This window comes from Chironomus tepperi, unplaced genomic scaffold, assembly GCF_022539635.2.
Source record: "Chironomus tepperi strain 1889 unplaced genomic scaffold, CSIRO-AGI_Ctep_v1 contig_111, whole genome shotgun sequence".
In the NCBI taxonomy this organism is placed as follows: Eukaryota; Metazoa; Arthropoda; class Insecta; order Diptera; family Chironomidae; genus Chironomus; species Chironomus tepperi.
The window spans coordinates 75,240-147,328 of NW_027226233.1; the positions used below are offsets into that span (position 1 = coordinate 75,240).

At 31.4% G+C, this 72,089-nt stretch overlaps 2 protein-coding genes across 2 annotated transcripts; both read right to left on the minus strand.

The window, feature by feature from the left end:
* Positions 1–32,486: 32,486 nt before the first annotated feature.
* LOC139087411 (toll-like receptor 6) lies at positions 32,487–48,467 on the minus strand. The gene has a single exon (XM_070636205.1). The coding sequence runs from the start codon at positions 47,052–47,054 to the stop codon at positions 42,438–42,440; it is 4,617 nt and encodes a 1,538-aa protein (XP_070492306.1). The 5' UTR covers positions 47,055–48,467; the 3' UTR covers positions 32,487–42,437.
* A 13,790-nt stretch (positions 48,468–62,257) lies between these two features.
* On the minus strand, positions 62,258–63,977 carry LOC139087413 (chymotrypsin-like elastase family member 1). Its single transcript, XM_070636207.1, has 3 exons — positions 63,713–63,977; positions 62,626–62,802; positions 62,258–62,569 (listed from the first exon to the last, which is right to left on the minus strand). Exons 1-3 carry the CDS (start codon positions 63,969–63,971, stop codon positions 62,310–62,312), a joined length of 696 nt encoding a protein of 231 aa, XP_070492308.1. The 5' UTR covers positions 63,972–63,977; the 3' UTR covers positions 62,258–62,309.
* Between the last annotated feature and the right edge of the window lie 8,112 nt (positions 63,978–72,089).

Genomic DNA, 72,089 nt, shown 5'->3' on the forward strand with positions numbered 1-72,089 from the left:
TATGGTGCTATGAATGCCATTATCAGCTTTGACCTCAAAATGATTGTAAGTAATTATAGATGTATATGTGGTGTCACCCTCCTTCCTATTGCGGTAGTGAGAAAATATTTATATTCATTATCAAGTATCAAAAAGTCACAAATAGGCATCCCAAAGTCACCCTCAATTACTGATTTATTGAGAAAAGTTTTGTCGGGTATTGCGATTCCGCACCAAGTTTCGGAAATAATAATAATAATTTACGTTTCTTTGACTTTTTATGATTCCTTCTTCATCCATACAAAGACACACACTTAAATTAGTAAGTATGTATAACTTCATATACTTCTCATTCCAATACGGATGCCAGATTTTTTCCTATTCTTTTGCTCCTTCCTCGAATGGATACGATAAACAATATTTATATACTCGGTTTGTGGTTTGGTATGGCGAACACGTCACAAATATCCATCTTTTTCATGTATATTCATTCGTACATTTCTCATATTTCAACATCACTACATATTTTTATTTATTTTCATTCATGTTAGAGACTTTGTGTATGCATTTCGTGCATGTACATGATTCAATCAATTAATTAACATCCATTGATATGACAACAGAATGCCTCATCAGTCAATCAGTAATTAATTGTTTACTAATTTGTAATTTATGTCTTTTAAGGAACAAAAATGAAAATTTTTAAGACAATATTGAGCAAGAAGTCATGCAGAAGCAGTAATTACCAGCAATTCTCAAGAGCACTTCCTCTGAATAGCAAATTATGAGGTTAAATTTTTATTTTTGCTTATTATCTACTAATTAATATTGTATTGTTTAAATATGTTTATGGCTGTATAACCTTAAGCTTTTACATTGTAAAGTTGTACTATAAGTGGATTATGAATAAGCTGTAAATTAACAAAATGATTGCAGAAAATATGAATTTAATGTATTTTTATGAATTTGTGCAACGTGTTCATTTTTAAGGTAGTTGAGAGAATTTGTGGGAAGTTAGTCTAAAGTTAGATTCATCCTGGATGTAGAGTGTCTTTCAATTTTCAGTTCTAAGCTGACAAAACTGCTGTCACGATGCCTTTGAGGAGCTTCCAGGATATTTTGAAATATTGTCATCAACACGGCGATGTAGAGATGTCCTAGCATCTATTTTGTGCCACATAGGTCCTTGTTTACTTTGCAGGTCGTACATATTTATCGTGATCTATTGCTGCCTATAAATGGCTCTTCCTGCAGACTATATCACTGGGTATTGTTACCTTGTAATCATTAATTCTGTCTGTATCAATAGCATCCTTTCATAGTCACGTTCTATTCATTTTAAAATCAAAAGATATTTACCTTCCTAGAACAGGATGTCAAAATATTAAGCATCAATTGCTAGACATTTAAAAATAGATGAAATTAAAGAGAGAAACAAAAAGTCTACAGGAATTTATAAGTAGCATAACAAGCTATAGTAACAATAATTGAACATTTTAAAGATTTGAGTAGGTGAATTACCTAAAAATCAATTTGCACGTCTGGAAAAGTTCTATTAATAATTTGTTTGGGTGTATTGGAATTAAAATTTAAATTACCTTAAATTTGTAGCAATTAATGCTCTAATAATAGAAGAATTTATTAGAATATTTAATTTCTGTGGCAACAAATATCACTCGATATTGAAATGTTGCTGTCACGGCGTCAATGCAGCAGTATACTTAGAATCGACACATTTGGCAAGTGGCTGTCACTTGGTTCTAATTATACTGTCGTCTAGATGGCCACAGTTCAATATGTGCCGTTTAGATCAGCTTCCAGTTAAGGTGAATGTGTCCTTTTTGATGAAAAATTCTCCAATCTGTTAGGATTTTGGATAAAAGCAGTTCCCCAAATATCAACCATAAAAAGTTTCAAACTCTTTAATTTCTTTACTTACAAAATTACATTTCTTTTATAAGTAAACACAAATATTATGTAGCATAATGGATCATTGATTTGTTATTTTTCTCCCATCCAAAATCATCAACAACTCATTAGTGTGAAATTATTTAAGAAGTTTGGCTCATTCGATGTTACTTAGTTGACCTACATAAAATTGTTTTGATTTTTCTCGTACACATATGTCAATTTACGTCTATTATGTTACAAAGTAATAGCAAGTTTTGTGGAAACGGATGAGAATTACAGTTGGGAAGTAGTAATGGGTTGTTATTGAGGCATTTGACAATTATGTAGGACAGATAAGGACTTGGAAGCTTTGAGAGATCAAAAAAGGATCTTAAAAATTAGTTTTCTAAATTTTCTGATCTTCCTTGGATAAAGGAAGTAGATTGAGTCTCTAATTAACAGGAATGAGGGGCATCGAAGGGTACTTCAACCCCTGAATGCAACCCTACCCAATAATTTCGAAGACACCTCAATAAAATCAACAAATCAAACTCATTTGATGTACTAAATTGACAAATTTCATGCCAATTTCTCATCTATTTACAAAACAGATAAGGAACAAGAAGACTTCGAGTAAAATAAAAAGTTTGTAAGATGTAGAAGAACATTTATCAAATTGGAATCTTAAATAACAAAATTAAGAAGTTAAGTAAAAAGTAAAATAAAATAAGATGATGAAAAGTTGTTATTAATGAGGTATTCTTTCCATCTCCCGACTCCATACATTCAGACATAAGAGACTGAACCCAAAAAAAAGAAGATGAGGAACAAAAATTATTGTGTGTACATGAAAAATTTCATCGTCGTTTATTTAAGTGCAAAAAGAAATTTGCTTTAATGATTGTTTGTGTGCCATTAATGAATCTCATTCAAACTTGATATTTTTCTTCATTTTATGCCATTCTTTTCTAACCTCTCGTTCCATCGTCATCATCATCATCAGTTTTTTTTGTGCGTGCATGTGGGTTTATGTGAAAGTTTCCAGCGTGAGGAAAATATATATAAATTTTTTTTATTAAATTTATTGAACTGATGATGCAGGGGGATGTCCTATTTTGGTGATCTGGATGAGTTGGTTTGGATTCGGATGAAGTCTGACCTGAACAAGAGGTTGTTTCTTGTTTGGCATGTCATACATTTAGGAGTAACTAGAAATATTTGTCCAAATAGGGCTTAAGATTTGATGCGAAACTACCCTCAATTACACCTCGGAATTAAGCCCTTGAGTGGAATCTGAGCAGGGTGGACCTTTAGGTATCAAGCCGTATATAGACGACTCTGTCATTGCGAGAGTTAGGCCTCAATGACCGAGTGGCTAAGCAGCAGGTTACTTCTTCAATATCCTTGCATCCTTCCCCAGCATCCCATTGATCGATCATTTCCCTCAACCAACCACTTCCCCTGAAATGAACAATATTTTCACTTTTTTTGCCATTCCCTCAAGAGACAGCTGGTGTCGTTATCTAAAATTGTCTCCTTGACTTGCCTGCTTGCCTGATGTCATTAAGCAAATGTCTGCTAATTTTCAATGAAAAAGAATTTTTCAAGAAAATTTTCTTTTTTTCTCCATTTTCACTTTTCAGGAGCAACAAAGAAAAAAAAAGGAAAGTTTCAAGTGTCAAAAACTTTAAGTCTTCAGCATGGTTTTCGTTATTTTTACAAGTTTTGGTGCTGCTGAATGACAAAAACGGAAATTAGTATTCATTGAGAAAGAAGAAAGAAAAAAAATTACTTTTAAGCACCACTGAAAAATTAAGGCACATTTTTATGACTGTCACATCCTGCCCCGAGCTGGACATGAATATATGAAATTTTAATGACCATTAAGAGTCATTTTTATGAGATAGATGATCATAAACTGTGACATATGGTCTCTAATTGCTAACCTTATAATGACCTCCAATTTATTATCTGTTGCTCGGCTGGTGCTATTGCCTTTACCTTCAGCATCATCAATTTACGCTTCATTTCATAAGCAAGGGAAATAAATCTTCTTATTGAGTGATGAAAGCTTTATGCAAATAATGTCAAGTGACAATATCGTCAAATGAACCGCACACGAATAAAATGATTTAAGATGTCCTTCGTACTTTTTTTTCCCGGTTGTTTGCCTTTTCTAAAGCTGACAGGATTCCTTTTTTTTCCTTTTATAGACCATGATCAAATTCCAGAGATAAAATTCTTTGAATAAGTAAAAGAAGCCGACAAAAATTTCCTTCCGAAATCCATTTTGACGAGGAAAAGATGTGCTGGTCAGAGTAGCTTTTGTGGGGATATAAGCTGAAAGTATTTTTTGGTCGGAAGCATTAGAACGTAGGGAGAAAAAAAATTTATTGACAACATTCTTTCCTCTTCTCTCATTCTATTTTTATATCTAAAAAATTCGTTGACTTTGTTGTTGTTTACAGAACGGAAACAAGTGCTATTAATTGCTGGTTTTTAGCTTTTTTCATAATTTTTTTTTGCCTTTCCTTCTTTTTGGGAGTTGTTTTTGATGGAAATAAATTTTAATAAATTTTTTTGTCGGTCTGTCTTCTAGATTTTTGATAAATTTACTCAAAATCTTCTTCATTTTGAAAATTACAAAGCATTCTGGGAAAATTAAATTTAAAATTGTTTTGACCGTTAAATTTCAAAATTTAATAAAACGTTGAATTTAAAAATTTTTGGACCATTAAATTTCAAGTTTTAATCGACCGTTAATTTTCAAATATTTCCAAATCCCAATTTAATTCTATGCTTCTAATATGCGCCATTCTCACCCACAAATCATACTGTCTATACCAATTTCCATTTCGATCTTCTAGAGCATCACGATAAATGGCAACAGCAGTAGACGGAGAAGCTATTAATTATATCAAATATATGGTTTCTCGCTATTGATTTTTCCTTTCGCGCTTTAATTAATTTTTTTGTTGTATTCCTTCTCCTGCCCTTTATTTTTTTACGTCACACAACGTCTCGCTTTCTTTAAAATTTCGTGTGATTTTTCAGAATAAGAAAAGAAAAAAAATTGGAAAGGGAAAATAGGAAATATATTCTGTAAGGTTCGAAAAAGAAGAACTAGAGTAGGAAGAATGAGAAAAAAAGAAATCAGAAAAAGGGAAAGCGGCAATAAATTTCCACACAATTTTCTCGTATTTTTTTGCAGACAATGGAAATGGCAAGAAATGAAAGAAATCAAGAAAGAAGCGAACAAGATGCTCAAAAGTTGAATAAATCTTCTTTTCTTACATAGAAAATGTTTGTTTTCCATCTGACTCTTCTACTTACTTTCAAGCTATAGTATGTGGTGATGCTCGTATGTAGCAGGGAGCAAAAAAAAAGGAAAAGTTAATTTGTTCAGAATCAGGGATTTATTTGTCTTACAGTTATACAAGTGTGATGTATTTTTTATAAAAGTATAATTTGAAAATTGATATTTGAACAAATTGGATGCTTTCCACCCATTCTAACGGCAATTTCCTCTTTGCTTTTCGTTCCTTTTTCATCTCATCTTTATTTTATTTTTGTTTGAAAAGAATAAAGTGTTATCAGAAAGGAAATGTAATCCTTCTTTATTGTTCATATATCAAGAAAATGAAAAATAAGAAATTGAAAGAAAAAATGACGAGTTTGGATGGGTTTTTATTCTTAGTTGGATGGATATTGATTTGTAGCTCGTTTTCATGGTTGATTACCATTGTTTATTTGTTTTGGATTTCTTTTAAGAACTGTTGTGTAGGAGTAAAGTGATCCGTATTTCTTCTACACTGTATTTTAAGAATTTGAAAGTTTCGTACATCCTCTTGTGTAGTTTTTCAAGGACATTTCCATCAGGGATGTAGTTTGGAGGATCATTTGGGGTCTGAAGACAAAAATATTGGTTTGTTATGAGTTTTTCTGATGCAAAATAATAAGAAATACGACTTTTTAGTGTCGAGTATCGAGTAAAGCATCTAACCATTTTCTGGACATTTGCCGCTAAGGCTATTTGTATCCAAACCCATGTATAAAAAGGCGCAATTGAATTGATCCCCATACACTACCAATCTATTTTTTAAAAAATTCTTCAATTTTCTAGGGGTTTTGTTATAAAGCTTCCCTAAATTGTCCACTTAAGTTTGAAACCATGCACCAACCTCCCCCACTCTCCTACTTCCCGCGATCCCTAAATGGCTCTTCTGGTTTCACTCCTGCATCTATATTCATCATAAACATTACTATCAATCTAAACCAGTGGTGGACAACCTTTTAATTTTTGCATTACAAAATATACTAGTTTGCAGCGACACACAGGTTGCCCACCACTGATCTAAATTCAAACCTAAAACTTATAATAAAGATTAGTTTACCATTTATATCTATAAAATCATACTATTCAAATCATTTTACATTCAACATTTCTAAGAAGCTCACCAAAGCAATCATAACATGAAACTACATCCTATAAATGAGCTCTTATATTTCCACAGAAACTTATTTTTCAACATTAAGCTCTTATTTTGGCAACCTTATCAATGCCAATTTTCACAGAATTTAATTCTAAAAAAAGAAGTAACTTTTTTTGCTAAATCTACCACGTGTTGTATATTCCACAAAACTTTCGTAGAATAAAAAAAAAATATTGTAGCTAATACTGTTATGACAGTTGAGATAAGGATCATATTTTGTAAGAAGCACACTAAAAAATTGTTTATGAAATAAAATATTTTTACAAAAACTTTTGAAAGTTTTATTTTTTTTTTCCTTTAGTTTTCTTGTTTATGATATGAAATTACAAGTATTTTTCTCGAGATTGTTGTGAATTGATTCCTGTAAAAGTTTTTTGTATTTTATATACACTGATAAAAATAATTTAATATTTTGTATTAAATTTGTATGAGAAAATCTAATACAAAATATTAGATTTTCCTCAAATACAAAAATATTAGATTTTAATACATTTGTATTAATTTTTTTAACGGGAAAATTTAAAAAGAAAATAACCGTTGTAGTCATTAAAAATTTAATACAATTGTATTAAAATTTAATATTCACATATTAAATTTCTTTAATTTTTAAAACCTGAAAAATCCGTTTAAAATTATTAAATCTAATATTTTTTTATTCGATTCAAATAAAATTTTATTAAACTTTGCTTATATCCATAATTTATAAAAATGCGTTCATGTAAGATAAGATGTGATACAATAATGGTATGCCTTTTTGTAAAAATCTTTCTTTCTTCTGTGTAATCAATTAAATGTCCGAATGAATGTCTTAAGTCTACAGCACACTAATTAGAAAAAAAATATAATTATTAAAATTAGAATCGTTCATTATATAATCTTAAATATATTATACCTTGAACCAATCGATGATATTGAATTTGTCGGCTCATTACGATCGATGTCCTACACTTTTCCATAGCATCCATAACATCCAGTCCAGATCTGTTCGATATTTATTTACTAAAAAAAAAATTCATTAGCACAAATTTTTATAAATTTCAATCAAAACTTACCTGGTTATATCTTCACTATTTTTAAATGTAGATGCTCTTTATAATCTATGATTTCACAAAATACTTATTGCATTTTGTTTAAAATACGGTATTTTAATTATTTCAATTATTAAGTCTCTAATTGTAATGAAGCTCAAATTGTAATCACATTTTTTCTAACTAATAGAAAATATTAAAATTTAATATTAAAATATTAATTTTTAATACAGATTTTAATACTTAAATATTAAAATTTAATACTTTAAAATATTAAATGATAAAATATTAGATTTCAATACTGAAATATTAAATTTTAATATAAATTTTAATACTAAAATATTAAATTTTAATATTGTAAAATATTAAATGGTAAAATATTAAATTTTAATACTGAAATATTAAATTTTAATATAAATTTTAATACTAAAATATTAAATTTTAATATTGTAAAATATTAAATGGTAAAATATTAAATTTTAATACTAAAATATTAAATTTTAATATTTTAGTATTAAAATTCAATAAAAAATATTAAAACTTTTGGATTTTAAACAAGAAACTAATAAAAAACTATTTGAATCTAATAAAAAATATTAGAAAATAGTTTAATACAAATCTAATATGAAAATATTACAATTATTTTTATGAGTATAGTTGCGTAGTTAGGGGTTGTGTATGGGTGTGATGGGGTGAAAAATGAGATTTTTGGGTGTAAGGTCAGTGTTAATACTTTGTGAATTTTTGTCATTTTTGGAGAGAATCGAGAATCTTACTTACTTTGCTGGATATGCAGATCAATTGTGATTCATGGTCTCATCTGTCTCTCATGGGTCTCATCTGTCTATAAAGGGTTTCATCTGTCTCTCGTGGGTCTCATCTGTCACTCATGGGTCTCTCATCTGTCTCATGGGTCTCTCATCTGTCTCATGGGTCTTATCTGTCTCTCATGGGTCTCATCTGTCTCTCATGGGTCTCATCTGTCTCTCATGGGTCTCATCTGTCTCTCATGGGAATTCGCATATAAAACTCGATATCCCAAATTCCCTCCTAACTCCACACCCGTACTTCAGTTGAAAAGTTGCTCATAACTTTGTTAACAACAGAACATGAGCTTTAGTTTGTTAATAGTTGTAAAAAAAGAAAACTTTCAATTTTAATTAACATATAAAAACCTCGAACATACTTAAACATTGAAGCTTACGTTAATGTTTCACATTTGATGAAATGCGTTACAAATTTCTCCTCGATCTGATTATATTACACAGTATAATGAAAAACAAGTAAAGCCTTTGTTCTACTTACAGTCGTCTCTTTTCCTCATCTCACTTCAAAGTTTCGCGTTTAAAATTGCTTCAAGGCGTAAAACAAGAAGGAAAAACTTTTTAATTTTTTTTTATTCTCTGTTATATTTTAATGTTTTATTCTTGTTACTTGCTGCTGCTTAGGTAACACAATATAACAACGGCAACGAGACAACATCATTTACATGTTTTTCAGTTTGCCTTCCTTTTTGAGGGTGTAATAAGAAAGTACATTCATGAAATGTTTTCATCATCATCAGGAAAAAAATGCTTTTTTTCTCGCATAAATGAACATTGTATGTATTGGGGGTATGTCTGCATCGAATTTCCTATTGCCTTTATATTGCGCGTATAGTAGAATATTATTGGAGATACTTGTATCTCATTCTATCGTCACATTATTTTCATCCCTAAAATGAAATTGCTGTTTTTTGTGTAGTTTTTTGGGGGATTGATATGTATGATGGCTAGTTGGATGGCTGGGTATGGTTTTTAATAGTGTTTTACTTAAGATACCAAAGGAGCTCAAGTGGCGTCCATAAGGCTGCCAAACGAACGCAGCTTCCATTTGGTATTAATAAAAGAGGTTGATTGGAGCCTTAAAAGGATCGTGGAGGAGCCTTCTTCATTTCTGTCGCTCGGGAATAGGACTAGTGTAATGCCGACATGGTTCTGATCACCTAAATTTGAAGAATTTAGATTCAAATCAGCTCTTTTTGGATTATTCGTCTAGTAGAATTGTTCTAGGTCTCGTAGTCAAGATGGCTCTTTATGTGAAGGCTGCAAAGGCAGGCAGCTAATAAAAGCTTCAAATTTTTTCAAAATCGTCTGTCAACAGCTCCCGAAGCTATAAACACTAAAATACTGAGGAAATTTTTGTTATGATCTAAAATGCGCCTTAATTATTGACATCATTGTGATGTTACAACTTATTTCCGATAAATTCCATCAATTGTGCCTTAATAGTTGTAGATGAAACATGAAATTTATCTCCTCGTGTAATATTATAGTGCATTTTATTGTGCAAAAAAATAAGGAAGAATAAAAACAGTTTTCTGTCTCATTCCACATGTGCTGTAATAAAATTTATATTTATTTCATGTCCTCGACTTTGATTAAATTTTTTTTCTTCATCTCCTCTTTTTCTTTGTCCTCTGCTTTTATAAATGGGGGGTGGCAACGGTCAGGAGCCAATAAATTGATGTATTATTTGTACTATTCCTTACACCCATTACGGATCCCATCTGTTAAGAATACTATTACATTGGGAATAATAATGACTATGTTAGGCGTAAAATGGTGAAGAAAAAAATAGAAAAATTTCATGTTTGCACACTTCTATACTGCAGTGGAAATGTTAAGGTATGCAATAAAATTATATTGGAAGGGCACAAAATGAGAATGAAGTGTGTTGCGTTATAGAACAACGAACAAAATGTTATACCTTTTCCGTTTGTCATATCAATAAATACTGATTAGAAAAATATTCTATACTACTGCTGTATAAGTAGCATAAAATTGATAAAAAATTATTGGAAAATATAAAAAAAGTTTGAGAAAATAAGAAATAAGTTTCTCGTTCTGTAAATGCATACATATTGTTCGATTTCTCATGGCATACATTTAATCGAAAGAAACTTCTTTACATTTCCTTAAATGTCCATTTTTGTATTATTGTGATAAGTAAGACATACATTAGGAGCGAATATTTTGTTGATAGCGTGATATTGAGAGCAAATATTGAGAATTGTAGAAGTTTCTTGGGGATTGAAAGAAGTAGAGCATCACATAAATGTAAATTGTTGGTTTTAGGAGGAGAAATTTCAGCATGTTTGGGTACCTAGGCATCCTTGGTGATCTATACTTACCCAGCAACTCAGTAAGATTCGTAGGGTCTCTGGCTCATTGTATTGTGTTTGAATTCATCCAAAAGGCTGCATCTTGTCTTCATTTTTGCTAACCTAATCTCCAGGAACATCTCAGAGACTTATAAGGATTCCTAAAGGATCTCAGAACCGTCCAATTGACCAAAAAGGTCCAAAATCCATTTTACATCAAATAGAACGCATTTAGTACAATTAAATCAAATAAATCATCAAATTCAACTTCCCCCAGTCATCCACAAAATGCTACAAATTTCAACCCCAATTTCCTTCCGAAATTCCGTTCCAAAATCTTACTTGTAACACAATCTCACGCTAAAAGCATTGCCTTTTTACTTCACATCACATTTTCTCGCTATAATTTCTACTCATGTTTGCTAGTTTCAGAGGAAATAGAATCTACACAATGATGATAGATGGAGAGAATAATAAAAACTGTATATACACACAAGTTGCAGTATTTCCCATGTTAAAGCTCTCACAGTAAAGTGGATTTTGCATAAGTGATTGAACTGTTGAAAATGGCAATGATATAGATTTTCATTGGAATTGTGATGTCAGTGTTGTTGCTTGTGTGATATATTTGGGGTTAGAGGAATTTTTGGGAGTATTTGAGGATCTGGGTTGGGATGAAAAGTGTGGAACTGATGAAGATTGTCAGAATTGATATTTACGCAATTGCTCATCAGCTCAATCAGCTAAATTAGCTTTGAAATTGTCAGTTTAATTGGAACTGATGGTCTTAGCTGAAAGAACCTAGTTTGTAAGATGACCAAGCGTAGAAGATGGTTAGAATAAGTCAGCATCTGCTTAGCTTGATTCTGAGTATATTGTCAACTTACCCATAGTGAGGAGCCCAGTTAAGAATATCTAGGTGTGCAGCATCCTCTTTAAATCTTTCCATAATTAGGCATTTCCTCCACTAAAATATTGCTCTAAACAGCCCAAAAGAACAACACTGAATGACACACAGCAACATCAGCAAAACAGCAAAAGTTGATAGAAAATAAAAAAAAAACCTTATTGTAGAATCAGAAAAAGACGAACAGTAAGAGGAGATTAGAGTATGAGAGAAGTGTGAACATGAAGTTTGAACAACTTTTTCATGTAAAATTAAAAGTTTTTTTTTTTTCAAATGTGCTACTGGAAATTTAATCCTTTTTGAGAAGTTTTCATTCACATCTCTAAAATGACATCAATTGTGAATTGTGTAAGGCATTGAGCATGGTAACATATATAAATGGAATAAGAGTGTAAAGCGAATGAGAGAAGAATAAAAAAAAAGAAAAAGAGTACATGGGAATGTTTGCGATTTGCTTGTAGCTGCCACTTTGTATGGAGATAACAATCAACTATTTTTACTGTGACTACCTTTCGCGTAGCTAGCGAATACGTCGAATTAATGAGAAAAAATAATTAATGAAATTGTCAACACACAATCTAATGTTTATAATTTAGTAGACCTTAATGTCCCAACTAAAATAGATACAAAATATTTTACTTTATGTTGTGCATGCATGGGAAAAACACAAAAGGCGTAAACGATGATGTACAGTGCTGTAATCGGGCTAATACTTTTGGGGATCATTCGAAATACTTTTTAAAACATTTTGTTGCATTTGAAACAATTTTGGAACTTTATGGACTTCCGTAGACTTCCATTTAGCTCAGTTGATCTTATCAGACCCCCTGACTACATCCACACCGTCGCCGGACTCGGTGAGTGAGACATAGAATAAAATTATAATTTATATAAGAAACTTATGTCACAATATCAGCATATAAACTTCCACAATATATCCACACTGCAAAATTGCCCCATGATTTATGTCCCATAGTCACGTTTTCATTTACGGAAGTGCCTTTTTATTTGTTGCTGCTTGAGCTATCAAAAAAAGAGAAAATGAGAGAAATGAACACATTGAGTACGGAATTATTTCATTCAACTTAACATTGTAATTATGACGAACTGAACTGATTCCATTGTGAATGGATGAAAAAAAAAAGTAGAAAATTCCTTCCGTGTCAAAATGTTGACACATTCTCACTTCTAATGAAAATTTCATCATCATCATCATTTAATTTTTTTTTTGAGTATCAAGACCTCTCGTGTATATTTACAATAGCGAACAGGTTAAAGACTGGGGTTGCGTAAAAAGATTTTTTTGGTGTGTTTTGAATGCAAACAATTCGACATTTTAATCGCATTATAATGAGCTTAATTATTGAATGAAGAATGTTTATGTTTTCGGAAGCATTATAAGTGAGTGAGCGTTTGTCTCTAATTGCTATCTTTTGTGCTTTATTGTTATCATTATTATTATCAACATTGAATTATTCCACGTCTCTGACTTCATGACAGAAAGACATATAAGTTGAAAAATTTAGTGGATTTGTGGATGTTAAGTGCATTTTTAAAGGGTATTTGATGGATTTTTTATGGTTTTTGATTCTGACTTTCTGATTTTATAGCCAGAGCATTGATTCTTAGGATTTTCAAATTTTTGGCTGTACATTGGAGTGCCAAGTAGCAAATCCTCATAAGTACTGTTTTATTATTGATCCTTGATACTATAGAATCATTCCTGACTTAACATTGCGATATGGCAAAATTTCTCGAAGGGTAGAACCGGCTTTATGCGTTTTCTCCGCACGGCAATGGGCCAACGTGCACCCCAGCCAAGGAAGTAAGTATTCTTGACTTAAAATGGCTTTACTCCAAGAGCCTCATGCTTGTATAATGTCACGAACGCTCTCAACCAGCTCATATGATCAGCAAAAAGACAAACTATAGCCTTAACCACCCTTTTTACCTAGAAAACTGCTCAAAACACGAGAAAAAAAGATTCTCTAAAGCAGTTGTCAAGATGCGGATGACGACGACAATACTGATTACACAAAGGCATTTGAATTGAGGTTGAAAATTTAAATGTAAAGTATTTGTGGAGAATAGTATCAATCAATTGTCCTCAAAGATGCTCCTTTTTCGTCAGAAAAAAAATGAAAATGTACATGAAAAAAAAATTTTTCTTGTCAAGAACCGGAAATCCCTTTTTTCATGCATGGCAAAAAGCACATACAAAGAAAACATATACATAACATTTCAAAAAAAAGGAGAAGAAGAAGAAGAAAAATTTTTGAACACAATTTCCCATCTCCCTTCGCATCAATTCAAATGTTCTCTTCATCTTCTCATGGCATAATCGATTAGATAACAAATCGTCATTCAAGTGCTTGGGTTCAAATAAAAAATGAATACACTTTGTGAATATTTTTCCATCAATTTCTATATGAATGACTGTATATCCTTTTTTTTTTCGTCGTATTTTTTGTGATACGAAAGAAAAAAAATTCATCGAGTAGAAAATTTTGTTGTTTGCTGTACCAAAATGAGAGAACTTTATCTGGTATTTTTTAATCTTTACCCCCACCCCTCATACGACTCCCTTGCTAAACAACATCGATACTTTGTGGTATTTTTCTTTTTCATTGTAAATTAAATCAAAAATAAAATCCTTTTGACTGCTTGTTATAAATATTTTTATCTTTTTTGTTCTGTTGTGCTTGACAGTGTTGTTGTCATGATGATTTTACAATGTTATTTGCTAATGATGATCTGAGAATCCTAATTGTAAATCTGTCAATTACATGAGTATTTATGTCTGACACAGATAAAGCGTTCACATTTGAGTTATGGTATTGCTTTTTTGGATGTTTGCCAAACCTAGTTTCAGGCAATAATCAGCTGGTTTGGCTATCTTATCCCTTAACAAGCAAAGAGCGTGATTTCATGGCACAGAAAGATCATTATGGTACCTAAAAGCGGTCTTTAAAATTTTTAGGGATCTTGCCTCATTCAGGACAGTTTGAAGATCTGAATCTTAGTAGTATTTACTGAGTTTGCTTGGCGTCTGATATGAAATATTGTCAATCTTTGATTTTATTCAAGTATGTCCATCCAAAACTTATCCCGAACGACACAAAGTCGGAGACGATATCAAAATGGACTCCAAATGTAATTCAGACGTCGATTTAGATCAGATTTGGATTCCAAATGGTGCTTTGTGTCGCACGGGTAGATCTTAGTCAACCACAATCCATATAGACGTATACAATCTATTTCTGACCTAAAGATCTAATCTACCAACACTGAACCCCACAAACATTAAAATCAAGACAACTTCTCTGTGTGTAATGTTTGAGAAAAATGAAAATTTTCTTTGATTTTATAAGAACGACATAAAATTTATTTTTATATGTGATGTGGCTTTTTTTGGAAAGTTGTCTTGTTTCTGAAAACATTTATTTTAATGAATGTAACTTGAGCTTCTTCTTATTTAAGGAAACAATCTTTTGTGATAACCAACAAAAAATGTTTATTTGACGTCAATCGAGCTTACGGTCCTGAAATTATTTTTGGTCTTGGAAAAAGGTAACATTTTAATTTGAATAATGAGGGAAACTAGAGTATTGGGTAGAAACTCAATGAGGTTTTATTCACACCGTAAAATAAAATCTGGGCAAAACGGTTTTGCCCCATATAAAATCCTTAGTAAAACGGTTTTGCTCAATATAGGAATCAAGCTCCAGCGGGTAGGTCAAGCTTCACTTGACAATCTGAACAAATTCAATACATTAACACGTGAAAACGGTGTGAATATAAAAAAATGGAAGCAAGCTGGAAGATTATGATTTCAGTTCTTATCCTAGTGATACATTTTGGTCGGTCAGCTGATGATAAACGTTTTTTATGTACGATTTTTAATAGCTCAGTTCCAGAATAGCATCAAAAGAGCTCAATCTTGAGAAGGAAATAAGTAGAAAGACAGATTTATAGACTATCAAAGTCCTGTAAGGAGATTTATTGTTTTATCAACTTCTCACAATCCAAAAACATGAAATTCTCACTTTCTGTCCCCAATTCTACTCAAATCTTTCCATCGTCTGCAAAAAAAAATGTTATAATCATCTGAATCAAGCCATAATAATCAAAACTTTAAAAACAATATTAAACCCAATTATAATTTCCATTACAACATCATAAAAGTCACTTAGTAGAGCTTACTAACTTTATCCACAAATCCTCAGTAAAAAACATATTAATACGCTAATTCGTGATTACATGGAATATAGTTTTTTGTACATAAACTTATGTTCGACTACAAATATGCACAGCCATACATGTAAATGCAATTAATTGACCAATATTGCAAATAAGCAACAAAAAAGCTTTTTCGATAGTTATGAATCCTTAATGGTGTCTATGTCTAAAAGCACCAGCATTCTCTTAAATTATAATCATCGATGTAGATATACAAAAAAAAATTATTATGGGGATATATATTAGATTTTATTGTGCTTTCCCTATAAAGCTATAAATACCGAGCTAAAAATTTCGCTTGTAATTAAAATTGTGTTTTTGCTAATAAATTTCATTCTTGCGGCTACAAAATGGTTGCCGTTTATCATTTTATGATATAAATGTGTTTTTTGGCTTCGTCTGTTAGTGTTATTTGCAATCCGCTATAATTATACAGTCATACAAATGGATAAAAAGTTGCTTTTCTGGAGGGGATTATTTGATTATGATGGGAAGCATTTGAGGAGCGTGAAGTGGGTAGATGGTGGGTTTGGAGGTCTGTGATGTCTCATTAGGAGTTGTATACCTAGCATGACCATCAATTATTACCTTGCTACCCTGCTTGCCACCTTCGGATGATACATAAACAAATTTGGAAGCTTCATGTTCAACTAGAGTTGGAATTCAACTAAAATCATGTATAGAATAGTCAATTGAAGATCTAAACCAGCCGCTAAGTTCAACATATGATTGACGTCACTTCCAAAACACCCCAAATCGAGCTTTTTTTCCCCATTCGATGATGTAAAATGAAATGAAATTAAAATTAACTTTTTTTTGTGCTCCCCTCTCTTAATGGATATGTGATGTGAAAATTTTATTACTTTTAAGAACTTGAATGTTGATTTATTGTCAAGAAAGGAACAGAAATTTTTTTTCTCATTCGACATGCGTGTCTTGCGTCATTGTAATCCTTTTTCAAGGATAAGCATTTCAAATTGATTCAATTTCCTAATCTTATATAATGTAAGAAATGTTGAGTTGAACTTTCATCCTGTCATTGATTTCTGAATTTTGTATTTTTCCTTTTCCTTTCCGTTCCAATCCTCGTTATAACTTCTTCTTTTTCATTCATTGTACTTTCAATTTTTTTTTGTTTTCCTTTCTTCTTCTTTTTTTGATTTTTTCACATGCATGGAATTTGTAAGTGAAAATTGTAAAAGGAATTCGATTTGAATTTTGTAGATGGAATATAGAAGTAAATGTAATAATGGAAGTAAGAAAAAGCTTTTACTTGTCATTTCCGTTTACAAAATGTTGTGTCAGCTTTGAATTGAGAAATTTCAAATTACTTGTCACAATATACACAATTGCGGCTTTTGAAAGATTTCACATTATTGATGCCTAAAATCGTTTTTTGAATCGGTAATTCGTATGAGAAATTTTTTATTTCTTGTGATGGTTTAGGTAGGGTTTGGTGCTATTGTTTGGTACCGGCATACTGCAGTAGGGTGTATTTTGTGTCATTTTGCAGCTATACAGATTTATTTAGTCTTAATTCCAAGTGGACTGAGTTTATAGGACGACTAATGTCATTATCATGTCGATTTTCATCCTTTAAACTAGCCTTACGACTAGATACATAAGATTTCATAATTTCTTATTATCCATCCTTCGACATCTTCTAATTATTCATCATATTACATCATTCTTCATCAATACAGATCACCATAAGTGAATGACCTGCTAAACATCCTTTAAAACTCAAATTCTACCATACCATGCCCACGCCATGTGTAACTCGGAAGCATGTATGACAACACAAATTACATTAAAGTAATGAATTCTGAGATTTACTGATTGAATCCTTAAGAAGAAGTGAATGTTATGACTACTTCATGAAAAACAGCATCCGTAGCTTTGGTGAACGATTCCGTTGCTTGGACACAAATAAAAAAAAAGTTCACCATGGTAAAATTAAAGATATTTTATATGATGAAACTAAGTTGAATGTTTTGAGATCCTTAATTCTTATTGACAGTTAGTGAGAACTGCAAATCACTGAGTTTTTTTGAATGAGTTTATGTTTTTCATGAGAATAAGGATACATATTTGCTATATCTCATGATTTCTAGTCGATTAGTAACAATTTTATATTTATTCGAGCATTACTTTGTTGCCAATGTTTCCAGACATAACATTTTGATATTTTGTGAATGATCCTATTTACCTTATGACGTCAAACATTAAATTTTGTGGATATAAATGTGAAAATTTGTTGTTTTTGGCAGACCATAAGACTTTTTGCTCCTAATTTACAAGATGAAAACATAGAAAATCTTATGCAAGTTTTCCCTTTCTGTTATATTAGTCAGACACGTGCATCATAAAAATTCTCAAAACTTTCGGAACTCCTTCCTTTATCAGATGAGTAAACAAAAATATTTCACTACACATGGAAGAGATTTTTGAATATTTTAACATTCTTAAAGAAAAGTTTAAGATTGTTTTGTGCCTTTAAAAAGGAAACTTTTCTTTCCAAAAACTAATTTCTTCAAGTACGAGTCGAGAATTTTTAAAAAACGTTACCCAAGCAATAAAAAACGCAGTCAAGTTTTTAAAAGAATTTCGGAAAACTTTTTAACAATTTGCTTGATTATTTTGAGAGAAAAACTTTTCTTAAAAAATTATTTTTTGGATATATTTTTAAGGATAGAATGAAAATAATGTTTCAAGGCTACATTGTGACTTTTAAAGGGAATGTTCGGAAATTATGGTTACTTAATTTACTTCGCTGGCCATACAGATTCATGTCCTTCCATAGATGTCATCTAAAACTAGCTCTATCGCTGGCTACTCCCTGAAAAATCTCGATTCCAAGTGCCATACTGTCTCTATCGACGGTTAACTTTCATGAGTTCTTCGGATGTTCACTTCCCTTCCTAAGCGTCACGTAATTTATGAATGTTTCTATCCACTATCGGATTATTTAATTTTGGGGTCCCTTCTAACCTTCAGACTTGCAGACATGAGCTGTAGGACGACCTTGTTAACCGAAAACTGTATTTCTGTTTATGCAAAACTCAGTTCTGCATTTTTTGACAGAGCCCAATGTTGTTTTGATGTTCAAAATTCAGTATTAGATTACCTAGTGAGATAAAGATGCTTATAAACCATTTTGCATTAATATGCTGAAACAAGCTAAGATGTTAAGCTATTAGTGCAAATATTCCCATCACTAGGGATGTTTTATCCTTACAGCCCACATTTCTACAGCCATAAAATAGACAATTTTACTAATTATTCAAAAACATTAATGTAAACATCTTCGGATGACACAGAATGAATGACAAGATCTTCCCCCCGTTTTTATCCAGCACGCATAAAGCTGATAATTAGTTTACGACACAAAATTTAAGTGGAGCAAAAGATGATATCAAATAATTTATTCATACTTGTTGTTAAAGGTCACAAAACATTTTGTTCCTCTATCAATTTTATGTCTATTCGCATTGCCAAATTTACTCATTTTAAAGAAAATTTAAAATTTTGGGAATCATGCATAATTTAACATTCAATGGCGTTTTCCCTTAAAAACACCCATTGTCATTGTCTTTTTAGTGGAAGCAACAATGCTTGTTCAAAAACAAATAAAGACATACCTAAACGTAGACGATGTCGCTGTCGTGCTTTGAAATTCTTTGACAAATTTGAAAATAAGTTTCTTTTTTGGGAAAATTGAACAAGCATTTCTACCTTTGTGCTCTCGCTGTATGTGTCTATTGTGATGTTAGATAGAAAGTTTGAAGTGGAGTAAAATAAAAAAATAAAAGTTTTTGGCTTCTCTTCTTATTCAATTTGCTAATGGGGTTGTACGAATGTGATGCCAATGATTCTTGAGAGGAATTAAGGTGGAAGGTGTGAGAGTAAGGTGAGAGGTATGAGAGGAAAGCAGGAGCTTAGTCAAAAATCTGCATTCTGTTACTTTATTGGACGTACCAATTAATTATGATAGATAGTTTTTCTTTAATGGCGCATGAAACTGGATTTATTGTTGGCTAATGCTTGTGCATTTACAAGTGAATATGCTACTGAATATGCCAGTAGATAAATAGGGAAGGGTTTTTTATTACAAGAAACAGGGAAAAAGCACCCAAGACTTTCTTTGGGTCGAACCCGGGCGGTTGTGGTCGGTTTGCCGACACTCCAACTACTTTAAATTGCTATGAAATTGCTGCTTTTTTGTTACCAAGGCTTCCTTAATGATATAAAAGCTAATAACCTCAGCATGAGATCGACATATAGCCAATTCAAAGCAAATTCTCCGTCAATCCAACACCACATCGGCCTTATACTGAATAATCATTATTCTTTGGTCTAATATTCTCTTAGATATCTCTTAAATATTCAAAACTTGATCACTATCCTCAAAAATTTCCCAATTCCTCAATGGCCATCATTTACAATCAACTCCAATCACAAGCAACAAAGTATAAAAGGGAGAATTTTCAATAAGTTAGACGTGAAAAGACAAAAGAAATAAGACAGCAAGTTAAAACTTTCTTTTTGACTGCAAGGGAGGAAAGCAGCAAGAAGTCAAAGTTAAGTTTCAACACGTTTCGTGAAGAATTCTTCTATCTTGATGTATAATCTGTTGTTATTTGAGTAGCAAGAAATTTCTGCTCTTACGACATTAAATTTATTTTTTAGAAAATAAGGAAAAGAATGAAAATCGTTCAAGACTCACTGTCTGCCGCCTCTATTATTTCTAAGTACTTTTTTTGTGTGTGTCTTTAGCAAATACACGAAAATAAAAAAAGTTTGAAGAGCTTCATGAGAGTAATTTATTAGTTTTACGAGTATTTAGTGTGTATTTATGTTTAATGTATTAGTTTGTGATTATAACATCGACATAATAGTGGAAACATGTGTGAAGGATGACAAAAAAAGAAATGATTTCCTCTTGTTTCTCTGTCATTTGTAGGCTAGCATATTTGGGGTTGTTCAACTATGATGTATGGACTGTGTATGCATTATGATCAAATTGCCTAAGAACCAGACATGTAAATGGACAGATTAAAGGCTGTGGACTCATGTCCTAACAGCTGGAGTGGCGCTCCAAAGCTCTAAGACTGTCCTGATGGTAGCATGACGTGAAGTTGCCCTGAGGTCATTATGAAAGCTGATTCTGTCCAATTACTAAGCGCTAAAATTGAGGTCCGTCGTATTGTGTTGCTCAGGTAAGTTTCGTCGATATGAGAGCTAACAATGTCTACAACAATGCAGTTTGATACTAGGTAACTGACTATAATGCACTACATAACAGCCGAACAATCCCTACCTCGTGTTCTATCTGTTCATGCTGAATTATTGTTGCAAAAAAATTCCATTTTTTTGCTGATGTTAGAGAAATTTTCCTCATGTACAAGTTTTCCATGTACATAAGTGGAATGTATTCTATGCTCATAATATTGAAAACTTATGGTTGACTTGCGATTGAAATGTAATAACTCATATAAGAATTCTTGCGTGAGTAGATACGTGTATTTATATTTTATGGATGGAGTGTATTAGGATGAGATGGAATATTGTACATGTTTTACTTTAAGGTATTTTATTCACATATATAGGATGGAAATTTTCCAGCACATCGACTGTATGTGAGCTTTAAAGAAATTCAAACATATGAATGAGATTTTCTAGTACTGATATTAAAGTGAGGCATATTTAGGGGCAATTTTCAATTAATATTATTGTGTGATAATCAGCATGTTACACAATGAATTCATTGTTGATGTAGGAATATTTTATTACACATCCTTGATTATCTCAGATGTGAACGTAATTCTCTGGGGTTGAAATTAAACTTTTAGTTAGATGTAAACTTGATTTTTATTTTAGAATGGTTTCTACCTGCGGTTTCTCTACCTACGCGGAATTGCAATGATTTTTCAAGTTTGCAGAGTAGTAGGAGGATATAAGTTATACATCATTAGCTGAATGCTGTAGTATTTTTAGAAAAAAGGTAGATAAAAGGGTTTCCTTAAGTCTCGGTTTGTACTTGACTGGATTCTTGCACTTGACCGGAATTGGAAGTCTGAGGTGAAATGTAATTGATCCTGTGAATCACGATGAGCTCTTGGATGTGCAACTGACTTTGCCTGAAATCGTCGATTCTCAGAAATCCTATAGAATTTGATCGAATTAGGTTTAAAATAGATTTATAGCCACAATTTTTATGAAATTCCATGACACATTTTACCTCGTTTTTTTTTAGAAAATACAAGAAGCCTTAAAACCTAAAATAGACATTTCCTCATCTCTAATAAACTGTCAAGTCATAGCACACGCGGAGCAAATTTCACCGGTCATGTAAAAAATTTAAAGCCATTTTCTTGGAAAGCACGTGAATCAAATTTCATACTTATTCTCATCCAAGGGTAAATATTTCGTCGTTTGAATTTTGAATGGAGATTCCTTAAGCATAAAGCTCAGAAGTTGAAGAATTTTCTAGATAATTCGTAATTGGTGTGGGTTTGCTGAATAGACTCTAGTTGACTGTTTGGGTGTATTTTCTTGATTAAAATCATTGAATTGTGCTTGATTCACAAATTTATGCCATAAGAAAATTTTCCTTAAAGAAAACTTTAAATTTAATTTAAAATGAAATGAAAATCACCAAGACACCAACATGAAAATGTCATATTCCTATGGCTGAATATAATTCCCAATTCAATTTTCATAGAAATATTCACACAAATATGAAAATTAAGTTAAATATAGATTCAAGTGCCAGATATACGTACGTACAACAATAATAATAGAAACTGAATGTATACATGGTAGGGAACAAAGAAATAACTTCTCATGTGCCAACTCTCATCTTATAATAAAAACTTTTTCAATTTGCTTGCAAATATAAACAAATAGCAGAGCTGAAAATTCTCAGAAGATTTTTTTTTTTCGTAAAAACAAAACAAATTCAAATTTTTTTCATCTCTTCCTTTACTTTTTTCCATTTTGAAGTTTAACAAGCGAAAAATTATGAAAATATCGTTGTGAAGAAATCTCTGTTTTCATACTGTGAATGAGGAAAAACGTAAGACAAGCATAGATATTGTTATAGAATGAGAAGAAACAAAATCAAGATATGAAATATAAAAAGCGCGCAAATATAAATTTTCTTAAGCTGAAAATTCGTGCGGAAGGTGCGGGAAGACTTTAATATTTATTTCCTTACATCAGGGATGTGTCTATGGATGATGGTGACATAAAATCAAATTTTCTTTATTTTTTGGCAATTTTGAATAATTTTTGTAGCATTAAAGTTCTAAATAGCAATGATGTGCTGCTCATTTAGCCTTAAATACCCTTTTTTCGACTTTTGTCACTCAATCACTCCATTATTCCTATTCTGTCAATGCATCATCATGTAATGCCACTCCTGCTATTCAATCTCAATCTATCCATTCCTCCTTCAACCTAGTAAACCTCCTTTACTACTCCCTTTACCTTATACATACCTTAAAGCAGTGACGGACAACCATTTACTTTTCCTGGCACACTTTAGTGGCTAGCGTTGACTAACCACACATGACAAATGGTTAATGCCATTTTCAAAAATTTTTGGAAGTCCACACTGTCCCGTAACACACACGTTCCCCATCACTGCCTTAAAGTCAACATAAAATAGTACAATCTGTCCCATTTTCTGGATTTTTAAATTTATATCGCAATTCTTAATGTATACAGGCATGCGAAATTTCATAAATCCACCTTGGCATGTATGTACTTACATTGTGTTCTTATGATTCTTTATTGCCTAACAGCCGGGAAGCAGAAAGAAGCAGAATGAAAAAAAGTTTCTCATTTTCCTCCTCTTTTTTTTTTATTTCAGACATCAACATACACAAAATCCAGTTAATTTAAAAAGAATTTTGTTGGCATTATGTTGTACCTTACTTTCTTACTTTCATGCCATTATGTTATGTGTGAGGCAAAAAAAAAAAAAAAAATAAGAAATTCTTTCGTGTGTTGTTTTGTGTCTCTAATTTTGTTTTTCTCTCTCTTGAATGTGCTTTTTTATGGAGGTTTTCATTGTTTTCGGCAGAAAATAGGCTGTTATTTTGTCGTAGAATTTTTTTTGGAAGGGGTTTTTTTTAGCTTCTAAGAAAGCTTCCATTATACTTTTTCATATCGAACTACCTTGAAAAAAAAGTATCAAGCAACAAAGGAATTAGGATAGATTTGGGTTAACCTTGAGTAAATCAACTCTAAGTGAAATTTACGTGGAAATGGGGATTAAAATGTCCTTTTGGTTAGCTGTGTGCTGGGAAAATTGGGTATATGAATACATTCTGTGAAGTCACTGAGACATAAATTAGTTCTGTTGCCTTTGAATATTTTCTTGTGAAATGGTTAAGACTTTTTGTGCAGAAAAGATGTGGTTTTGGCTTACTTATGTCATAATTTGTGGAAAAAAAGTCATAACGGAAGGATAGGGTGCTGCAGAGACTGTTCTATTGATCTGATGTGAGTTTCTTGGTATACATTTAGCCAGAGCTTGCAGGAATTCTGAAAGCTCAAGACTCTCTCAAAAGTAGAAGATAAATTGTGGAGCACATCCAGCATGAAGTACAACAACTCAACTTAGAATTAAAGTATGAAGCAGTGATGGGCAACCTGTGAGCTGCGGTACAACTTACCACTGGTCTGAAGGAACTAAAAAAAGGTCCTTAATATGTGATTGATCATTTCCGCCCTCTTGACAATATTCAGGACCACATTATGCTCTTCCAAAACGCTAAGCTTCCATCCCTTCCATCACATCAACCCATCATCATTACATCCCTTTAAAAAATTAAACAACAGAATATATGAATTCATATTTATGTATTCAGGAACAGGAAAAAGAAAATTCATAATAACAATAAAAGTTTTCGGCTTCCTTGTTGTGCTGTTGCGTACACAAAAAAAAGTTCCAAAGCTTTCTAGCTTTTCCTTCATTCATTCATTCATTTCATCTCATCCATTCCTTGTTTTGTTGTTTAAAGTTAAAAAAAGGAGGGCACGTAAAACACGAAATTCATGCTTTCTTCAAATTCTCTTATCTTCCTTGCCATGACCTTTCTGTTGTTCGCTGCTGTTTTTACTCACCTTCTTGCTCTTCTTATAAAGCTTTTTCAACCATCGCAGACACAGCCAAACAAGAAGCTATATTAATATTTCATGATAAACAAAAATAAACAAAAAAGTTTCGAGTATTCGCAACCAGAATATGAAAAAAATTGTTGTTCCTCGCGTGAAAGAAAACTGGCAACGATTTAAAGTGCAAATCATGTGAACGAGATGAACGGAATCAGATCAGTGAAAAAACAACGTGAAAAAAGTGATATTGAAAATTAGAATCTCATTTCAATGGCAAATTCAATCAATATCCTCCTCGATCTGTTCCAATTTTGAAAAAAAAAAAAATCACCATTATAGCTGAAATATATACTAAAAAATCCAAAAAAAAGTCACCGCATAATATACAGGAAAGAAAAATGGGAAGAAAGAAAATTGAATTTTACATGTCGCCCAAAAAAAAATTTTTGTCTCTTTTATCTTTGAGGGTTGTTTGGGTATGATGTGTAGTATTTAGGATTGAAGTTCAATTTCTGGAGGAGCAGATGAGGGAGATTTGAGCTTTGGAAAGTTTTTTGAGGTCTGTTGTCAATCCCAATGCTTCCTTACGTAGGGTTTCATGTCATTGTAGAAAAAGTTCTTATCCAGGACTTGAATACCCTGTTTTTGTGATTGGTAGGCTTTTACTTGATTAGTTGTATGTTTACTTCTAATATATTCGTGATGATATCTGTACGAGACCTACAACTAGCTCTAGAATTCAACAAAAGGCTCCTCTACCATTTGTTTTTGAAGTCACGTCCGAAGTGGATGCGAATTTTGAGACTTGTTTAGTCCTGATCCCTAAAAGACAAAGAACATACTTTTATGATTCAGAAAGACCACTCCGGTACCTAAAAGCTGTGTCTTTGCCTCTTTGGGGATGTCATGGTTATTTGTCCTACGTTCATTACTTACGGCCTGGTGGATTATAGCAACTTTAGAGCCAGATCAGTAAAAATCCTAAAAAACTCTTGTTTTGACTAGGATACTAAAGAATGAAGTCCCAAAAATTCAATTTCATATCCACCGTCAATTCCAAACAACTCCAATTTCCATATTCAAACAAAAAAAATTGATATCGATTTGCCAAGAAAATGAATGAAAAATACATATTTTTTGGCATAAGTAAAAGCGGTACGTAGCATAAAAGTTTGTTCTCTGTGTGAGGCGGCAAAAATTGAAATGAAAAGAGACATTGAGAGACGTCTATATATGCTTACTTCTGGAAAAAGAAAAATAATAGAAAAGCTCGCAATAGTCATATTTTTCTTGTGTGCCTGAAAAGAATAAAAGAAGAAAGAAAAAAAAAAGCCACAAAATGAAAAGAAAATTGTGTGAATGGAGGCAAGGAAGACAGTCTTATTCTTCTTGTGTTTACTCTTGTGAACTTCTTTTCTGCTCTTGAGCGCAGATATTGTGATGGAAATGGTCGAATCGCTTTGGGAGTTGTGTGGAATCATTAAGGAAATCGTGGAAATGTTTGATTTAGTTCTTGGAATTGCTATGTCCAATTATTGTTTGATGAGTCTTTATGTGCTTGCTTAATACGTTTGTCGTATGGATCACATGTGTATTTTGGATTTATTTTGAAGGCTATAGCTTGCTGTTATCATAATATACCATGTAAATAAGAGATATGCTGTTTATAGGATTGCTGGCTCTTGATTGTTGACAAGGTCATGACTCTAACAGGCAAACAGCTTGTTATCAAGGACTTGCTCTATTTAAACATATTAAACCTTAACTTAAGCTTGCTTGTGAGCGGACTTTTAGCTTATTCTACATTTAAGAGCATGATCTGTGCTTACTTGGGCGAGTGTCAAGCTTTAAGTCATTTTTGTTTGATTGTCGACATTCCCATACAGAATTGCTTTAAGAGATACACAACCCAGGATCGAAATCTCAATTTATTTCAAATTCTGTGTCATCCATCAACTCCACAACCTTAACATATCAACATCTCTTAAAGTTTGCCGACTTCAAAGAAACTTGACATAATTTTTTCCAAGAATATATTCAAAAAATCCATTTCAACAACATTACATCCCCCAGTAGTATTCATGACATTTCTCTGGAAAATATCAAATCCTCCTCAACTTGATTTCCTTTTGACAATCATGAAGAAGGAAAAAAAAAATTAAATAAGAAGTGAAAAATTCTTTACGTTTCGTCTTTCATAACCAAGGTATGAAATTCAACGCATTCTGAATTTCCTGCAAATGATTAGTGGCAATGAGACTGCATATAAATTCAGTCACATTAAAGTCGTTGTCTGGAAATATTTCTGACTTAATAATGATCTCATATTGTATTTTATTGTGATAAAATGCGCTTTGTATTGAGGAATAAAAGAGCAAGGAAGGGAAATAGAAAAAAAATTCAATTCAATTCATTTTCAAGTCAATAGTTGTGCCAGGCAGAAGATGAGAGAAAGGAGATAGAAAGGAAGAACAATTTTTTTTGTGTGTGCAAAATGATTTCATTTTTTTTGTGTGCTTGCTTCTTCATCATGCCACTACTGGCTTCCTTTATCAAAGTCCAATCTACCAAAGCCAAAAGAGAAAAGAAATGTCAATGGGAAAAAGAAGACAGCATATAATAAAAAATAGAAGTATTTATAGCTTGTATTGATTTTTTTTTATTCTGTGGCCAAGGGAAAAAAATTTATTCTCAATTTGCCACATTTTCAGGCACACACAAATAACCGAGAGAGAACTAGTATTGAGATGGTCATACATGAGTTATAAAAGCAGACAAAGCGCTTTTTTCTTGACTTGAATTGGACTGAAATGCTTTTAGTAGGCAGAACGATACACAGTCAGGTTTATAAAGCAGCAGTACAGCTAATACATTAACAGTCTAGCTAAAACTTTGGCTATCTAACTTGCATTTTGGGAATTTAATTGACAGCTATTAAACTGTCAGTCTAACTGGTAATCTATCAGTCTATTGTGCTGCATATACAATTGGTCTGTCAGGCAACCAGTCAGTTAAACTATCAGACAAACTATCTGACCATCAAATGAACAAACCTGACAAAGTGTCGACAACAGCCTCATCCACCCAAAAAAATGAACTAAAAAATGTTGTAGTCAGTCGTATACATTTGTACATCAGACAACATGGCACATACAACACATCAATTGAAACAAATAAAACTCCCTGCTACGTTTCATTTCACATCTATTCAATCTCTCCCATTTTCAAGGTTTTGTTTACGTTTCCAATTTTTCTCAATCACAGATGAACTTCAAAAGCATGCATTGTTAGATGTATGTTTGTTTCCTCATGACGAGAGATGAAGAAACTAATTCATTAAAGCCACTGTGAAAGGAATCAAGGAAAACTTTAAGCTCATCTATTTTCTTTGCTGTCTTACAAATTGCTTTTTATGTCAAAAGTTCTGAAAACATTTCTTTTTTTTTTCTCTCTCATTGCTTTTATCCCTACTACCCAACAACACACATATTTTGAAGTTTTTCTTTCTATGTCTGTAAAATAAATTAGCAGTAAGTCGAACTGAAAGGGATAAAGCATCAAATGAAACTTGTTAGAGTCCAATGGAGAAGAAATAGAATTTTCAAAGATTTTTTTTTTTAATTGACTGAGTTACTATTAGTCTAACTCCTATGTGGATAGAGATTCCTTTGCTATGGTCTACTGTCCCTGTTCACATCGAATGATTCTGTAATAAATACGATTGCCACGTTTCATTTTATTCTTTCAATTTCAATTGAAATCCTCGAGCTTTTGGCTTACAATGTTGTATCGAAATAGGATTATGTTGGTTGATTCATGGGGTAATGGGTGTTGGAAACGCATTTGCTGATGACATTTTGAGATTTTGAAGTTAATTGGATATTAAGTCATGATAAATAGGGACGACTAGGTCTCTAAAGCATCTAAATGTAGTGCTAAACAGCTTTGACTCAAATCTAGTCAAATAATGACAATTTCATGAAATTTCCAGTTCCAAAACTCAACCATCAACTCCCAAACTGACCGACAGAACACAATAAACTCAGCCTACTCTACCAACCAAACCCACAGATGTACTATAAAGAAGAAAATGATTGAATTCAAAATTAGTATTCACATAGCGTTTCGGTTGCATTCTTATCATGTCCTTCGTTTCATTACAATTATTTCTTTTTCTTTCTGAGCCTTTGTTCTCTACATCTTATCATCAAAAAAATATAAATTTCTATGCCTTCATTCTTTTTCACCATTAATGAGAAACATGCTGCCTACTTTTCAATAGGATGATTAAGCTTTTCTAAGCTTATTAATAAATAGAACTATAATCGGTAATAATAACCCAAGTGAAACATATTGATAAGAGGGTATTTATGTGTTTGATTATGTTTCTTATGGTGTTTTGATCATTAAATGATGCACAGTAAGCATAAAGTAAGGTTCGAATGAAATAAGCTTTTGTAATGATTTTGTATAATTTTATGGGTTATGAAATACATAGAATAATTTTTATGGGATGTAGATATTATTTTGGTGGCTTTTAGGGTCGTAAGGGTTGCTTTTTTGGGGTCATTCATTGTGTGACGATCAACATATTTAGAAGCTAAGCTTTAAAAATCTAAAATTCTAACAAACTTTACTTGCGACTGTATTCTTTGAGACTTTTCATTAATTTTTCTCATCCACCAGATTATTCCGAAGCTCTTCTTTTTGTGACTTTAACAAAAATCTCCATGGGATTCAGACTGTGCAAATTTAAGTCGTCGCAAATGAAATTTTCAAGACTGTATAATTTAATATTGTCCAAATGACATCATAATTTCCATTCAAAAAAATCCTAAAATTGATTAAATGACGACATTGTTATGCCTTCAAATTTGTCAATCTTTGCCAGTCTCTCCCCAAACAAAAAATGAATGAATTCCTTTCTATTTTTAGATGACATGATGGCTTCATTTAATTCGTTTGAATGAATGTCGTCATTGTTTTTCAGCACAACCAAAAATGCCTGCAATGTGTCTTTCTCTATTTCCTACTATTATCAGGCAGACGTCAGTATGAAAATGAAATTTTTTTTTTGTGCTCTGCTTTCGCTACACGACTAGAGTCGAGAATTTACATAAAGCAATATTAAAATGCTAAAAAGTTTTCGCTTTTTTCCGCATATCTTTTAACTATATAAGTATCTATTTTATGAAAGGAAGAAGAAGGAATAAAAAGTTGTTCGAATCCAACAAAACTATAAATTCACATTTATTTCCATTTTTAAGTTCTCTTTTTTTTTTGTTCTCTGCTTTACTCTCGTTTCATATTAAAGTTCATATGAAATTGGCTCTTTAATATTCTCCGGCTACAATTTTTGGTATATGATAGATACATAAAAGAAATTGTACGCTACAAAAATAGAGAAAGTTAGTTGCTCATGGAGATTTTGTAGGTTTTTGTGCTTCTTCCTTTTTTTTCGTTTTTTTTTTCTCATTTTCCATGCTGCAGTGGCAGTGGAGAGACATTCATAAAGATGCCGTTTTTTTTTTGGTGTGCCATTATTGCTAACTTCTGTTGCTATTAAAAGTTCCAATTGAACGAACTGAAAATAAAGTTCAAAAAGCTTTACCGCTGCAAAAAAATTGGGATTTTTCTGTGCGGGAATAACAGAAAGAAAGTTAAGAGGATTGGAACGGGAAGAACAATATAAAGATTTTGAGTTTAAAGCTTCTTTTCTGCTTGCGAATTAAAGATTAGGGATGGGGAAATGTTTTTATTGATTTTTTAAAGTTTAGTATCCTGTCATCAAGTCCTTGACTTATCATTTTATGAATTTTCAATTTTCACTACCCCAACTTCCTGACTATAAATTATTTCATCCCCAATAAATACAAATTTCACTTTATGCCTTTGACCTAAAAAAAAATTTATGCTCCCGAAATTTACTTTCTATACCCTTATCTCTGATGATTCTGCATGAAAATGTATTTTACTATTAAAAAATTTTGTTGCCTGTAAGGGTGGTTCACTTATGATGTTTAACATGGTTCAACATGCTAGTTGGAAAGGGATAGTTAAGGAGCACGGGTTAAGTTTGTCACGATTGAAATGCCGGGATGCTCAAAATTTAAGAGAATTTACTTATGACGTTCAATAGACTCGGAGGAAGGTTAGTCTTATCACGGTTGAATGCAGGAATGCTCAAGCTATGATTTTTGACATATAAGTGGAAGTAAAATTCATTTAGGAACGTCACCTTGAATGCTAAAGAACTGTAGCGTTGTTGATTAGGTAATGACCTTTTGGACTAGGAATCAGGACATTTCTCGGCTACCGCTAAAAGAATTTTGTTTGGAATTGATGTCTCAAAACTAGTAAGCTTGAAAATGCCTACCCTAAGATGAGCCCTTGTCTTATTGGGTCGCTAAGAAGCCTTATAACTCCAATTGAAGTACTTTGGTATCTTCTGAGCCCTAGCTATAAAGTTACTGCATTTGCGAGTGCTATTGTAGACCAATATCTTCAAAATTCTATCTTGAAAGACGTCACATACGAGCAACTCCCATCCCAGTTAACTGAAAAATATTAAAAGCATATTATATTGTACATTCTTCCTTGTAAACATGCATGTATGTGTGATTCGCGCTTGACTGAATCATAAAAATTTTTTTCATGCTTTGACTTCGTTACTCTGTAACTACAAGTATGACTTGCTACCGGATGGGTGTGGAGGGGAATAAGAAGAAATTTACTGGAAAAGAAAATCATAAAATTTTGTTGGCAAAATAAATTTTTAAGGGAGGCAATTTTGTTAAATGTTTGGAAATCGTGTTGTAGTTTTTATCAGATTATCCACAAATTCTCCAATTTTCTTGCTCATCCTTACTCAAAGCAGTTAAGTTTTCTGTCTTCCTATACTATACTAGCCTGAAAAATGGAAGTTTTATCGTGTAGCAATAAAAACTATTGAGCTTAATTACTCATGAATAATTTCATCATCCATTTTATTTTATATATTTTTTTTTGATTTTTTTTTCTTCATTTTTCTATGATTTTCATATATGAGTTTATTTACAAACTTTTACTTCTTCATTGTTTTTTTTTTTGTCTTTTAAAATTTATTATTATTTTTATTATCGTTATCATTTATTCTATGAGAGAATTGCCTCATTTATTTTCTTTCTGTCTCTTATTTTAATTGTTTTAATTTTTTTATGGTAAATTCTCTTTTTTATTTTAATAATTAATTTTCATAAATTTTTATTATAATTTATTTAAAATAATCATTATTTCTTGTGTACATAGGTTTTGGGGATATTTACAAATTTCCGATATTTAAATTTTTTTAAATTAAATTTCACTTTAAACTTTTTTGTGCAGATAGAATTGAATTTTTGCAATTTTTTAAAAAGATAAATTAAAAGTCATTTTAAAATCAAATTGGTGAGAATATGAAAATTAAAGTTTATAATTTTAAAAGTTCAAAAGCAAATTTTTAAAACTTAAAAAAAAACTTTTTCAAAAATTTTTAAATTTCTTTTTTAAAATTCTTTAATCAAAATTAAAACTTATAAATTTTGATATTTAAATTTATAAACTATAAAAAATTAAAAGTAATTTTAAAATTTTTCAAAAACTTTAAATTTATTTTTTAACTCAATTTTTGAAATTTTATAAAATTATTTTAGAATTCTACGAAAAAAAAATTTAAATCCAATTTGAAATTCAAAATTTTAATTAAAATTTCAAATCAAAAATCCATTTTTCAAATTAAAAAGCTTCGCCTTGATCTTCTATTTCCCAACATAAACACAATCAAGCTCAAGACTGTTCAAACTCAATCAAATCGAATCTCAAACAACAAACACAAGATACCTCATCAAACAGAACAGCATTGCCAAGTCTATTAACATTTATACCTCTGAGTTCATCATAATTTTTTTTTTCAAAAAGAATCTCTTTGCCCTTGAACTTGAGTGAATGAGTTCCTATTTTGTTGTTGCTTTTTTTATGCAGATATTGCCGCGAAAACCTTGATACTTTTTTTTCCCAACAGAGGAAAGATTATACTAAATTTTTTTTTTGGGACGGATTCAATAATCGATTTTGGATCAATATGCACATAGCGATGTTTTTAAGACATAAATCATCTTGAAGGTATTTCTTGTGTATCTTTATACACTTTAGTTTGGTAAAGAGCTTTTTTATTCGGATTTTTTACAAATTTATGTACCGTAGAATTTATTGGAAGGATCTTAAGGTATATTGAAATGAGACCTTGAATATGTTGAATCGTGTTTCTTATGAATTCGGTTATTGGGTCACATGCGTCAGTGCTTAGTCTAACAAATAAGGAAAATGTTAGTCTAGATTAGCATCAGTTCTTATTAATCTCACTTCTTCTTGGAACAAGATTGAGGATCGACAATAAGAGACTTCAGTTAACTATTAGAAACTACAGTAGGCAGTTTGAGACTACAGTAAGCTGTTCGAGACTGCAGTAGGCCGCAAGAGACTTTAGTAGGCTGTAAATGACTGCAATAGATTGTAAGTAACTGCAGTAGAATATAAGAGACTTTATTGGACTGTGAGAGACTACAGTGACTGTAAGAGTTAACAGTAGACTATAAGATCCATCAGTAGGCTCACGTTCAATTCAAGTCATTCTCATAAAAATGTTTGTAATTTTAAAATTTCATCAAATAATTTTATAAGAACTGCCTCAATACCTCCAACTTTCTTCAGTACATTTCCACCCCATGTGACCAATTATTACAGTTTCAAAATTTTTATTACTCAAGCGATCGTGAATTTCACTCACCAGGGGAACATTTATTACACAGAGCCTAAGCCAGTGGTGAGCAATCTGTGTGTCGCGGCACACTTTGCTGGTAAGTTTCGATCAAAACCTCACTCGACATATGAATCATGGTAATTCCAAAAACTCTTGGCAGCTTATACCGCGGCACATAGGTTGCCCACCACTGACCTAACCACTGCTCTAAATTTCAAAATTCTCATTGCAAAATAAAATTATGACGACTCTTCACATGCTGATTTTCATTTCTCTTTCTAAGTTCTCAATCATTTATTGTGAATTAATAAGATTTATGATTAATATACTATTAATCTCATTTTGTTTCTTGTTATTTAGTTTAATACAAAAAGACATTACAACATGAATAAATAATTCATCATTTCTCGTATATATTATTAATAATCAGACAAAGATTCATTCAGCACAGCAACAACAACAAAAAAATTACTGATATTTAGTGACAGTGAGTATATAAGAGTAGAACAGTGAATGAATGTGGGGGGAAAGAGGCAGAATGGAAAAACAGCATATCATGATGTGTATGTATATATCCATTCACACATCTACGTTTGTATGTATCATTTCTCACTGCTTAATTCCTCACATTTAACAATGTGCAAAAATTAAATTGTTCGGAATTAATATACACAAAAAAAATTTTTTTATATGAAATATGTACATACACAATATTTACTGAATGACTGATCCCTATGCCGAGAGAATCTGCTGAGTTGTATGTATAGAACGGATGAGGAGAGGAAAAAAAATAAGTTAAAGTTTGAGTTTATAAAGCATACATACTGTTTTACACATGAAGAAATAAAGAAAAACATATGGATTGACTTGGCATGCTTCTTCATCTTTTCTCGGATGTGTGTATTTTTTTTTTCTCTTTTTGCACGAGACTTTGTCTTGCGAAACAATTCATTTCCATTATATTCGCTGTTCTCCTTTAATGATTTAAAACAGAGCTGTTTAACAGTTGTGATTCGGGGAATTTGAGTACTGTGTAATGAAATTTAAAGCGTAAAGTACTTAAGGAACTACATAACTCAGTCAGTACACTCTTAAATTTTGTCAAAATGGAAGTAACAAATGTTGATTGCTTGGAAATGATAGCTACTTAGAATCCGCTTGGAATCTACTACTAAGAAATTGCTGCTTGGTTCAAACTATACAGTCTATTTGTCTAGAGTAAGGAAACTTTGAATGGATTACCGATTAGGTAGGCTCCAAACCACTATGAACAGTTACATTGATGATGGACTATATATCAAGAATATTCAATGGAATGCTCAGTGGTATGATCAGAAGCCGTCCAGTGATTGGCAGAATATCAAAAAGCCTCCAAATAACGATCTGGGTGCCTAACACAAGGATTAAATTGTGAGCATACTCAAAGACTATCTATCTCTCAAAATTTCACATCCATGAATCTAGGCATAAAGACCCAATGGGATTATGTACCAGTAGGTTTTTCAAGATTCCAAAACCCATCCGAACACCAAAATACAGACTAAATTTTGATCAGGCTCTCAAAACACAATTACAACTTAGAACTTGACATCAGCTAGACATTAGTTTGACATTATTTGATTATAATGATTTCTGTCTACTCAAATATGATGTCTAGATTAGAAATCTCTATCATCTGCTAGTTATCCATTAATCATAACATTCACAAATGTCTGATCCTGACTTCGTCATTTGGTTCAACAGCACTGACAATTTTTCTCCGTATTTACTTTTGGATTTTAATAAAATAATGTTCAAAATCTCTTATGAAATGAAAAAATATTTCAGGAAATTAATGAAATGGTTACATTCATCCTCTCTTGATATCTGCCTTGTGTATGCTGAAGTAATTATTTATTATAATTAATGGTATATCAAGTTCTCTTTACATTTCATTCATAAATGGTTCTATTCCAATGACTTTTGTTCAAGCTCATTTTACAGAATACGATTCATATGGAATGTCTATGCCACAAAAATAATTAGAAAAAAAAGGACTTGAAAATAATATTCCAGCTATGGTGTTATTTTTTAAAAAAATTATGAATCTCCGCTCACGCCCACTAATATTTAACTGGATATACTTTTTTTAAAAGAATGATTTGTGAGAAAAAATTTCTTCATTATGACCATTTATATTCTTTCCAGAAAATTACTTATTTAAGGCAGAACGATTCTCGTTTTCACATAATGGATTTCTCTATGGTGAATAAGGCTTAGATACTTTAATGTTGCTATAGTCGTAGAATTAAAGCTATAAATGAATGGATTTTGTGCTTATGTTTTTCTTATGCTTGTGATTTTTGTGGGATATTTTGGATGGATTTGATTATTTTTTGGGGTTTACGGCTATGGAATTCTGTTGTGGTTGGATTAAATTTACGAAAATTTGAGATTTTTAGTTGTTTGAAGGGAATTTTGTTGGTTTGATGCTGTTTGAAGGGGGGATTTTATTGATTTTTTGGGGGATTTTGAAGGTTATGTAATAGAAAATGTTTTGAATTTTGCTAAATTAATTGGAAGATTCACAGAACTACTAGCATAATATATGAATATTCAATAAAACTGCTAGTTTAATGCTCAGCATTAAATTCATGCAAGTTCATCACGCAAAAGTGAATATCGAAAGTAAAAGAGTTGAAAACGAAGTCTGACGCACTTTCAGTAATATAGACTCAATTGACGATGCTAGGCATTCAACTAGCAATACTTATCACTCATATAACCACAGCTTATTTCAAGTATTACATTCATACTCCTTAGAATATTCAATATACCATATGCGGACGACATTACAAGCTATTCTAACTAAAAACATCAAAAATACCACAAAACTCCCTTTAGAAGTGTCTAAGCCTCAAAAACCAATTTCATAAAACTATTTTGCCTTGAAAAATAATGCAAAAAAATATTTAAATGCAGCATGATGTCACAAATTATGAACCATGAAATTTAATGCCACATGTGCGTATTTTTCTTCTTCATTCACTTAATTATGTGAATATATCGGTCAGAATGAAAGTCAAAGAAAAAAAATGAAAGAAGAGCCCAAAGTAGAGAGGATAATTATAAGGAATCATGTTTCATGTTATTCTAACTTAATAAATTGCCGTTTTTCTAGTGAATTTTGACGCTTGAATGATTTTCCTTTCATGTTACGATTTTCATATTTTTTAAAGAGTGTTTTAGTTAATAATTTTATTATTTTGCTTTCTTTCCCATCTGACCACCCTGACATGGTTTTGGTGTCTACACAAAGTTATTTCAAGTGAAACAAGTTTTTCTTTTTCTTGTTCAGTAATTAGAAAAAAATTTGAGAAGTTTTTTGATCAAAATTAATGTCGCATGTTTCACATTATCGGGTCTTATGGAGAAGATGTAAATTGTCATATGCTTCATATTAATAAAAATGCCTCATCTTGTGTTTATCTTAAGTAATCTTGTTGTTGTCATTAATATTACTCCAAAACAAGCAATAAATTTTTTTTGTCTTTGAAGTCATCTCTCATTAATTAATTTGCTTTTAATATCGCAACTTATAGTGATTCTGTGCCGCTTTCAGTAGTGATATTCAGGGATGTAGTAAGGGGGGTTAGGGGCATAGCTTTAAGTAGAGTTTAGTATTGCCACAAATTGATTCGAATTATGTGGAGTCAAATAAACTTCAGTGAACGTTTCCATAAATGATCAACACCGATTTCAAAATCGATAATCAATCCAGAAAGACAGGAGTTCTTTAAAGATTGGCAATAAAATATTAGTTTGAGTTTCTTGTTAAAAACGGCCTACGCTAAGACTTTATGTAACATAGGATCCCGAAATTCATTTAAAAATACACTTTGAGGTCATAGTTTGTTAGGAGGTCATAGGGACAGAGTACACAAATACAATTGAGGCTTAGGAGCTTGAATCGATCTTAAAAATCGACACTTGATACTAAGTATTCGTCTAAGTATTCCAAAAATGCCTAAAACTATGCTAATAGTCTCAAAAAATAAATATAAATGCCTTCAAAAAATTACTAGCTAAACCCTCTTTATGTGGTACATTGACCCAATTTTCCAACCACCACAAGCCCCTCACTACATCACTGCCATTCAGCATTATTAAAGATTGCATTAAAGATATGTAGAAATGACGAATCACTACAAATAAAAAAACATCAAATGAAATTTCATTGATGTTGAAAAAAGGCGAGAATAGAAAGACATGAGAAATATGTATAAGTGCTTTATGGGGTCAGATCCAATTAATTGATCTCATGAATGTCATAAAACAAAAATTTAGATGATAGAAATAAAAATATTTCCGTTCCTTATCAACTTAATTGCTTTATTATTATCACATACTTTTATTCGTCGACATTTCTATCCGACATAACTTCTGGACGAAAATCTCTAACGTCATATTTCATCGACGAAAAGAGAGAAATCGATAGATAAGAGGCAAAAAAAGCAAAAAATAAAAGAATGTAATTAATAAAGTTTTTTTTCCTCTTCATTCATTTGGTCGTAGTATTTACGAAAAGGGCAATGAATGGGAAATGAATTTGTCATGAAAATAAATAAAAAAAAGTTGATTTCTATCATCCAAAGTCATAAACTGACCATAAAACTGTTCTTCGGAAGTTTTTTTTTCTTCCTTTCTCTTAATTACTTTCCTTCTTTTCTTCTTTATATCATTTCCCCCGGTCCGTTTAAATGAAACAAAAATTGGTATTTGGAAAAGCATTTTTATTTTCTTGAAATGAAATCTGGGAGGAGTGAGGATGGCCAACAAAAAATTTAGTTACATACGAAGGAGAAAAAATAAATCTGAGGGAGGAAAGACCAGTCTAATTTGATTCGGTTGATCTGATTACAGTCTTAACTGTGGCTGAGATTTAATGAAAATTAGATTTATGCAACAACAAACATGGTAGGAAGAAGAACAGAAAACGATAGCACTTGAAAATTATAATTTATAAAGATAAAAAACTTTGTGGATGGAAGTTTCATCCAGTCAGGGATGGTAAAAGGAGTAAGATTGTAGGGGCAATGACAGTAGTACCTTTGGAGCATCTACATGTGTCACTAAAGAAGTAAATAGCGTTATTGGAGTTGGAACAAGTGATTTTAGTCTGTTAGTGTAGTATATATCAAAGTATTGTCCTTGACGTTGTCTCTAGATAGCTAATAGAATATCTTAGACCATTCTCGAGACACTGACTCCTCAAACATGCCTTATCACTTCCATTGAACTCTACTACCAACAACTATAGACCTTATATATCCATGCATCCCAGAAAATACTGAAAATCGATAAAAAATCAGTTCCTTTGGTCTTAAATTATCAAAATCCAAAGACTAGACTGTCAACCCTGCAATGGAATACACATATACTCCACCATTAAATGTGGAACAGTGACAGATAAATTTACTACATGTATAATATTCCCAATATCCCCATGAGAGGGATAATCGCTTTTATGGTCGCCATTTGGATGATAAACAGACACACAGACGTAGAGACAATGGTGCATGAGAAAAAAAAGTCGTTGTACAAACATGTTCATGCGAGTAAAATAGTTTTGACATTTTTATGGATCTTCTTCTTCTCATAGAATAGTGCTTTACTTATTATTTCAATATAATGTACATTGAGACGAAATGAAACACAAGAAATCTCCCATAAAGTCATTTCATTCATGATGTTTTAATGTGTTCCAGTTTTTTACTCTTTTTTATTGTTTCTTAGTCTTTCGCATCCCTTTTTATTGTTTTCTTCATCTTCTTCCAACTGTACAGTCTATCGTAAGGAATTAAAGGCAAGACGCGTCATAAAAAAAATTATCCTCTGCTTCTTTTTATCATTTTTCTTTCATTTTTTGCCGTTGAGTTATTATTGCTTTAAAGCATCTTTAGGCCAATAAACTACTCACAAATTGAAGAGGTTCTTCTTTTTAAAGACGAAGAAAATAAATATTTAATGAGATTTTAATTTAATGTCGTGCACATAACATTTATCTAATGTAAGGAACGTTTATCTGTTCCATTTCATATAAATTTTGAGTGTGATTTTTTTTAAGACTCACATGCATAGTCAGAGAGTGGCATGAAGGCGCAGCAATAATCATAAAAATTTATTTTCATTTTGGGTCTAATCACTATTGAACCACACATTTTGAACATTATTGGAATATCTTTTGAAGTATTTTTTATGTTTATTTCTGTCTCGCTTTTCTGTTTCCGTACATGGTAGGTCCATTAGTTTATTATATGGGGAAAAGAAAGACATAACATAACAACACAGGTCGATGTCATCAATTTCGTATCTTAAAAAAGACTAAAAGAAAATTGAAATTAAAATGATGTTTGGGCTAAATTGGTGCAGATTATTTTGAAAGAGATGGAGGTGTTGATGATTGGATGGTCTGGTGTCTATTGGTGTTTGTTATTAGGTCTATTGAGTTTTGTAAGGATTTTGTGAACGGCAAAAGATCAAGTTAGCGTCCAAAGAATTCATGGAATTAAGCTGTACATAGAGACACTTGAAATAGGAAATTAACAAGCGATACCCAGTCATAGAGCTAGTTTCAAGCGGCACCTGACAGAGTCCATGGATCACAGTTGATATGTATGGCCAGCGAAGTAAGTAAATGGAAGTTTTGTATTAAATATTTGCGTCGAAAAGAATTTAGAGCTTGAAAAAATCATTTTTTAGCAATAAGTATGAAGATTGGAATTATAAGTAACAAGTGTTTGGTCTTTTATGCCAATATACAGTTCCTAAAATATATCACAGCGGATTTTGAATGAAAAAGTCAACTAGACTTCATACCAACTTCTAGCTCTGAAATTGAATTGATCCTAAAATACTGAAAGATTCCTACAACAAATTTCAACTAAAAACCTGAAACTATAAACTTCAAATCTACTAAAAATCATCTATAACAGCAGAGAAATGCGCTCAATCCAACAAAATTCCCACGAAATACTCAAAATATATTTTTTGGTGTGAAATAGTTCTTCTTTTTTGATGACAATTCATTGAAAAAATTGTATCACTTAAGGTGTGGTAACTGCAGCACGGTGGCCTAACGTATGTTTTACACAATTCCTCTTCTTACTTTTCATCATCTTCTTTTGCTTACATTCGGTGGAATTTTCTTTGAAAGGAATTTATGATCATAAATTTGGTGATTTCTTGAAAAAAACGTTTAAAGAAGTAAAAATTGTATGAAAAAGTTTTTTTTTATGTCTTTTAATTCAATTAGTTTGTTGAAGCATATAAAAGTGTCTATTTCGAAATGTTTTCTGTTATAAATCATTGGATTTTCTTTGTTCTGAAATTAATTTTTTTTTTATGTTACCATATTTAATATTATTACATGGAAATCTCTACTGTTGATGGGGACAATCTGAAAGAATCTTTATTCTTATGTAGAATAAATGCCTAGATTTATGTGTGGCGGGAGTCATGAAAAATAAGAAAATAATTCAATAAAAATAAAGATTATTAAAAAAACTTTTTCCATATAAATTTTCTTAGCTATTTTCATCATTTTTTTTTATTAGGTATGCTTTTTGTCATTTGGGAGCATTTTCAATTTTCAAAAATTTCTTAAAATGTATATGACGACAAAGAATATTTCTTACATTTTTTTTCATTCATCTTTTAAAAAGTAAAAATTGGGTAATAGCATTATACAATAATATTTTATCTATCTTGTGTCTCATTATTTTTTTGGAATCATTTTCAAGAACATTCCTGGGTGTATTTTTCAGTGATTTTTATCATTTTTTTCAAGAATGGTTTTGGTAATAAATTATAGTATTACTATTGTACATACTTCTGTTAAATACCTAGACTATTTTTTTTCTGTGTCTCCTTTTTCTTTCTTTATCTTTTGCAATACAAAGGGAATGAATAAAAAGTACAATGGGGGGTAAAATGCAATGAGTCGTCAGTGGTGAGATATCTTTCCTGGTGAGTCATATGTCGATAGATTAGGTGTCTGATATTTTTACTTTTTTTGGTTTCGTTTTTTACTGATAAAAATTTGATAAATTCTTCGTTTTTTTACAAATTTTTTGGAGTCGTTTACTTATTATGGATATGAATTTTGAGGGAGTGATGTGTGGTTAAGTATCATTTCATGTTTTAAGTCCAAATGAGTTTCCTTATAAAGGTTTACTGTCTTTTTTGGTGCCAGAGACCAATTAATTCCTTAAAATGGAATTTTGGCTTATTGACACAGTTTTGTGCATTCTTAAAAATGGAATTTGACACTCATTGACATCAGCCGCAACCTTACTAGTTACATCACTTCCACAGCTCATTCAAACCAATTTAGATCCTCAAAAATAATTTACAACAAAAAAAGAGGATAAATATGTCCAAATAAGCCTCAATTCACACAATCCATAATAAGTAATCGTCCCCAATTCCTTACTTATTAATAATACAACAAATTTTTTATACATTAATTAATTTAAAATAAATAAAACTTTTTTTTTAAAATGTAAATTATCTTCATCAGCATAGACACTTCATTATAACGATTTTATACTTACTAGTCTATCGGCATTGACTCTTTTGAACGCACCCACATAGGATTTTAATTTTTTTTTGTCGGCATATTAGATTTAGAGGAATGAATCTTTCTTAACTTCCATAATTTTTTTTTATACTATTTACTTTCAAAAATTTTTTTAGATTTTTTTTTCAATTTTTTTTTCTTCATTTTCTTAATAATTTATTTTCATTTTTTTTTTTCTTCATTTTATACCTAACCTGTCTTTAGTAATAGAGATAGAATTTTTGTCTTAATAAAATGTTAAGCCCACATCATTTCCGATTGTGGCAGTCTTCTCTTCTTATCAGTAGTTGTGACATTTGCTGAATTCTTCATATTATTTTCATCAACAATATTTAATTTATCACTTTTATTGTTATACATTTTTGATGTCTGTGATGTGTTGTGAAGTTGATGATGTATCGTATTGTTGTTATTGTTGTTACTATTTTTGGAATTACCACCGCAATAGTAGCTTGATGGCATTGTTTTACAATTAATGTTATTTAAATTATTAATGTTGCTATCGCCACGCGATGATGGTGGTTCCTTACTATTATAGAATACATCGTCGGAATTTATATTGTCATTTGTATAGCCATCGATGCAATGTCGACTATTTGATGGCGATGACAATGATCGTGTACAAAATTCACTAGAACCATTCGACAATGAGGATGTTGATGATGTATATTTGTTGTTGCACTCAAAATTATTATTATCACTGCTACTGCCCAACATTAAGTTTGTTCGTTTTGAATCCATTGCAGTTGGATTACCGATATTAGCTGATGTACATATTGGAACGGCATATTCATGTACACGACGTGTTATATTGTTTATATGATGTTCATTTTGCATTGTATTGAATTTACAATTATTTATTTGTTCATAATTATCACAGATTTTTGGTTGACAACCGCCAGACATTGCCGGTCCATAATTGTCTAATCGAATTGATGCTGGTCCACTACTGGCCATTAATGTATTATTTCCACGACGTAACGTCGATGAACGATTTACAGGCGTAATTGTATTGTAATCATGCGGTGCTCTTAATGGATATTGGGAGACATTTGGTGGAACATTTGACAATTGATGTACACCTTCATAGATTGGTGCTGCTGCATAAACATTTGTCGTTGAACGATTTGTTAGACAATGTTTATTTGCTTGCTTGCCAATGCTACTTTGTGATGGCAATGCTAAGCGTAATTTTTGCCAAAATTTCTTATCATCCCATTCGATGCATAGGTTTGTTTTCAAGTACAAACGAATATCAGCATCAAGGTCTTTTTGTGGAATATCACCGTATAATATAATAATCAACTTACGTCTCCTCTTAAGCACTTCATGAACTGCACCTTTGAACTCAAAACGACCCCATTCGTTGTAGAGGAAATTCTTCGATAGTACAAGTACGGCACGTTTGGAATTATCAATAGCCTCACAAATTGTATCAGCAATATAATTGTTCACATTTAAATTGAAGTCACGATAATGAAGACATAGACGAAAACCGATATCATTCTCGAGTACATTTGTTAGGCCTTGAGTGACAAAATTGTCATCTTGTATAGAATAGATGACATATGCATCATATAATCGATCCTTATCGTTATAGTCGTTAAAAAATTCTGTCGATTTGTAGCCACAACATATGAACAATTGAGTGCAATGTGTTTGTATGAACGTTTTCAATTCACGACGATAACAAAAGATGCCCATGACGAGACCAAAGAATCCAACAAATGCACATGTAGCAACGAGTAAGAATGGCAATAAATCTTCAATTTGCTTCGAATAAGCAACTGATGAGATTCCATCTTTTAATGTACAAATTGTGCCATTTTTTGCTTTAAGGACATTCGTATAGTTGTTATATGTACATGCCATACGATTTAGATCGATAACTTTCTCCGTATTTGATTGTAAATAGATTTGCAATTTGTTAAGATAATGACAATCACATGACCAAAGATTATCAGCTAAAGCAATTTCAACTAAGTATGGATTATATGTCAATTGCCATATTTCAAAGTTAATCAGCTTGTTGTCATCAAGTCGAATCACTTGCAATTTCTTCAATTCTTGAAATGTTCGCGTATCAATATAGCTCAATTTATTATGTTGTAAATATAATTCACGAAGATTTTCCAATGAATTAAACTCATGTCCATTGAGTCGTTGTAATTTATTATTGCCTAAATGCAAGATCAACAGTTTTTGAAGATGTCCGAATGTTCCGTTTAAAATTGTATGGATATTGGAATTGTTGCCGTAAAAAATTATCAAATTTTTCTTGCCAATAAAGCTATTTTCATTCAGCTCCATTAAGTTTGTACCGTCGAGATATAATTCAGTTATGTCATTTGGCATTTTCTTCGGTATATCACGATAAGTTGTTGCGCTACACTCCACAATATTTGTCTTCCATGCTAAATCGTGGAAGCATGTACAATTTGTCGGACATTTCATCTCACAATCACATGAATTATGACCACAACAATCACAAATGCTGAAACAGTGATGAGTATATCCACACAAGAAGTGATGAGGTTGTGCTTCCAACAGCGGTATAAATGATTTATCACGATTGTAAAGAAGCTTACAGTAAATCGTATCAATATCCATGACACGTGGATATGAACGTGAATATTGATCATTAATTGTTTTAAGCCATTCAATATTACAATCGCATATGAATGGATTACCTCCAATATAAAATTCTGGTAATACTTTTTCCAACGGATACGGTGTCAGACGCAATGCTTTTTGATCCAATCCAGTAATACGATTTGCATATAGATCCACACGAGTTAAATTTGGCTTATGCAGGAACGTGTGAGGATCAATTTCATGAATTAAATTATCATTCAAAAACAGTAATTCAATGGCATTTGGTATTGTTGATGCTGTCACTCGCTCTAATCGATTGAAACTCACATCCAATGTTTGTAATTTCAATTGATCATCTAACCCATGAATATTTGTTAATTCAGTTAAATTATTTTTATGAATATCAAGCCATTTAAGATCGTTGGGTATGTGTGCAAAATCAAATTGTGTTAAATTATTGTCGGAGACATTAAGCCAAACAAGATTCGGCATGTTGCTGAAAAGGCCATCAATTTGCGTGAGAAAATTTCCATCTAAACGAATCGCTTCAATGCTCGGCGATGCCTCAAATGTTCCACGTTCAATATTCGTTATTTGATTTTTTGCCAAATTTAGAATTTGCAATTCAGGCAATTCGCGGAATGTTGCTCGTGAAATGTTTTCAATTTGATTTCCAATCAAGCGTAGACCATAGACTTTATTAAGACCACGAAATCCGGGCTCATCGAGTGTTGTAATTAGATTCTCACCGAGATCTAACGTTCTCAATAGTCTCATGTCTTTGAGTGCTAATGGAATTTTTGTTAATTCATTTCCATTTAAATTCAACACATCCAATGAACTGCAATTTCTAAATGCCTCAGGATGAACACCAGTTAGGACATTATTATCAAGTGACAGTAATGCCAATACACTCAATCCATTTAATGAATAAGCATCGAGATATTTGATCTTATTATGTGACAACAATAATTTATGCAAGTTACTCATCGATGAGAATGTATTTGCATCAATATTCTCAAGTAAATTATTTCTCAAATTTAATATCTGCACTGTATATAGATCGGAGAACATTTCAGATTCTAATTTTGTGATTTTATTTGTTGATAGATCTAACAGCACCAAACGAATTAAACCTTTGAATGTGCCACGATTAATCCATGTTGATGTCAATTGATTAACCGATAAATCTAATGTTTGCAATTGAACTAAATTTGCAAATAAGCCAGGCGATAAGACACTAATTGAATTATTTTTCAAATGTATCTCCTGAATTGTCTGTGATGGATCTTTGAATAGCTCTGATGGTAATGCGACAATTTTATTTGAACTTAAATTAATAATTTGTAAATTTCTAAGTCCACCGAGTGCCTTATCAGCAAGCATCGAGATTTCATTGTTGTTAATTTTTAAAATTCGTAGACGTTTTAATGTTCCAAAGCCATTCTCAGGTAGTAGCACAAAATGATTGAATGATATATCCAAATATTCTAAATCAATCGCACATATTATAGATGACTTTTTGCTATCACCAGATGATAATGTTGATGTGAGTAATGAACTTAATGTTGGCGGTGGAATTGGCCTTTTTTCATCAATATTAATTTCACGTTCATTACTCGGACGCTCTCGAAATCCTAATTCATTTATGTCTTGCAATCTATTTTCACTAATATTGAGATGCTTTAGATTTGAGAGCGAACAGAATATACCGTCCGGTAATGACCAGATATTATTTGTACTCAAATCTAATCTCACTAAATTTTTCACATATTGAAACGTATTTCCATCAATCTCTAAATTAAGTGATGGCCAATAAATGTTGTGTGTACGAATTGATAAATTTCGTAGACCGCCAAGACCCCATAGGAAATCAGATTGAAGTTTGGCAAATTTACAATATTCAAGTCCCAGTTCATTAATTTGCACTAAATGACTGAAGCTCTTTGCCTTAAGACGACTCTTTGTCTTCAATTCATTATTACATAAAATTGTTAGTGATGTTGTATGTTCAATTGGTATCACTGAGAAATTTGTTGTATCATATTCACTATTTACTGTACGTAGATTACACACTAATGATATATCTTGATTTTTAATTAAAGAAAATTTACAATCATCTGGTGCCTCATAACTGAATGCTTGTGATGGTTCAATTACATTTTGAAGAGCCTGATGTTGTTGGCAGTTGACCAGCACTGTTGCAAATGTGCTAATCAATAAGGACACTATCAGAATTTTATCACGAATTCGTTGCATTTTTTACTCATTTGAATTTTTTTGCTACTTTTATTTATTATTATTATCTTAATTCTGCTTCAGTTCCGAACTCAATTTTTTCCTCTGTCATATAAACTCAATTAAGTTTCATCATGTCTAATTCATTTTTTTTTGCTGCTGTAGCGTTTTGTCAATTTAAATTTTTATTCTCTCGACGTTCAAAAAACTTTCTTTGCAAGTTATGTTCCGGACGTTACTAGTTAGTTCATTTCGTTGTCAATTATTTAAATATTCTTTTTTTCTGCTGTTTTTTTGTATGTCAAAAACAATGAGACTTTCCGAGAATTTTTTGTTGTTCAGTTGAAAATCAATATCCTTGTTCACCAGAAAAAATACGATCCTTTAAAGAGCAACAGAAGCACACACATATGTGATGATAAAAAAAAAACTCATAAAATGTTCCACATGTGGATGAAATGGTTTGTAGTTGAAAAATGGAATTCTTTTTTTGTTCCACTGTGTAACGAGGCAGTCAGCAGTTGAATGAGCCTTGGACCGTGCTATATGAGTTATTTGGTTTTATGTGCCTGTGTGTGCCTATTATATATCTATTTTTATCTCTCGTTTTCTTCCTTTTTTCACTCTGTGTGTGTGTTTGTGTGAGTTTGTGCGAAAAATGGAGAAAAATTTACGAAAAATTATTTTTTATGTCATATAATTTATCATTCGTCGTTATGTGACTTTCTATTTTTCCGATATTAGATATACGGCATGCCAGTTCACTAGTTACAACAAAAAGCACCCTCCGAGATAAAAAAAATATTATTTTCTCCTCTATAATTTATATTCTTTGCGGTTTTTTTGTTTTTCAGGACGAACGCAGAAATATTATATTTTTTTATATAGTTATATGTGTTGTGTACGAGATAGAATAAAGGAATTAAAATATTTATTTTTATACAATCATGGCTCGGTTCCTTTTATGTCGGATTAAATATTATTTTATCCTTTTTTTTTCACTCAAAAACTTTTTCTCATGTATAATTATTATTTATGGATATAACTCGTTATTTTTCACTCTTTTTGATGTTGCAAAAATATTATTTTTATATTCTTTCATTCACTTTGATCCACACTTAATCATGTTTTGCATAAAAACAATTTTTTCTCTCTTTGATAATTTTTTTTTTGCGTGTTAATCACTTTTAATCCAATATTATTCACTATATATGTCCATGTAGTGTCTTTTATTCAATTTTTTTTATTTTATCAATCAGAGTCCATTGATAAAGTTCACAATATTTTTCATATCCAATATTATTCGTCTCTCTTTAATTTTTTCACTAGTCCTTAATCAATTTTTCATGCAATTTTTTTTTTCAGTTCCTTCAAAAAAATTTTTTATTTTTTTTTCTTATAGACCGGCTAAACTAAATGTGTTGCGCGTTTGAACGTTTCTGAACATCTGAAAAAGAAATGATTGTGAAGTGAAAATATATACCGCTCCCAGAGAATTATCTTCATGTGTTTCACACGACTTACTTCCAGTATTGGAATATTATTGGAATTTTGGAACGTGAGCATTAGGGATTTCAATACTGGTACTCATTTGTATGGAATTATATGAGATTTTTTACATTTTAATACCGGTATTGAAAACCTTAGTGAGCATGCATGTGAGAGAGGAGCTACAATAAAAATAAAAATTTCTGTCTGTTTCCCGCACGCAATCGCTCTCAATATTTGATGAGTAAGTGCACTAATAGAAATAATTTCATCAAATGTTTGTTATTTGTATGAACATTTTTAGAAGAGTTTGCTAATATGTATAGAAGTACTTGGGGAACTTTTGGGGAAATATTTATTGTACAAATTTTAGCAAATTAAAAATTCAAAATTTTATCAAGAAAAATTGTTGATTTTATGAAATTTTTTAGTTAATTAAAAATTAATAAATCCTGAGTGCAACAATTTTGCGAACCGCTATTTACTAGTCCGTCAAGGTGCCATCAAGACAATTTCGTATTTTATTATTAATATGAAAGAGTTTAACAATGTTTTGAATAATATATACCAGAAGATTGATATTTAATCAACCATCTATTATCTTTTATTATGAATTATTTGAGTGAAACAAATTAACTTCGTTCTTCGAGGCTTAATCATTGAACACCGACCAGGCAATTTTGAGTTCTCAAAACTCGGTATAGGAAATTTCAGACATGTCCTTTTCTGAATGATATGAAGTAAAAATGCAACGAACGGTACTGGTTAAATTTCAAGTTAAGACTCTTTTCATGGGTAAAGACAGTAATGCCATTAAAAGAGTGGTTCGGATCTAATTCTAAGCTATAGGCCAAGGTTTGAGTATAATGGTTTGACGTACCTCCCTAGATAAACTGATAATAATCTTGAGACGCATAAAACGAGAAACTCTGAACTCTTTAATTCCTGAATTGCCAAAGTTTAATTTTTTATGAATTACTTGACAAAAAAATTATATGAATTGTTCAATAACATTCATATCATAGTTGTGATTAAATATATATGATAAGGATATAAAATTAAAATAAAGCAAAATTAAAATTTGAAAAATTAATTCTATCAAATTTTGAGCATTTTATAGCTTTTCATATTCATTATTATTTTCTTTATTCAATAATTCAAATTGCTCCTAAAATTCAAAAAACACAAAAAAAAAACATTTACCAAATGTATGGTATATTTATTATTTTTTTCTTCTGACTGTGACTTCTCTCATTCCTAAATGTCTATTATTTGGGTTCTCACAATATTTATACGTTAATATTCCAATTGGACAAGACTGGAAATTGAGAGAATTTCGAGAGCGAAAAAGAGAGAGAAAAAAATCTCAAAACCTATTAAGGATTTATTTGTAACATGAATCATTTATGCCACTTTTTCACTTCTTCAACGGATGATTATGCTGCGAGAGAGAAATTTTTATTTCGTTTCAGTTTCAATTCCGTTTCATACTGAATTTCAGTTTTTTTTTTTTTGTTGACTATAATTTGTTACGGATGGTACTGACTGGTTTTTGATAAACTTTAATTTATGATTCTGAATGATTTGTTTTATGAGATATTCTTATGAAAATGATTCTAGATAGTTTTTAACAAATAATACTTTAACATTTATTGGCTTTACTGAGTAATGATATTTATAGATATTCTGAGAAGTTGTTTGCTGCTGACTGATGCAAAAATAATTCTATTTGAACTGAATAATTGACGTATCAATTGAATCATTTATTATTCAGAATTCAGAATTCAATTATAAGCCTCAGGAAATTATAAACTTTATTGCGTTTTATTTTAATAATTTCTTGGAAACTTGATAAAATGTTGAAAATTATTTTAGAGAAGATAAACTCAAAATTCTATGAAAATCTACTCAAAGATAAGTTTAACGCTCATGTTAGATAATTTTAGCTTCTGTTGGGGTGTAAAAATTGTTAAAACTCAAAATATATGAAACATTTGAAAGAAAATTTCGTTCAAAAATGTTTAAAATTTACGTAAATTTGTGAACATTAAGTGCTTGAGGCCCATGTTCAGGGGGAGTCACCCTACATGACTCTGTACATTTTCAATCATTTATATTCCTGACAGTGCTAATGTTTCACAAAGAATTTTATTAAATTTTTTAAGTTTTTATTAGAAATGTAAGAAAATTTGGGCAAATTTGTGCTCTAGTTTGGAATATGTTTAAAATTTCATTATAAATTTTATTTAATTTACATAAATTTAAAAAAAAAATTGAAAACCACTCTATCAAAAAACGGACCAAACTTTCTCCTCACCTCCCCTAACACGAGACTGTTTTTGGGTACCGTAATATCATAATATCATGCTCTTTGCCTGTTAGAGCTCCTTCTCCCTCACTGTTTCACACCTCACCAAAAAATACATTCAAAAAAATTCCACCTACAGCATCAATTTCCTCTAATTAAACAATTTCAATATTGATCCTATCAACATAAGTTTAAGATGAAGTTTCTAATCATTTTTATCACGATTATTCTATAATTCTCGTTTTGAATATCAATTATGAATATTATAAAAGATGAAAAACTTCCTCTGCAGCATAAAATTTTCACCGCATCAATTTTGAAAATTTTAAAATTGATTACGAGAAAATTAGATTTCTTGAGAATTCAATTCAAAGTGTGTCTTAATGGCAGAGTTGGTGGATATGGGGTATTATTGATGTTATTTGGAATTTCGATTTTGAATTTTTGAGGATACAAAAATTAATTTTCAATTTTTGAGGCTAAGAATCACTGATTTTGAAAAAAAATTTGGCTTTGTGCCAAGAAGAACGCAGCAGTAAGATGCCTAAGAGACTATGTTGTGTCGCTTGGTTGAAACTTCTATCCCGGGCAATTCACAGCTTCATTTAGAAGCCACACGGAGTTTGAAATCAATTTTGCATACATTATGAAGCAGCATTGAGTCGCTCGATTATCAACACCCATAAAGTAGCCACTAAACTTCAATAAATCCCATCCACAAATACAACTCAACAACTCATGTTCTACAAATGTATTTTTCAACTCGCTTTAAGTGCCCTCTCAAAAAAATTATGTTAATTCCCAACCCTGATCCATAACGAGAAAATTTTAAATATTTTAATATTCATTAAAATCCAAGGATATCGAGATGCTTGACTGAACGGAATGATTTCTTTCTAATTCTGAACATGAAACTAATTTAAAAAACAACAAAGCGAGATGTGAGGAATAAAAAAAAACCTTTTTTTTGTGGCTAAATCCTTTATTTTATTCTCTAGTGTTTATATATTCTCAAATAATCATTAATATTTATAACAAATTTCAAAAATAAAAATGCCTCTTTTGAACCCCTTTCTTTATAATTTTGTGATTTAATTATGATATACGCACGTATGCATATTTATGCATGAATATTGAGTGGAGGATATTGAGGTAGTGTAATAAAATATAAATATAAATATATGAGTAAAAAAGTAAAATAAAAAATTTGCATTTTTTTGCGCACAACTCGCGTAATTCAATGTAATTGAACCATTTCATTTATTTCCCTTCGTTCCTACCTTAATAATGAATTAAATTTCTGAATGAGAGAGAGTAAAAAAAAATAAATATCCTGATTTTTTTTAATTAAAAAACATTAATTTCGTTAGAGTAACAGTGTAAGCAGTTATGGAAGTACCAGCGGGGAGGCCAACATTCATTATTCCTCCTTCTCGTACTTGCTTTTAGTATTTTAATCTGAAAAATTAAAGATAATAACTTTTATTATGAGTTGCTTTAAAAAAAGTATGTGTAAAGGGGTCATTTGGATGTTGTGTAGCATAGAATTACGTATTTGAGTGACTTTAGGGAAGAAAATTGCAGGAATAGTATCAAGAAGTTGATAGAATCAAATCCAGTATCAAATGAGAGAAACGCAGACTTGTGACCGGATTTTTGGTCGATTAACCAACGTCTGATATTAGAGGTATCCTTTAAGTATGCATATCAGTAATATTAAACAATAGGCATCAGATATGAGTTAGAATTTTGATTCCCTGAACATCACAACGTCTTTGTTACGTTGCTGTATGAAAGATAAGACACAAAGTTGCTCTAACGGCACCGTAATGGCAGAATTCGACCCATTTTAACGGCTAAATCAATTCATTGTACCTCTCGGGCTCAGGATGTTGCTTAAGTGATTTAACAGAAATGTTCAATCCAGGCAGAATTAGACACCGCCCATACAACTCCTAGTGTTACAAAACATCCACTCAACCCCATCCATGCTCTACAAAACGTAAAAAAATTAACAAGGCAAAAAGGCATGGCACGTAAGTACAAAAAAAGTAAATAATAAAATTATAAGTACAAAGATAGATGAAATAGGGGATGATGATGTTGACGATGATGATTCAGTCTTCAACTAGGAACAGACGCAGAGCAATAAAAAGACGCAATTCATCATCATACCTTTCCTTTTTCATAGTTCAGTTGTATGCATAAATAAGTAGTTATAAATGTTCATGTCTAAAAAAAATAATACATGGTTGGAAGGGGTGATATCCAGTGATTACTTTTTTCATTATGAATATGATTAAAGCACTTTAAATGTTAAAAAATAATACAAATAAAGAGAGTTTATTATATTCATAATTAGCTAACATAAACGTATGTGCATACGAACGTATTTCATCATTGCCATCAAACTTACAACAATAGGGGTTAAAATGTTTTTTTCATATTAATGTACCTCACTTACTCATATTGTTATTTTGAGGGTGGCAATATTTTGTTTTTGTCTGCATATTTTCCTGTAAATTGTAAATGATACTTCATAATACGGTTTTGTTTGGTGTCGGAGAGAAAAAGACCTGAAAATTGTCGGATAGTGGTAAAAGTCATATACTTTTTTTTATTGTATGTTATTAATTATGTTGGCTTGTTTGTTTTACGACTGGTAGAAGTTACTGACTCATAGCTCAAAGGAAGACCGAAAAAAATTGTTTAATAATCATAAAAAAAAAACTATATGGATGTGTACGCAAAGCGTGGACGATTGATGGAAGTCACTTTTTTGGGTTTTTTAATGTAAATTTTTATGATTTTGTTTATATTGAGGAGGGAATGTGTTAGTTCCTTAAAATTAGGGAGATGAATTCGAGCGACACAGTGCAGTAAATATTAGCATTTGCCGTAAAAGTTAATCAGAAACAGCCGTCACGATGCTGTCACGGTGCTGTGAAGTCACATTCACGTATTGTCGTTAACAAGATCACAAAGTGTTACCCTAGTGGATGGATTGTGACTTTTGGAATTGATGTTGCTTCCTCGAAGTTCAACAGTATCAACATAGTCGATCTAAGATTTCTGAAATATTCTATCTGAGGAGAACATTCCTGGAAGTCACATGACGTAGATAATGCCTGAAATATGTAGCTTAGTCGATGCTGTTCTAATCAGACGGCAGATTTCACTGAGTCATGCCCTATGCTTGGGTCAAACTGGCTTAACGGAAATTTTTAAAAATTCTTGGCATTTTACGTCCTGTGACTTACGGGATTTTGTCATTCACATTGCATTCTATAGCTCCATGAGCTTGATGACCGCAATAAACCAGAAAAATTCAAAATCCCTATCATAAAAGAACACATGAACTACAAGTACCAGTGTCTAAACCTAAATTTACAACCTTAAAATAATGTGATACGGAAAGCAGCAAACAAAATACTCAAAATTCCTTTTTTGCTCACTTACAACGTCATCATAATAAGAATAATCATAATAGAAAAAAATAAAATGTAAACTGATGCAAATGAGAAAATACCAGAGAGTCATTTGTAAATGAACTCCTTGATACTTATCACATTAATTATATTTTTTTTCTCCTCTTTTGCCTTTACTTCTCTTGTGTAAATTGCTTGTTTGTTTTTGGCTTTCGGGGACGGCTGCTACTTGAATGCCTGACTTGTGACTTCATGTTGTATTTATGTATATAAAATTTTATGCTGGGCTTGTGTGTGATGTGAATGACGAGATAACAAATGTTGTGGAATTAATTAACTTAAACTATTTATTTTATCTCAACAATATTAGTTTATGGACCATACCGTCGTTGTATGTATGATGTATGGATATATATAAAGAATGATGAGAAACTTTATAATTTTTTCTGAGAACTTTCAAGGGATTATCCATTAGTAAATTTAGTCAACAGAGAGTAAAACTAGAAAAAAATCTAATTAATTTGTACTTCAGTCAACTAGGTTCCAACACTCTATCACAATATTGTAAAAATATAAAAGTTTTTAATTTTTTTAACCCCCTAAACTTTATTGTCTGATACTCCAACCCCATAACCATCCATCCAACCACTTATTTATTCAGTCATCCATGACATGGAATATATACACAGAGATAAAGAAAAAGCACGACTGAGTTTGGTATTATGGAATTTCCACTTTTTTAACAAAAACTTTCTCTTTTTCCATGAAAAAAAATAAAACTTTTCATCCAAATTGATTTTAATTGAGTTTTTAAAAAAATTACGCTAACATAATTGGAGATGATGGAAAAGCTTTTAATTTTTATCACTTTCACTTTGAACATTTTTTTGCTGCTTCCGTTTTTTGGCCTTTTGTGTTTTTTTGATCTTATATTTTTAACTCTTTTAATTGTTTTGACATTATTCGTGCTACCCAAAAATACACGAAATTCTGACGATTAAGATGATAAAGTAATTTCTGTGAGGCACTGCTAATTCGTCAAAGGATTTTTAAATTATTTATCTAGAAAATTCGTTCAATTGAGTAATTTTCAAGCTTGTCTTTTGATAATTAAAAGGAAAGACAGCTTTGGATATCCTCAATATTTATTGGAGCGTTTCTTATAATTTTATCAGTAAAGTTTTAGATTTCTCAAGGATTTTTATGCCTTTTTGAAAGATTTTGAGATTTGAAGCTTTATTAATTGGCAGTTTTGTACATGAATTTCAGTAAGTTGCCACCAGAAGCTCATAAAATTACAAATTCAGAAATTACAAAAAAGGTTCATCAAAATTGAGTTCAAAAAACTTTTAATCAAAATTAAAAAGTTCATTAAATTTACCCCCTATCAACAATTTGATTGAGGACCAACTTTATGATGAGCTACTAAACTTAAAAGCATGAATAAAGTCGTCAGCTTCAAAGCATTCACCCTTTTTCAATTATCATTTCCAAGTGTCATCCCTTTCAAGAATTATTTTGTAGCATTTATCATAAAAATCAATAAAAGAACTTCCATCCATCGTTGTTATTATTCACTCGAGTGTCGAAAAGTAAGTGAATAAGTAAGTAAAATTGTCAACATCGAAAAAAAAAGAAATTTTTATTACATCTTCTATGTAGGAAGTATTATTTGCCATGTCTTGATTGATTTAACGACATTGATTACTGCGTTGTTGCTATAATGAAGCAGCATTAAAACAATAAAATATAATAATATTATTAGTAATGATTTGGGATGTTTGAAAATGGTGTCTAGAGTAGGTTAGTATGCTTCTGTGGGTTATGAGAAGGGTTTTACCTAATGAATAGGTCAAATGCCATCATTATTGATAGAAATTCAACAAAAATTGCCTGAGCTTAAGATTAACCATTAATTTGGCAAAGGCAAGAGCTATCAAGGTATATTTATCCATTTTTCTGTCCTATCTGAGCTCTAGCTTGCTAAGACAAGAGCCAAATTGAGTCAGATAGTGAATTCAAGAGTCAGATGATTAAGTATACCTATGAGTTTATCCTAGGGTAATCACTAGACATACTGATCCTACTCTAAGTATACAATTTAGCATACCATAGGCTCCTAGTCATCATCAAACACTTGTGAATTACATTACATGACCTACCTTAACTAAACCTGTCTTAAAACTTTTTCAGCCCCTCAAAAACCAAGACATCATCCTCAAACAACCCCCAAAAATAGCAATAAATGAATCAAATTGAATTCATCTACCCCGTAAGTGTTGTAAGAGCCAAAATATTTACAATGTAATTAACATCAACTCATCATAACACCATATAACAGTAATAATAATAAATACTTACAATGAAAGCAATAAATGGATGGTTGTTATTAGTATTTTATCGAAAATGACGCATACATACAAAATTATCCATTATTAAAATTAATGATTTGTAATTATAATATTTTTTATATTCGACATTGATATGATTGTGAAATGAAACTAATTATTACTAGGAATTTTTTTTTTATTACACATACACATTTAGCACATGTACATTTATTGCCTTTATGGACATCATTGGTCATTAAATTTAAGAAGGGTATTTTACTCGCACAACTAAAACTATCATTAATTCAAATTATGATATCACATAACAAAACATTTTTCATTCCAAACTTGACATTACTGAACTTCCAATATCAATTAAGTAAATAAATGTCGATTAAGGTTGATGATATAATGTTATGATGCTAACGTTATTGTTGTTGTTATTGCTTGATTCCATTTAAAAGAAATTGATTTTTCTTTCAACGTTTCATGAAAAATTGATTGACTTGGCAAAGAAATTTTGTTTACTGTTTTGAATGATTTCAAGGACATTTTGAGTTTGTTGTAGTTATATGACGATTTCCGTATTTTTATGGATTATATTCGTGAATTGTTGTTGTCCATACAATCTGATTTTGCAACTTCGAGCTATATTTACACCAAATTGAAGCGGTCTTTACGTGGTACCCATACGGATGGTTTGACTCAACTCCACCATGTGCCAAGCTCACCTTCTCGCGTTGAAAGGTAAGTTAGTAAAGTAAGTGTCTTCGGTGAAGCCTTGATAGCTTCGTGGAGAAGCCTTCTTCAATTGTGTCGCTTGGATATTGGATTTTGCTATTTACATAATCACTAAAGAATCTCATCACCTTCCAAAAAACCATAACAATTTCTACTTATTACTACCCATACCCTCTCAAAAATTTCGACTTAATCCGATGATTTTATTTCAGAATCATTTCAGTTTAAATCTAAAATTATATTTATAGTCAACCCGATCGACACATGTTGAAATTTTGCCAACATGGCGACTAATTGGCAGTATACTAAGAACAATGTGACTGCCAATTGGCAAATTATAATTGAAATAAAAAATCAAATTCGACTCGAATTTTATATGGAGTTGAGTAGACTTGAGTTGACTTCGAGCTCTGCTTAAAACCAGTATTTGAGGATGTAGGATGAGAACTACATTTTTTCACCGAGTGACGGCCACGCCGCCGTGAGAACAACATTGAAAATAATGCCAATCGGGCAAGAATTTTAGAATTTTCATGACACAGTTAAGCACATCAAATAAGTAAAAATACATACTTGAATATTCACAAAAAAATAGACACATACAGAACTATTTGCAGGATTTCACATCACAAACACATCATTTAAGATTATTTTATATTTCTTCAATTTGCTCTTTATATTTGCTATAACATTTATGGATAAACATTCAGTCATGAAAAAGAAGAGAAAAAATATAATTCTAGTATATATGATGAGCATAATGCCGTATTACTGTAGGAATGTCTGTATTTACACAACCAGAAATAAAGATACTAAAAATGGATGAAAAATTCGAATTGAAGATCAAATAAATCGATTGAAAAAATTGTTCAATCCTCAATTCTCATAGAATGGGAGGAAAAATTGCAAATTGAATGGTTTTGAAATACTGAAGTTGAATAATTTTACAGCTTTGTATTGAAACTTTTTATTCCCAATTCAGATCAATGTCCTCATTTTCCTTCCATAGTTGTTACATCCAATAAAAAGTTTGATAAATTGAATATTGTCAAAAAATAGCTAAAGCCATGTCTGGAAGGCTATCAGCTAACTTAATTTATATGAATAAGAAATTCGACACGAGAACCAAATGTCATCAACATTGGCACCAAAGGTGAATGACGAAAAAAATGTTCATTCTCTTTGACTCTATTCTTTAAATGATGCAAACACCTTTGATGCTGATAAAAGTTTCATTCGAGCTAAATTGTAGATGTAATTGAGGGGTAGATGCTTGAAACTTTTAATCTTGAGTTGTTGTTGAACATTCGCTTTGTCAATAAGTGTTGTAAAAGTTTAAGAACGGAGAGAAAAAAAAGGTTAAGCACTGTAAATGAATGAAGTTTGAAGATATAAACGGTTACATGTAATGTATTCAGGTGTAGAATTTCCAATTGAATGAGAGTTGTTTGTGCTATTTTAGACGTCTGGACATTATTAAGAGTAGATGATGAAATTTCAATGAATATTGAATTTAATATAGCTTGAAATGCTTTATTATAGCAATTTTGAAATTTGTCTACTTAAGCTTCATAAATACTTCGGACACACAAGTGTTCTGTGATGCAATGTTCTTTGTTCAGGGGACTCGTTTTAGGACACTCCAGGCTCCAGAAATTGACAATTCCTCGAGATCAAGACAGTATCGAGTGTGGAACATTCTGTGTATATCTGAGTCCAGATTCAAGAAATCTTACTAGTTTCTTGGGAAAGTGGTGGATGGAAGCTTGCAATTGATACTCTGCACCTCCAATATCCGATGTTAAAAGACGTTCTAAGTCTGACAGGTTACCTTAGTTCATCCTTTTATAAATTCTAAAGCATATTTTTGATATTTAACTTCCTCTACACTCACCTAAAAAATACATCAGTTGCCATAATTAAAAATGTCCTTAAAATAATTCATCCTCACTTCCACATTTTAACATTAATTACAATCATTTTTAACCCCACCAGCTAAAAATTTTCGTCTGTTCCAAAAATAACATTAAACTCCATAACAATAAATTGTCAACGTCGAGGAAGTAAATGCTTAAATTTCTCTCAAATTTTTCAATTAAAGCACGAACGAATTTTCATTTGTATCCTTTCGAAAGGAAAATTATCTTTTAAACGATTTAATTCATTTAATGCCATTTTATTTTTCCTTTTTACTATATTATCGTCTTCTACGTATATAAAGCTATTCCCTTTCACATTAAGCATGAATGGGTGAAAACCGCTGTAAACCGACTGTTAAACGTTATTTCGTGATAAATCGCCATAAATTCATTCGCGTTTTTTTCCGTATTTTTTTTGTTGTTACTCTCTGTTGTTAATACTGAAAGGAATTTCTACAATAGAAACAAAACGAATAATAAAAAAAACTGAAACTGAAAACAGCTTTACGGCATAAATTTTTCAGAAAGAGTATAATTCAATTATATTTACCTTTTTACTCAACATCAATTTTTGTCGAATAGGTAAAAATAAAAATATAAAAAAGTAAATTGTATAATGAGTTATTTCAGTTTTTGCACGATATTTAAATACAGGTGGAGGTTGAAGGTGTTGTCGTCGAGTGTCTAGAGCGCATTTTTAAAGATTTGTGTGAGGTCTTTGAGATTTCATGATTTTTGGTGTTTATATAGTCACACGTGGACAATAATACTTCAGAACTAGTCATCAACTAGACATTAACTTGTTATAATGCATTTTTGTCCACCCGGGAGCAATTCAGGCTTTTTATGGCAATTCATGTTAAACATTTAGCATCAGAACTTCTCACCCTTAAACGATGGACTTCACAATTGAACAACAAGATAAGAACATGATTTATGTGTCTAGAATCGAAAGTGCCAACAAAATTGAGAAGTATGAGAAGCTTGATTCCTTAACCATGATTATAATTCATAAGAATTTCACTACCCCAAGTTCTTAAGCAGACCAATCCATACCCAAATATTTGCATTTTCCTTCACAATTCATACCGTCCAAACCAGAACAATGACAACAAGCAAAAAAATTATTTTACAACGATGTCCTTTTTGTGCATGTACAGCGCGTGAATAATGCATTATGTGGAAATTGAATGACGCGATGAATTGAAAATCAGAAATTTAAATTTCTCTCTTCTTTTTTTATGTGTACGTATGTCCTCTCTTTTGCTACTAAGTTGACAGCATTGCGAACATAGAATTATATATAAATTTTTACTCTTGTGTCCCTTAAATCGATGCGTGATTCATAGCACGTTCAGATGATTCGAAAATTCGCAATAATTTTCTAACAGTAACACTTTTCATCGCTATAAAATAAAGCTACATCTGGAGTATCCAATATAATCTCTATAAAACCCCTCAATTCATTCATCCTCATTCACAGCTTTAGGGATTGATTGGAAATGATGTCTCAAGATGAATAATAATGCTGGATTTTAACTCATCATGTTGCCATTGGCTGCAATGTAGTCCTTAAATATTTAATAAGTTGAAATTCCTTCCTAAAAGTGGCACATCATTTATAAACAGCCCCAATTTTCAATTCTCGAACTGTCCAATTGAGAGAGAGAGAAAAAAAAATTGATACTGCAGAATTATTGCGGGCTGTAAGATGAGAGAAATAAAAAGTAATTTTCAGATAATTTAATCCATGTGTGTGCAATAGAACTAAAAGCTTACTAGAAATGAAAATTATAGTGTGAGAGAAAGGTCCGTTCATCCATGAAATAGAATAACCTACTTGTGAATCAATTTAATAGATGCTCATGAAGCCATGCACATATGAGTAAAAAAAAATTCTGTTCCATCTGTGTATTGGACATACTTTTTTATTATTTGAGGAATTGATATGGAACAAAGTTATGTGTTCTGAATATTTGTATCCCAATCGTTTGTTGAATGATGAAAGGACAAAAAAAAATCAAATAAATGGAAAATATATGAGAAAAATTTCAATGACCAGCCTTTGAGCATTATTTTTGTCACAATGATGATGTAATATTCCTTCCAGAGAATTTAATATAATACGCAACATAAATAAATATAAAGAGCAGCATAAACATTTGATTTTATTGAATTTCTTGAGAATATCGTAGTCTTTAGCTGCTGTTCTTATCAATTTTATAGAAATACTTTCATTTTTAAGGCTTTTAACAGTTTCTCTCTCTTATTTCTACCAGCACCTTCAATGATGTTCTGTAAAGTTAACAAATATTGCTCCTGAATATCTCTCAACTCATTCCATAATTCATCGGTCGGGTTTCGTCCATTGATCGTATCATTTATCCAGTTCAGATATGATGACACTCTTGTAAAATCTGCAGGATATCCACGCTCACATCCAGATTGCGCATAAAATGATGTGATTCCCTCGAGCCTATCGACACCGTTGATGACAAACGCGTATGGTCCACCTTTAAGTATTAAACATATTATGCTAAATTACATGAATAAGAGGCAGGCAAATTTTGCTCCGTGAAACATTACAGGATTATGACAAAGACCTTACCATTATCACTACTACAAGTACTGGCTGTAGCATTTGTTTCGACATTCATTTAATAGATTTTCGTCCAATTTTCAAAGTATCCTTGATTAGTAGTGTAGTTCCTACATTGATGTTGCGGATGTCGTTGTGGATGTGCACTTATTGTCCATGCATTCTTATATATTTCTGGAATTTGAGTTCAACAACAATTGCTGCAAGAATTACAAACATATGAAAGTTGACCATTTTATACTGCTTAATACTGTTCCATTAAAAATCAATTGAAAACTGAAAGTGGTTTAATTGAATTAATCGAATTTTTATAGGTACCTAAAAGGTTTGATAATTTTTAATTTTTATGATGATAACGACATTGAGCTTATAAAAGCCAGCTGACAGAAAATAAGTTCATTTTACACTTAGTCTTGAAAAGTGGATAATAACGTCTCATTTTCTAATATTTTATTCAAAATGTTTAAGGTCTACCAAAAATATTCTTCAAAACTTCCCAAATTCTTTCCAAAATTCTCCTCAAAATTCCCCAAATGTCATTTTCTGGTGGTGGTGCGAATGTGGATGTATATACTCCATTAATATTGTAGTAAATCCAATCCAAGTATGACGTAACTCTAGTGAATCCAACAGGATATCCAAGTTGACAACCAGTTGCTGCACCAAATGAAGTAACTCCCTCAAGTCTTTTGAAGCCGTCAATGTTAAATATGTATGATCCACCTGTAATTTCATAAAATTGTGATTTTTTGATAATTTTTGATAAATTTATAACTTACCTGAGTCACCACCACATGTACTAGCATTATAGGTAGTTTCTGCACACAAAGTTGTTTCAACCACAATTCCCGATACAAAATATTGATTACATACTTCATTAGTAATCGCTTTAAGGGAGTTGAATTTTAAAACTCTTGAAACACTTGGTGAACTGTCTGATCCCGACCAAATCCGATCTGGAAGAAAAAAATTAGTTCAACATACTTAGAAGACATAAAATTCTTACAATTGTGCCAGTCTGATCAGTAAGATCGTTATATTCAATCGGAAGTGATATTGGAGCAACATTTGGATCAGAGAATAAATCATCTGGAGCATCAACAAGTTTCATCATTGCTATATCATTTTTCAAGGTTAGTTCCTCATATTCAGAATGAATAACAACATCACTTGGATATACTCTTCCGTTCCATGAGATAGGACCATCAATACTAGCGACCCCAAGGAAAATTTCAAAGTATTCAGCTTCACCGAAAACGCAGTGTGCTGCCTGAAATATAGACGATTCAAACTTGATTCTAATGTTAAAAATTATTCGTTTACCGTCAAAATCCATTTTCCTTCAATTATTGAGCCACCACATAGATACACTAAAAATTCAGCGAAGAAAAATATCAAGTTAGTACTTGAATTATCAGACAATTTATTGCTCAATAAGTCACTTAACAGATAAGGGTTTATACGGATATTATACAATACTGGAAAAGCCCTGAATAGCTAAACTTGGTTAGTGGATCTAAATTCTAACACAAGGCTTACATGACTCTGGCTTGATGTCAGATTTAAACCGAATCCCCAGACCAGTGGTTGGAATTTGGATCGATTACCCGATTTGTGCTATTCGAGAGCAATAAAAAGGTCAGCCTATGTTTCTAAAAGCTACTTTATGGACGTATCTAGAGGATTGATACCAATATTCCCTTTATTCAATTTGTTGAGACTTCAAAATTTCACAAAAATCACTATTTTTCCTCCCACGCTAGAATCACCCTTTTCCTGTGAGGTCCCTTTTCCAACTTTTTCACGTCACGTGGATTTCAAAAAATCTCACTTCCAATCACTTAACTTAGCACCATCAAAACATACCATTCATATTTGGGTACATAATATAGATCATCGCATGATGTGCGAATTGCCCACGATCTGCAGGTTGTCCACCAATAATGAAGGGAGTAATTTCACCATTGTTGTTTAAACTTTTTGGAAAACTTTTCCTCAACTGATGATCTTGATATCTTGGATGTGCACTAATTGGTTTTGCATTTTTATATGCTTCCGGAATTTGATTTTCACAACTTGCAACTGCAATCAGTGCAAGAGCTACAAAAAATTTGAGGTTAAGCATTTTGTAATGCTGAAATTAAACTGGAAATAATTCCTTAATATCAATTTAATTTATACTTCAGACTGGCTTGATAAGTCTTCAATTGTTTTGATGATAAAACAATTATTGACTTGATAAAGGCAGACTGGATGAATCAAACTCTTATGAATCAGCTAGTTGAAGATGTAGCTTGAAATATTTTTGTGGTTTCTTATCAGTAAAACTGTCATAGATACATACGTTGTACAATGGATTAATTACTCAATTCATTAATCACTTTTCGGTAATTGTGGTTTGATTCTGATACAGATTACGTGATTTTTGAAGTGTGTTTGGTATCAAATTGCAAATTTACTTTACAGATGATTTGATGCTCAGTGCTGCATGTGGACTTATTTAAAAATGAATAAAAAACATGTTCTAAAATCTTTAATGAGCCATAAATCTGACATAAACTCAATTCTTCAAGAGATTACATCCCTACAATCAAAAGTCATCAAAACATCCACAAGCATACAAACTTTACGACCCAACACATATCGGAAGCACTTTAATGTCTTTTGGACTTTTTTTATTGCTCCAAAAATATCTACTGGGCAGATTTTTTATGTCATATTGATATATATTTAATCAGTTGTGTACACAGTGCTGCCGATATGTAACCTCGTGTCTTTGACAGAATTATTTACTTTTTTTTGGCTATATTCTTTGATTTTTTGATGCCACAAATGTACACAATCAATAATCATAAACTCATAAATGTGTAATGACAACATATAGCACTCAATCATAAAGTTCATAAAAATTTATTTATTTATAGCAAATTTTTATAGTCGAAGGTGTGAGAAAAAAAAAATTGTAACCAGCAGCAAAAATTGTTTTAATTAATATTTGCAGATTCCTGAGGGTGGCTTTTGAGTGATGTTTGATTTATTTTTGTGAATTGCATTGAGTCTGATGAATTATTTGATTGCGGATCAATATTTGGAATACTTTTTTGGCATTATTAGAGCATAAAAATGTGATTACAGTCGGGATTTGAATAGTAAATATTCTGGCAACTGCAGAATGTAGTTCAGCAACTTGCAACATCATATAAATTCCATTATTAATTGATACCAGGAAAAAGTTGATAGAATCCATTAAACAAGTCCGATGACATCATGCATTCCAATGAAGAAATTCCTCAAAAAAATACATAATTGAACATTCATTACACCAAACTTCCAATATTCGATAGAACAACTTTAAAATAAAAAATTTCTCATTAAAAAGTCGAAACTCATTCCAGAGTCAAGAATGAAAAGAACTTAAAAAAAAAATCAATGTTCACATAAAGCAACTGCATATGACATGCTATTACCATTTTTTGGGATTATCCACAGAAGCTACAAATAACTCTTGACATTAATTGGATTTATGTCGAACATGAAAATATTTTTTTTGTGTGTCTGAATGAGAATGAGAATCTCACACAAAAATTTCTCATTCTGAGGCCAAAAAGAGATGAGATATTAAAATAAAAAAAAAAAAAAAGTTTTTCCATAGTCAACTCGGTTTCCAACTCAACAGGCTAGTGTGTAATTTGTTTTAAATTCTCATTTACAATTTAAATTTTTTTCCCATTCTCATCTCGGGTGACTCTCACTTGAGCTTCTCATTTTTCAGTATTATTTAAATAAACTCGAAGCATTTTATTTATTTTTTTTCGGATGAAATTTTATGTAATTATGGTTGTGTTCGCCTTCCGTTTCACCACCTTTTTATGTGTGTATTTATATATGAACACACAATATTTTTAATTAAAATTCAATCGAAATATTTTTATGTTATTGCCGGTCGTTTCTGCTGCTGCTCTTGGTGCTTGATCTCCCACTGTGCGACACTTAAAAAAAACTTTATTTTATTTCATTTAATTCCCGGGAAACAAATTTTTCTTCCATTCGATTATGTTTATGCTCTTTTTTTCATAACAAATGTTATTATATAATATAAAATTTTATGTGAAGTAATCCTTTAACATTCGAATGAGTTAAAAAAAGGAATAATAAAAGAGAGGCAGACTAAACAATAGAATTGAGCACAATGTGAAGCCGCTTCAATATTTTCCACTGTACTTTGTTGTTTGTTACTTTTTTTTTGATCTTTTATCTTCTCATTCTCCATGTCAAAGAATACAAAAAAAGAAAGAGAATGAATAGGAATATAGAGGAGTGCTTTGTAATACCGTTAAATTTATCCTTTTTATTCACAATGAATCACAAAGTACTTTTACTTATAGGTTGGGTTAGGGTCGTATTTAGGAGGTATAGAATGGATTTATAATAGGTCAAGTGCATTTTTTCAAACTTAGTTCATTATTTGCAGTTTAAATGTGCATAAGTCTCTTTCATACCATCAGACTTTGCTGTTGTTTTATGACTATTGGGCTTGGTTATGCTCAAGATGAGATTATGCTCAAGCTGAAGATTCAAAATATTTGGAGTCGTTCGATTGGCATCCTTTCGTTGATCGTTAAGATCAAATGCGATCCAAGACCTCTTTCCGGTGCTGCTTGAAAGTGACCCTATCGCTAATTTTGCGCTTGTTAATTCTCAAAACCAGATGTATCGTCAAATTCAGCTCTAAACCTTTTTCTATTAAATTTGAACTAGTATCTTCGTCTTATTCTAGAGCAGAAGTGGGCAACGTGTGTGTCGCGAGGCAGAAAAAAAGATGTACACTCCTGTTCTAGAGTATACTCAAGTCATATTCAACACAATTGCTGGTATATACTTAATAGGCCACCCCCTAACTCCATCTCTACCACAGATAAAGAAGAAGCCTTTCCCCCCTTTCTCGATTAATGCAAGTCGAATATAAAATAAAAACTTTCATGGTCATTAAGCAATAAAAAAAATTGTACAACAAAACATTCAAGCAATTTAAAGTCAAGATAAAATATTATACAGAAGGTAAAACTGACTGACTGACTAACTTACTTTATATCACACTGTGAAACAGGTGCTGTAGAAATATTTTTATATCCAATTGTGTGCCTTACAATTCTTATGTTTGTGTGTCGGTTTTTAATTAGACAAAGAATAATAAATTTTTAACCATCATTATCGGCCTCATCATCATCATCCTGAGAAAAGAAGGAATTGCATGCAGAGAAGACGAAATTTTTTACGCAGTTTGTGATTTTTTTTTGTGTTCATACATACCGAAATATTTCATTTCTAATTTAAAATTTACCCTTTTTTCCTTCTTGCTACGCATAGCATATGAAACCAAAAAATCATCTTATCTCAAATGTTTTCTCATAAATCTCAAACATATCGATCATGAAGCGAGCATAATATGAAAATATGTATGAAACATATTTGAAGAAATGAGATTGACAGACAGGCCAATATTTCTTTTTATAGTCTAAAGTAAGCACATAGTGTATAAATTTGATAAGAAAAATGAGACACACTTCAGAAACTGTCAATTCAAATTTGCGTTTAATTTTTTTTTGCTTTCCTTTCTTTTCCTTCCTCCTATGTTGGGATATGCTTAACCGCTCCAAACTGATGTTGCTGTAAAGCATCCCAAGAGAACATTTTCATGAATATTTGCCTCTTTGGATACAGCCGTAACTCATATTCCCAAAGTATACAACAGAAGCCCGGGTGATGCATGAGTATTTCAGTCACAGATTACTTATTGTGGATTTATCGAGTGCTGTAGAATGTCTAAAATGAGGCAGACTGAGAAATTTCCAGAATTAGGTGTGTAGGAAAAGACTGAAGGTCCTCAATATTTCAGTCTGGCATCTGGAATTTATGGCATTGGGTCTTTTTGCTATTCCAAGTCTGTTAACATTTTGTTGACTTCTTTGTACAAAATCCTGTCATTCCTATCATGATTTAAGGTTGCTACTCATCAGTCAGGGTTGTTTGAATAAGCATTTAAACTATCCTTTAAAATACATATTCCGGTACATAGATCGGTCGTCTGCGGTGCACTTAGTGGTATCGAAGGATGTGTCGGGAAGGTATGCGCTTGACATTTGGTCTGCTTCGGTATCAGACGTTGACTTTCCTAATAAAATTTGTGTCTTTTGATTAAATATTCTCCAAAAATCATTTCTGCTTCTATGTAACTGACTCCTGTGTCTCTCGGGCACATAATATTGCACAAAAAGACGCTTCGAGGGCTCAATTTCATTTCAAAGCAACTCACAATTGATAGAAACAGACATAAATAGAGATGCGGAGAAGGAAAAAATTCAGACATTTATTTTTTCATTAAAATGATAATAATAAGACAGTCCGTCCCATGAGATTGAGCAGCACAAAAAAAGAGAGAAATAAATTTTATATCGCGTGGTGGATGGATGGAATAGATACAGCAGTTCTTCATTTATTCATTCACTCATTCATAATTGTAAGAAATTTATTCATGATATTTTTTCATCTAAGAACATTATGACCCTTCCTCATTCATTGTCTCTGTGTAATGCTTTTATTATATTTATTTATGTTGCTTCTTCTGACTTTTTTCTCTCCTTTATATGAGGTGCTAAAACTGCCTTCCCTCATCATAGTCACAGTGGAAGAGAATTTAGATCAAAAATTTATTGTTTGATGCGATCAAATAATCATGAATAAATAATGAGTTAGAAAATTTATTTTTATGTGTGTATTTTTTGGGGATTATCAAGTTTATGTTTTTGTTTTGTATTCCGTGTATGAAATATTATGAGGTAATTTAATCAAAATTTTATATTCTAAAAACCAATTTTATTCTGGATTAGAATCATAAAAATTAAATTTTGATTGTGTAACTCTTGAGCTGTTGAATGAATTTTGTTGTAGATTTTTGAGAGATACTTGAGATATGAAAGTTTTGTGAGGGGGTTGTTTGAATGCAGAGATGGTAATCGGCAGTCTTTATGTCTTCTTCAATCGGCAGTCAACGACAACCTGCCGTTAAATTATGTCTTTCTTAACGGTGACCATTGATACCTGCCACAGAAGGCGACCGGTTGCAGTTGACTGCTGATAGTAGATGATATTCAGCCGGCTTTCATAGATTGTCGTCCGTCAATTGCCAACTCTGTTTGGATTTTGGACAACATTACTTCTAAATTTCATTGTAATTTAATATCGTAAAGGCTAACAATAAAATGAATACAAGCATAAATCATGTAAGAATCTCAATAAGAATCCAATAAGATATTTCATAAAATACTTGAAAATACTCAAAATTAATTCTTACAGTTTGAGTATCTTTCAATAGATTGTTAATAATTTGCAATTGATTTAAACTATTAAAATACATAGCTCAGAGAAATATGTCTAAATTTTGTAATTTTCAACAATTTTGCATACTTGAAAATCATTAAGGGCTATTCAATAAACAATATTTAATTCTATTGGGTTTGCTCCAGATTGATATTGATGAAAGGGCATTGAACATTTTTAAGATGAATTGATTCTTATTGGAATTTAGCAAAAAATACTTTAAAGGTGAATTTTAAGGTAGATTTCAAATGTTTCTCGGTTGGCTTCTTCTGTATTGGAAAGTCAATTTGATTTTTTGTATGGAAAAATCAACTTCGATTCTGTATTGAGTTGCACAATGCTGAGAATTTGATTTCTTGCCTTAAAATCAGTTATTTCATTGCTTTCAGGGCACTTTTGCCTTGTCTGTTTAAGGTCGTAAATACGGCAATGTACAGATATATGAAACTTATCTGGTTGATGCCCTTACCCCTACTTGATAGCACACTCAACTTCCTCTCAAGTTGTTCAAGCATATGCATATGCATCGCTTTCTACAGTCAAATAATCGATTATTCAATAATTCATCGAAAACATAATCACATCTTATGCACATTTATTTCAATTATTTAAGCATAATAATTATATCGAATAAACTTTAGACAAAATTCCTCTATTCAATCAAAAACAACATATTTCGGCATTAATCCCAAAATTGCAGGCAAAAGTTCTCCAATTGTCTCTCATAATAGAATAATGTTTTGCTAATTTTCTCATTAAGGACACATTTCATACATGAAAGTGAATATTTTGTGTGTGAAATTGGAAATGGATAGAAAATGTGAAAGCAATTAGAACATCAGGCAATTATTTCATGCTTAATTGTTTTTATTCTGCTTAATTGTACTGAATAAAGTATAATGTGCATTGAATTTCAAAATTGCACTATATGTGGTTATCTCTTTCCTTTTTTTCATGTGTGTGTGTGTCTGATCCTTTTTCATATTCGCACATACAACCCCACCATATCAACCTCCTCGATCTCTTGGAAAATGATGCAATTAAAAGAAATTAATGTCATGCACTCAAACAAATTACTGAGAAATAAGAGAATCGACCAACAGTTTTTTTTATATGTTTCGAATGTTATTGCCTGCTTTAAACAGCAACATAGAGCAAAATACTCGCAATTATAAAATCATTTTCAGTGTGAAACGGGGTAGAGAGTGTAAAAAAGGAGGCAAAGAGTCATTTCTATCTACGATTGTAATTAAAAACGTGATGCTCTTGTAAATGACACTATTGTGGGTAAGCGTTAATTAAGTCGATTTAGTGCATTCATAATTGGATGAAATTAATATTTGTAAAGTTTTTATGGCTGAGAGTTATTTTTTATATTTATTTTGTTGCAATCATTTTAATTGAGTTGCTATTTTAGTTGCTTTATTGTGTCGATTATGGGATTTTTTATGGATTTATTTTTTAAATTTAGAGGACGATCGGGGGTGTTTGTTGCTTTATAGGTTGGTGAATTGTTCTGGAGTTTTTAGTTACAATGAGGGATGCAAAAGCTTGAATTCAACAAGTAGGAATGGCAGTAAAAAGTCGCTAGATCCGAATGGACAAAAATACGTTAGAACTAGTCATGAATTGGATGTGAGATTAGCAATATAACTGTAAACTATGTGTTTACACACAAATTACTTATAGTTGCATTTTAGACACAACTATTTGGTCCATTGGACGACGAAGCATGAAATTTGTCAGCAGACGTGTCGTATCTTCACTACTGCAGAGATGTAACTCCTAGTGACGATCATTTAATCAATCTAGTAAGGCATCAACATAAAATATCAAAATCCCAATGTCCAATCCTTACCCAAAACTCATCCTCATCACCAAAAATTCCAAATTACAATTTAATTGATTTAAAGTAGCTTCAGCAGTCATTTCCATAAATTTAAACAAATTCCCATCAATTTCACATTCATCCTTCTGCTGATTGACTGCAAATTTCCACCAGAAATATTAATAAAAAGTTTTATGGGTCATTATTCATTTTATGCTTCAGCAACGACAAGACAGAATTTCCATCCACAAAAAAAAATATATTAATGCATTATTCAACATTGTCCTGTCATCACCATCAAGATTGTAACTGCTTATTTCCTTATCATTTTATTACAAGGATTTATTAAACATTATCACATTGAATGGATTTTGAAAATAACACAATTTTAGTGCGATAATCCGGCAATCCATCTTTTATATTTCGATAATAATAGCAAGTCAATACAAAATGTTTGACATCAATCACACAGCAGCATGAGCTAAGAAAAATGTTTTATTCTAACCTAATATATTTCGATATGTGTAGAGAATTTTGAATGAAAATTGATTGCATTTTGTTATTGTCATTAACACTTTTATATCCTTTTTTTGTTCGTCTCATATGTCCAGTACAATTTTTATCAACCCTTTTTCCTCTATCTTGAAATTAAATGATTTTTCTTTTTCATTGTGTCCATGTACGTAATTCAAAAATCGAAATCAATCATATCAAAACATGTTATTATGTTACACACATACCGAAAATTGTATATTTGAGATGAACAGCATGACATAGTATAAGCATGAATGTCTTTAAACCCTCATGCAATTTTAGATGAAATCGGAACCCTTTTTTGCCATGCACACTCGATTACTGTGCATCAATATGATTTACTGCGTCATTGAGGGGAGCAACAATCTTCTGTGACTGTACAGGTTCTACTGCCTTCATAATTTTGTTGTTTATTAGCTAATTTTTTATGAATTTATGGGATGGTGCTAATAAAGACATTTTGTCCGGTAAGTCTTCTTGACATTCTATGAGTTCTTAAATAGT

What these genes read in the sequence shown, in the direction of transcription:
- LOC139087411 (XM_070636205.1), bottom strand. Translation starts at nt 47,054, where the DNA reads ATGCAACGAATTCGTGATAAAATTCTGATAGTGTCCTTATTGATTAGC.
- LOC139087413 (XM_070636207.1), bottom strand. Translation starts at nt 63,971, where the DNA reads ATGCTTAACCTCAAATTTTTTGTAGCTCTTGCACTGATTGCAGTTGCA. An exon ending in TATGTACCCAAATATGAATG is followed by an intron (nt 62,803 to 63,712) that starts GTATGTTTTGAT and finishes TTTTTCTTCCAG; the next exon opens with ATCGGATTTGGTCGGGATCA. An exon ending in TACATGTGGTGGTGACTCAG is followed by an intron (nt 62,570 to 62,625) that starts GTAAGTTATAAA and finishes ATGAAATTACAG; the next exon opens with GTGGATCATACATATTTAAC.